Genomic DNA, 60,948 nt, shown 5'->3' with positions numbered 1-60,948 from the left:
CTCATCAGGTTCTCCAGCGATGGGTCGCTTTTCTCATGCCCTTCCCGGGCTCCGGAGAGGTCATCTGCGGTCTGTGGTCTCAGGGGAAGGTGACACTGTGACGCGATCGGGGGCAGGACGGGACCACCCCCTGGTGGTTTATCTCGTGACCCGGCACGAGAGCCCGGGAGAGCACAGGGCTGGCTCCGTGTGACCTCCACGCGGTCAGACGGAGGTCTCCCGGCCTCGCTGTTCGGAAAGGTCCCTGTCTGCAGCGGGGGAAGGGGATGCAGGGCCCCCTTGTGCACGCCTTCACACACACAGCGCCGAAGGGCTGTGCCACCTCACGTAACAGGCCTGGGTGCGCGTCCTCACCTACGCCGCGGGGACACCTCGTGATGCCGCACCCGGGGGATGGGATAAGGCAGCGGAAGTGGCCGGCTTCCAGCGGGGCGAGAATTTCCAGCCTCGCCAGCCTGACGTTGACTCTGGAGAACACGGCGATCACCCTGCCTGCCCGCCTGGTGTCCGGGTGAGGTGACCGTGCTGTGACGGAGCTCAGGTAATAGCCAAGGAGGAGCCTGAGTCGGCGAGAACAGGATTCCGGTCCCGACCCGAAGCCCTGGGGGCCTCCTGGAGCCGTGCAGGTGGGGGGACCCGGCGGTCACTGGGCCGTACCTGGGGCTACGGGCACTGCCCCTCGGCAGACCCCGGGATGGGAGGTACCAGCTGCAGGGCTCCCAGTCAGAGCAGGACCAGCGTCCCCTGAGCTCCCGACTCTCACCCATGCCAGGCCAGAGGCTGTCGGACAGACGGACTCAGGGGGGAGCACCAGGGGGAGGAGCCGGGAGGCTCCGGGCAGGGACCCCAACCTCCACCGGGATCCTGCCATCGGACGATGCTGGGGGACATCTGGACGTCCAGGCACGTGCGGTGGGCAGGCCCTGCTCGGGTGGAATTCCGGAGTCCTACCCGGATGGGGCGAATGTCATCGCTGGTCTGGGGGCCACATGGGCTGGGTTTGGACGTCGGGCTCAGGCCTGTTTAGTAAGGACGCATTGAATGAATGCCTACCGTGAGCCAGAGGTGGGGAAAGACGCTGGACAAGTAATTACCAAGGAAGCTAAATGCCACAGAACCGGCACTTCGGGAGCAGGGGTCAGAGAGGCTTCCACGTGTGTGTGCACCTGCACGGGTGTGCACGTGTGTGTCTGCACGAGGGTGCGTGTGTGTATGTGCATAAGTGAGTGTGCACGTGTGGGGAGAATTGGGGCATCGCAGGCTCCCTGACGCCCTGGAGACGCGGTGCCCACAGCCCACAGCGCAGGCCGGCCTGGGGGCGTCGGGCCCCACACGGGACACACAGAGCCGCTGTCCCGTTCCGCGCCTCACGTCCCCCGCCTCACGTCCCCCGCCCCCAGCCGGCCTCTAAGTCGCGGCAAGGAGGTGACGGACTTCAGGGCCCCGACGAAGGCAGCCCAAGCATAGGGGCAGTGAGTGGTTGAGAGCTGGGGAGGGACGAGCTCGGGGCGTCTTCCCGGCCTTGCCCAGCGCCACGGCCCCAGGTTTGACGACCCCCTGGCGGGCAGGGGGCTCCGGGCTGGCGGCAGGCCCTCTGCCGGGCCGGGTGCCCTGGCCCTGCTCCCAGGTGAGCCCCCAGGCCGCCTGCGTCCAAGCTGTGGCACCTCGTCACACACGGGGAGCCCCGGTCCCCTTCTGTCCCTCCCCCACTCCCTGCCCCGGTCACCCCCACCGGCTCCAGGAACACGGAGAAGTCTTTGAACGTCCGGATTCTCTGTGGGCTCGTGGCAGGAGGGACGGACATATGGAAATGAGCCCGTGCGACATGGCAGGGATTAACAAGACAGACTCGGGACTTAAGGGGTGACCTTCAGAAAGGTCAGAAAAAGGCTTTAGAGATGAGGTTAGGGTTAGGCTGGGTTTGGAAGGAAGAGTAGGAGTTTCCCAAGAGAAAGGGGGGGGGGTTTCAGATGTTCCGGAAGGATCTGGGCACAGCCTGTGTAAGGATGGAGGGAGCCCGTGTGACGGTCCCGGCCGGAGACGCAGGTGTCTGGGAGGAGGGCGGAGAGGGGCAGGTGGGAGACAGAAGTGGCCGTGGCCCGGGGAGGTGAGGCCTCCTGGAGTCCGGCAGAGGGGGGGTCAAAGGCCACGCTGGAGTGGGTGCAGGAACCGGGGCTTCAAGCGGAGCCGGGAGCGGCGGGCGGGGGCGCGGAGGCATCTGGAAGAATCCTGGCTGGCGGGAGGGCACTTTGCAAGTGATCTTACGAGACCAAGTGCGTCCTTTATTAAGACGGACGGTGACGTTCTGCCCGCTCGCTGTGATTTTGTTTATCTGAGGCCCCTTCCTTCCCCACATGGGACATAACACAGAACTGCAATTATTTCTAAAATCCTAAATTGGCTTCTTTTCTCTAGAAAATGGCCCTCGGTTCAGTTAATTCCTATCCTGGAGGAGCAGTGAGGTATCTGATCGGAAGAGGAGTCGAGGGCACGCCGGCGGGTCCCCTCGATTCTGTGACCGTAATCCAATTACACCAGCGGCGACGGGAAGCCGTGTGGGTGGGGCTCGGGGCCCGGGGCTGCAGACCCCGCGTGGGGGCCCCGCTCCGCACCCCGGGGCTCACAGTCTAACGGGGACGCAAGTCAACCAGTGACTCGTGGTAGCTGTGGGACTAACAGACGGACTGAGGCCCGCAGGTCAGGGACAGGCCGTCAGGTCGGGGAACACGGTCAGGGGCGTGGGGCCCGGACGGGGAAGAACTCTCCGGAGACGGCGGCAGGTTAAGCTGGATGACAGTGATCACCTACCTCTTGCCCTTTAATCCTTACGAGAAGCCCCGCACGTCGGTGGCCCCAGCCCGGGCGCCAGGACGAAGAAGCTAGAGCTCAGAGAGGTGGGTTTGCTGAGCACCAAGCACGTGGCCTGTATTCTGTGTGCACACGGTACCCCGTTTAATTTATTTCCTACGGGTACCTTGCAAGACAGACATTTTTATGCCCACTTTGCGGATGAGGAAACTGAGGCTCAGAGGGGTGAGTCAGCAGCAGAGCCAGGGCCCTGACCCAGATCAGAGCCGTGGCGGCTCCCTGGGACAGCACCCGGTGTGGCCAGAGGGGAGAACCCGGGGAGGAGGGGAGGGGCACAGAGGCCGGCCTGACTGTCGTCCTCTCTGATCCACGCTGGTATGGCCACTGGACAGTTTGAAGGCGACAGTAACATGACGTTGAAAAAGGGTCACCCTGGGGGCACCTGGGTGGCTCGGTCCGTTGGGCGTCTGACTTCGGCCCAGTTCGTGATCTCGCGGTTCGTGAGTTCGAGCCCCGCGTCGGGCTCTGTGCTGATGGCTCGGAGCCTGGATCTGCTTCAGATTCTGTGTCTCCCCCTCTCTCTGCCCCTCCCCTGCTCACGCCCTGTCTCTCTCTCCATCTCAAAAATACATAAGCATTTTTTAAAAGAAAGGTCCCTCTGGCCACTGTGGCAAACCGACACCGTGGACAAGGACATGTCCCCACTGACAGCGACAATCCGAGGGCAAGATGAGGGTGGCCTGGCTGGGGGCCGGCAGGCGGTCAGGACGTCACGTGAGGGTCAGCAGAGTTTGCTGGGACAGACACAACAGGAACAGACCTCCAGGAGTCCAGGAGCCCACAGGGTTTGGTCTGAGCGCCAGGGAAGGTGGAGGAGCCGCGAACGGAGATCCGCCGGCAAAGCAGGAGCTGGGCTTGGGGCGCAGCGAACGTCCGCGGCCCGTCTGTCCCTCTGGCTGCCACACGGTCTGCTACCCGGGCCAGAGCGGTTTTATGCTGCGCACCATGGCCCTGCACGCTGTGCCCTGTGCGTAAAATGCCCTTCCAGCCCATCGTCCACCCCGCACCCCACCGAGTCCTCAGCACCCGCCCGACTGCCGGTTAGGCGCACTTTGTCCACCCGGAAGGGCACGTGACCAGCTTTGAAAGTAAGTGCCTGCGTCTCCCCTGGGGCCCTGCGCCCCCGAGGGAGCCTCGTTTGTGTCCAGATGCGCGGCCTGGTGTAGAGGCTCCAAATAAGGCCTGGGGCATCTAAGCTACTTGCTCAAGCACTCCGAGCCTGGATTTCCCCGTGTGGAATGGGGTGACGGCGGTGCCTCTGTCCGGGTGTCGTCGGAGGGGTGAGGGAACCGGTTCCTGTAAGTGCCTGGCACTGGGCCTCGCGTACCGCCATCCCTCGGCAAGTGCTAACTTCACAGCAGGACGCGGGTTCTTCCAGTGGGGGGTCCAGGGGCCGCTTGGGGGTGACAGGGTCGGGGCCGCGGCCAGGGGGGAGCTGACTGACCCTGCAGGTGGCATTTTGAGGTCAGAGCAGGACGCGGCGACATGGGTCCCGCGTGGCCCAGAAGGGGGTCCCACACGGTGCAGCCCGAGCCGGCTCCCCCGTGTCCAACGTCTGCACCCGCTCGGTGCGAGATATCCCCCGGGCTCGGGAGGCCTCACCTTTCCGCACAATTTACAGTATCGACCCGCTAATCTTAGACACAGCGTCAGCGGGTGATGCAGGGAAGGCGGCCTTCCGGGGGCGTCCCAGAGAGCATGCCCGGTGGCCTCACTCACACACGGAGCCAGGACCCACGGACGCCGGCCTGGGCACCCACGGTGACCTGGTCGAGGGAAGGTGTCCCCGCCCAGGCGCTGGCCGGCGGGACCAGGCTCTCCCCTGGCCGGACACGGCCGCCCAGGCGCCTGACCCCTCCCCTGCCCTCACCTTTGTAAGCCGCCCTCCGAGCCTCTGCTGACTTCCTCCAGGCGGAGCCCCTGGGAGGGAGCCACCCGCCAGGCCCCTTCAGGCCTCATCTGTCACAGGGTCCCAGCGACCCGCCGGGCAGGACGTGTGTTAGGACGACCGCACCCGGGGCAGAGCAGGGAGCCTCTCAGGGCCCCACACAGATGCCTGAGATGGACACACCCTTGCTCCGGGACCGTGCCTGTCGGTCCCCAGACTGGGTCCCCGTCCTGGCTGACCCTGGGGCCAAGCAGCCCCCACAGCCGTGCGTCCAGCTCTGAGACCACATACCCCCGCCCGCACCCCCAGGGCGGCCGCGAGGAACCCGGCACTAACCGCACTGAGGGCCTCCGTCTGGGCACTTTGCTGGGTGCCACAGCCCCGCCTCGCACCCCGCTGCTCTCGGCATCCCTCCCCCTGCCCCCCGCCCCCCCACCCAGTGCTGCTGGAACCAGGGAGAAACACCTCCTTCCTCTCCCCACCCAGCCAAGCGCTTTGGGAAGCGGATGTCCTTGGTGCAGGCTCTAAACGGAGGGGTGAAGGCACCCGTCTTCCGGGCCGTTTTCTGGGGCGGGGTCATCTCACGGACTGACCCCCAGGGCTCTATTCCTCCCTTGACCCTGACAAGGTGGAGTCAGCTCAGACCGCGTGGCTCCAGCGTGTGCTTCCGTCCTCACCGGCCACGGGAGGAGGAGGCTTTTCCTCGGAGCCCTGCCTGGAGGAGGAGGCTGTCCCGCGGAGCCCTGGGGGTCAGGACAGGCTACGGGGCAGGGCCAGAGCTCAGGTCCTCCCTGTCGAGGCCGGGGTGGGCCTCTCCATGGGGAGGGGAGGTTTCCGAGGCGGGGAGCTGAGCCGCTGGAGTTGCCTTTGGGTTAAACCCAAAAGCAGCCCCGTCACGATCTCCCTCGTTCTCTTTTATTCGAGCTTTGCAAGAGACACAGCGAGAAATCGGTTCATTCATTCATTCATTCGTTCGTTCCCCGGAGAGCATGTGTGCGTGATTTAATACCCTTGGCCCCCTGTGCAGGGTGGGGGGACGACCCCGGCGCCTGGGATGCAGCAGCTGACCCAGACCGCCCTGCCCCCACCGTGCTCACCAGGGGCAGACAGGGGCGGCTCAGGGACAGAGCCCCGGGCCCTGCTGTGCCCGCTAGGTTACTGGACCCGGGAAGCGTTTCCAGGGGAAAAGAGTCAGCTCCAAGATAGAATAAGGCCACAGTCCGAAACTCAGTGAACTTTGGGGCACCCGAAAGCGGAGGGAAAAGGGAACTTTCCGATTAAGTCGCAACCACCCTGCTCGGAAGGCAGTTGCCATGGTTACCCCAGAGTCTCCGGGGCTTTGTCGCTTGGGCAGCGGCTGGTAGGTGCTGACCCGGGGCGAGCCCGCTGACAGGGACGGCGCGGGGTGCGCTGAGCCCCGGGGCCGCGAGCAGCAAAACCGAGGCTCCCCGTGTGGCGGTCACAGCCCCGGGCATGTGGGCCTTCCACCGAGCCTCACGGTGTCCTCGGGAAGGAGGTGTTATTCCCATATTACAGATGCGGCAGCTGAGGCCCCAGAGGCTCAGGCACTTGCCAGACGTCACAGCAGACGGCCGGGCCGATTCCAGGCCCCGGGACGGGCACGGCCTGCGCTCTTCAACGACAGGGACCTGGTAAGATGCCCTGGTGGCCTCTTACCGGAGCCTTCTCCTAGAGGGATGTTGGGTGTTATTCCCCAGCCGCTTGGGAGAGATGTGCCCCTGGACGACAGCAGAGAGGGTGTGAGGCCAGGCGGCTGCTGGTTCTCCCGTCTGGCCGACTGGCTCTGGGCGGGCCAGGACGGACGGACAGACGTTCTGTCTGGCTGTGTTCACCTGCTCCATCCATCCCAGCGTGCCGGGCCGGGGCCCCGTCATCTCTGGTCTGTCCCCCGCACCCGGGGCTCCCGGCATATTTGTAGTCACTCATCTATTGAAGCATCACGCACCACGTCCCTGCTGGGCACCGGGCCCCGAGCTGGCCCCAGAAACACGAGACAAAATGCCGGTCCCTGCCCTCCGGGCGCCCACAGTCTGCAGGGGGCGCACAGGGAGCCCCAGAGTTTTGCAAAACCAGGAGTTTTGCAAAGCCACAGCGAGCGAGGGCCAGCTTTACCTGGGGGGCGAGAGGGTTTACAAGAGGGTGGCTCTGGTCTGGGAAAGGAGGTGTGCACCCATCAGCTGGAGCTGTTCCGGACTGAGAAACCCACAAACCCCCTTGCGGTTGGACTGTGACCGCTACATGGTTCGTGTGGAACGCTCGCGGTCCTTTGGGGGGGGGGCTCGGGTGTGGGTGGTCTTGGGGACCCCTGGCCAGGACGGGTAATAGGACAGCAGGGAGAGACGGCATTCCAGGTACGGGAACCGCAGAGGCAAAGTCACGGAAGCAGGTGTGCGGTGGGGGGGAGGGGGGCGGTGGGCAGCGGGCAGGCAACGGGGGGGTGGGGGGGAGGCCGCGGCAGCGGCCAAGGAGGAAGGGACCCAGGTGACCCTTACAGACTCCCTGCCACCAGGCCACCGCCCCAGGGCCCCCGAAGGCTGGTCCAGCCGTCTTGTCTCTTCCTCCCCCACCCCGGGCAACGCCGGTGATGGTCTGAGGGGTCTGGCCCAGTGGTTCCCTACCCGGGCGGCTTTGTCCCCACCAAGGACACCCAGCAATCTGGGGGGGGGCACTACTGGCATCGAGTGTGTAGAGGCCAGAGATACTGCCGGACCCCCACCCCCCACAGTATGTGGACAGCGGCCACGGCCAAAGGTTCCCAGGCCCCACGTGTGGGTGGTGCCCACGCGGAGAAACCCTTCCCGGTTCCGCGCAGTCCCCGAGAACTTCTCGCAGGGACGGAAGCGGTCAGTGACTCCGCACCGTCTAACGTGGCCGCTGACCACACGTGGCACCTGAACCCTTGAAACGTGGCTCGTGGGGCTCAGGACCAGTTTCGATGTGATCTTAATTTGTGCCAGTAAACAGTGTGTGCGGCTCACGGCTGCCGTACGGAACCGAGCAGATGCACATGCCAAGCGAGATGCGTGGTTCTTGTTCTGTTCCCCGGGAACAGGGGGCGGCAGGGTCTTCCTGAGAACATCCTCTGGGAAGTGCAGCTTGGAAAGAGGGGCTTGGGGTCACCCGCTCACTCTGAGCCAGAAAATCCCGCCGCCCACGCTCTGAGGTTGAGCCTGGACCGGGGGCTGCACCTGCTGGAGGGGGTCGGGCTGGGGGCGGGGTCTGATTGGGGGCGGGGTCAGGACTGGGGCGGGGTCAGCTCTAGCAAACCACTCACCTAATAGCCCCAAAGCCGCCTTTTCCCCCTGGAGTCTGGCAGCAATAAACCCGATATGCTTGTCTTTATCTTTGCTTTTTATTTTAGTTTACAACTTGTTCAAAATCTGGGAGGGGTGCCATTTATTAAGAGTTTCCCGGGGCGCCTGGGTGGCGCAGTCGGTTAAGCGTCCGGCTTCAGCCAGGTCACGATCTCGCTGTCCGTGAGTTCGAGCCCCGCGTCGGGCTCTGGGCTGATGGCTCGGAGCCTGGAGCCTGTTTCCGATTCTGTGTCTCCCTCTCTCTCTGCCCCTCCCCCGTTCATGCTCTGTCTCTCTCTGTCCCAAAAATAAATAAACGTTGAAAAAAAAAAATTAAAAAAAAAAAAAAAAAAAGAGTTTCCCCCGGGGGGGGGGGGGGCACCTGCGTGGCTCAGTCCTCTGGGTGTCTGACTTCAGCTCAGGTCATGATCTCGCGGTTTGTGGGTTCGAGCCCCATGTCAGGCTCTGTGCTGACAGCTCAGAGCCCAGAACCTTTTTCGGATTCTGTGTCTCCCTCTCTCTCTGCCCCTCCCCTACTCACGCTGTCTGTGTATTTCTCAAAATAAAGAAATAAACTTTAAAAAAAAAGCTTCCACAAAGATCCTCATTATTTGTTCCATTAGGAGGTGATAATAATAATAATAATAATAATAATAAAGACTGGAATTCAAGAAGCCAAACACATACACGGAAGGTTTGGGACAGCCAGAGCCTGTGGCTGTGACCTTGGGCAGGGCACTTTGACCTAGCTGGTTTCTGGAAGCTCTCCTTAGGCTGGACGGTTGCCTTTCTTCTGTGCCGGCAGAAAGATTGCGCCTCAGGCCAGGAGCTGTGCCCGCTGTGTGCGCGGCTTCTGATGCACAGCAAAACTCGGGATCTGGGAGCGCCCTCGGGAAAGCTAGGAGCTGCTCCCCACCTGGCTTTGGCCCAAGCTGAGCAAACAGGGAGTAAAGGTGGGGCCCACAGATCTGCACTTGAGCAGGCAGCCGGCCCGAGGACCCGCCCTGGGGATGCTGGTGCCCCGGCCGGGGCGGCTCGCGGCTGGCTGCCAAGGGGGTGGAGGGACGCGGGCTCACGAGGAGGAGGGGGGTTTCAGAAGCCGGGCCGGGGGAGGAGGCGTTCTTCGGGGTGGGGGCCCGGGAGCCGGTCGCACGGGAGCCTGCATCCCAGGCCGCGCGCCGGGTCCGCTTAGTGGACGCCCTTTCCCGGCCCTCACACCCTCACCTCGGGGGACCGCTAGGGTCGAGGTCCGGAGACACCGTTGGTACCAAGAGCCCCCGGCCACCGTGGCGCCCTCGGCTCAGGGGGTCACGGCCGCCCGTCAGGTTCTGTTACTCTCTCCGGTCTTTGGACCCAAGGAAATAACCGAGCAGCGTCTCTGCGCCTCCGGCATCTCCAACCGCGGCCACGAGCTGAGGCCCTGCCGGGAACGCCGTGTTTCCCGCGCCCCTTGCGCGCCCTGCCCTCCGGCCCCAGCGAATTTAATTCTGCTCCTTTAATCATTTCTGGGAGTGTAGATTCTGTTGGGCGAGCGGGTTGCCTCCTGCAGAAATCAACCCGAATCCCGGAGCCGCACGCCACACGTTCCAGAAGACGGAGCCCTGGTCGCTTGCGAACGAGCGGGGGACGGAGGCCGCGGTCGCTCTGGAGGTGTGTGGGGGGGGGGGGGCGGACGGACCCGCCCGAGCGTGCAGGGCTGGGGCTGGGCGGGCTCCCCGGGACCCTTCACACGAACTTCCTGCCTGACATTGCACGGTGGTCCCGGCACGAGCCCCTCCCCCATCACCCACGCCTTCCTTCGTTCAACAAAACGCGTGTTCCGGGCACTGGACTGGGTGGCGGAGAAGGCGCAGGCGAGGAGCGCGTGGTCCTTTGCGGCCCTCCAGGGAAATACAGGCGTGTGTGGAAGACAGGCGTGGCGGGCGCGAGGCATCCTGGAGCGTAAGGTGGTCCTTCGGTCTGGGCTCCGCTGAGAGCACCTGACCCTGGGGCGGCGCTCAGGCCTCCCTCCCTCTGCAGGACCTTGAGACCGGATGGGGGACCTCCTCCCGGTCGGTAGAACCCGCAGGAGAAGTCAGAGGGCTGTGAGCTAACGCGTTTTCCCTTGTGGCCGCGTTGAGGAAGACGCCGGTGTGGGGGGACCCTCGTTCACACACGACCGAGAGCTGCGAGGCGACAGCGTTAAAGCAGGTGCAGGCCTGCAGCCCGGACGCCCGCATCTCCACTCCCTGCCTGGGGCTCGACAGGGAGCGCGGTGGGTGTCGCGGTCCCACTGAGGGCAGGCTGGGCCTTTTGTGCAAGCCCGGAGGGTTTGGATTTCACCCTGGAGGAGCCGGGGGGCCGGTGAAGGATTTTGAGGTACTGGCGATTCCTCCTGAGTGTGTGCTCACACAGAGCCGACGGCCGTGGGCGCCACGAGGGCGAGGGTACCGTTGCTGGTCGTGATTCTGACGGCGTGGTCCTCGAACACGGGCCGCTTGGGAAACTCTTGACTTGGTTGAGGGCCCGGCCAAGGAAGTTCAGAGGCTGAGGTGGGGGAGAGCACCCACTTAGGGGATGCTGAATCCATTAACACGGTATTTTTGAACAATTGTCAGCTGGAGGAAAATATTTAAATAGAAGTCATTAGTGAGCATATTTCTGAAGCCGACAGTGTCTAATAAGCCAAAATTGCCTTCCCTAAAAACGAAACCTATTGAAGATTTTCAGCCCCCTTTCTGAACTGCTCAGTAAGGGAGGGGAAAAAAAAATCCATCGCTCTCCCTGGATTGAAATTGCTGAAAGGTAGGAGTTGATTTCTGGTTAGGCATTGTCCGACCACGGTGATACAAATCAGCCCTTAGGATAATTTATATCTCGGAGAGGAGTTCGGAAATGGGTCTGCTCGGAGCTAAAAGCATCGTAAATAAGCTGGGTTGGGCGGCTGTGCGGCCGCACCAGCTGCGGTGGGGATTGATAGACCCGCCTCCCAGCCTCCCCGCCCCCCTGCCCCCCCCCCCCAAGCTCAGGGCTCAGCCCGCCCCGCCTGGGCCACGTGCTGCCACCCCAGCCGGGCCACGCCCTCCTGGCCTGGTCTCCTCCTGGGAGACGGGACCCATCCACCCTGGGGCAGGGACAGAGTCAGGACCTCTGGACGGCCGGGCAGGCGCTCCCACTGGTGTCTCACTGGGACGCGGAGGGACAGACCAGCAGAAGAGGACCCCACGTCACCGGTAAGAATGAACTACCAGTGTTACGATCACAACACACACACACACACACACACACACACACGCCATACATCTGTGTGACTGCGCGTGCAGCCATACACGTGTGCACCTCTGTGTATCGACTCACGTGGCCGCGTGGGCTCACGAATGCACGCTCGCGGGAGCACGCCTGCGTGTGTGTATGTGTGTGCCTGCGTTGGGATTGGGGGCACCCAACCCAGCCTGGGGGAGTCAAAGAATTTAACCCAGGGGCTGACGGTCGCGTCTTGGGTGGGGCTGACATAAGGTGGGTAGCAGGTCTGGCTGGATCAGGCCTGGTCTGGTTCATGGGTCCCCAACTTGCAGGACCTTGAAGGACCCCTAGTGGGAGTGACTTGGTCAGATCTGCAGTTTAGAAAATATAAACACCCGCGCCTGAGGGGAGATTAGTTTTCTCCCAACTTTTCCCTCAGAGAAGATTCCTTCCGAAGTCTGTAACAGACAGGACGCTGCCTCGGTTGTTGGGAAAAGCAGGGCCGTCTAGGGAAAGATGTGGTTGCCCGAAACCCCTCAGTCTGGCCACAAAAAATGGAAGGAGATGAGGAAATTGAACACAGATGGAGTAACCGATGATTCCTGGGAGTCTGGCCCCGGAACTGTCGGTGTCACCGTAGGCGAAACTCTGGGAGGTTATCTCTGCAGAGCGCGTTGGAGAGGTGGGTTCTGAGGAGATGGTCCCCGTGACGGGATGAGGGGCCAGGCCTGCCGTCAGGGAGGGCAGTCCCGGGGCGTCGGGGCGGCCGCGGCTGGACGCGGGCTCCAGGGTAGGGTCTGGGAGACGACGGGGCCCGACCTCGGGGCGGGAGGCAGGGCCAGCGGGCCCAGCGCCTGCAGGGGCGCGGGTGGCTCCGAGGTGCCGTGTTCACTTGGAGACGGCCCCGTCTGCCTGCAAATCCAGGTGACAGAGACTTAGTGGCTCCTGGCACTTGCTGTCACTTTCCATTTCCCGGCTCCCTGGAGCTGGGTGGGAGCTGGGTGGAGGTGCGTCGAGAGCCTGACGGCCACCTGAGCCCTGTCATCGCTCCCTCGGCGCGGCAGGCGGGAGGCGGGGGGGGGGGGCGGAGAGGGGACGGGGGGGGGGGGGACCAGCCGGGTCGGCCTCACCTGGGGACTCCAAGGAGGCTTGGTGGCTACAGAAATGTCTGGAACTCAGCCTGAGACTCTGTGGGTCCAACTCATACACACAGAACCAAGAAGAGAGGGTCCCACACGCCCGCCGCGGTTGTCATGACAACAGGCAGCCTGGGTCAGGACCCCCGCCCCCCCTTCCCCACAGGTCCACCCTGCCCCCGCCCACCTGCCAACGGGTACCTCTCAGCTCCCTCCACCCCCCCCCCCCAGTCTCCAGGTTTACTCCCGCCCTGGCCTGGCCGCCCACCCACCTGCGCGGCCCTCATCCGGGAACCGCCCTCGGGCTCTCCTCTGTCCTCGCTGCTCTGTCACCTGGTGCAGGACGGGCAGCAGGCCTGTCCGAGCTACACACACACCCCCTCCCCGCGTCGGGCGCACCCCTGCCCGCATCCCATCCACGGAGGATGGCGGACGCCTCCAGGTTCCGGGGAAGCCGCGTTCTCGAACCTCGGCCCTGCCTGTGGGTCTGAGTCTGGCGTCCAGGGCGGACGCGAACGTAAAAGGGCCCGAAGGAAGATATAACTGCAAAGTGTCGGAGCGTGCGGGGAGGACAAGAAATGACAAAGTCACGGGTGAGGCGGGCGGCTCCGGGCTGAGGACCCCAGGGGCCTCGTCTCCTCCTTCTCTCCACTTCTCAGATGGGAAAACTGAGGCTCCGCGAGGCGAGGGGCTCTGCCTCGGACGCACAGCACTCGGGGAGCGGGGCAGGCGGGGCACGGTCTCGCTCCCCTTCACAGCAGGTCCCTCCCTCGGGTCCCCTGGGGGTCACGCGCGGAAGGAAACAGAAGGAACTAGGACATGGCGGATGCTCTGTCCAGGTAACTTGGCCTTGTGCTCCTGCACGTGTCCCGCCTGGAACAGCTTTCTCCCGATGGCGGGCTGGCTCTCTCCTCGGCCTGTCCTCCGAGGTCCCTCCATGCGGCCCAGGGCCTCTCAGACACAAGCAGCCATCCCCCCCCCGCCCCGTCCCTCCCGGGTCCCTGGGGCTCTGGCGGTGACATCGGCCGCGTCCTCTGTGAGTTAGCATTGTCCTCCCACAACGTTCCTTCATCTCCGACACGGAGGGCGAGCGCGTGCGTGTGGCCACGAGGCGGCCGCACGGGGAAGGGGCCAGAAGCCCCTCTGGGCGGAGAAGTGACGGTGGCCGCGTGCCCGCAGGCGGGCAGGTGAGTGGACACAGGGACGGGGCCCCGTGGGGGTGGGGGATGCGCCCCTCGCAGCCACGGAAGCCAGCCGTCCACGGGTGGCCCTGCAATCCGGGCTCAGCCACTGCAACAGCCCGTGTCGTGGGGGTTCGAGGAGGAGGGTGTAGAGCAACGTCCCCGGCAAACCCGGGCTCCTCCCACCGCCAGCCGGGCCCAGCGGGAGGCGGAGAGCGGGACGGGTGGTTGCGGGTTCACACACACACCCCTGTGCCTCCTACCTGGCCCCCGGGTCCCGCATCCCAGCCGCTGCCGGAGCACGGGCCGCGGGGACGCCGGCGGGCGCTGGCGGGCCGGGAGCGTGCCCTTGACACCCCCACGCACGTGGCGGCCGGCGCTCGTGAGGACCTCGCTGACCCCGCGCGGACCCTCGGGGTAAAGAAACCACGTGAAGGCCCATACGCCAACAGCAGTTTCTTCTGCACGAATAGACCTTATTTTCCGACACGTGTCAGCGGGAAGGGGGCCCCCGGGGGTACAGCCGGGGCCGCCCCAGAGGCCGGCTTCCCCTGCGCTCTGCCCCCTTAGAGGGCCGGCCGGCCCCCGCGGCCTCGCCATGGCCCCTTCCCTGTGCCGCGGAGACTCCCGAGGGCCGGGCGGAACCCAACAACCCCTTTCGTGGACAGACTTCCCCTCTTTGGAGGCTCGCTGAGGCCACTGTGGCCCCTCGTCTTGGGAGAGGCGGGCAAACAGGCGATCCCGCGGGGGTCTGCGTGCGCGGAGCGGGCCCAAGCAGTCCAGGGCGCTGCAAAACCCGCGCATCCACCCCTTCCGAGTGCTTCCAGAGGGTCCCTCCCGGTCTCCTCCCTCCATCCCCGAGGCAGGCTGCCTCCCGCGACGACGCCGGGAGCGGGACGCGGCCTCGAGGACCACTCCGGGCGGTGGGGCCGGGCGCCGTGCCTCGTCATCCGACCGCCACCCCGTGGCAGGGGGCTGCGGCACGGGGGGGGGGGGGCGTGCGTACCCCACCCCCCGGGGTCTCCCAGGCGGCGGGCAGGACCCCACGGACGACGGCCAGGCTGGACCTAAACGGGGATCAGTCTGTGACCTGAGCAGGAGGGAGCACTACCTGAATTCCTGAGAAGAACCACGGCGACCACCGGGGACCCGGTCAGATTCATTAAAAAGATGTCACGCTAGACTTACCGCATTTTTAAAAATCAATCAATTATTTATTTAATAAATATTTAGCGAGGGTGCCTATGTGCCCAGAATTCAGCTAGACCCTGAGAGCAGAGTTCTGAACGAGACAGAGAGCTCCCTGGCTCCGTGGTGGCGGGAATTCGGGAAGGAGGCGACAGACAAGAACACAGGCGCCCCAGGTCACAGGGGCCACCCAGGAACTGGACGGCCAGGCGGGGGCTCCCTGGGGAGGTGCTCGCAGCAGCCTCGTAGGTCGAGAAAGCACCCACACGTGGCGTTTCCGGATCGCAGAAGCTCGGGAGGAAGCCCTCCATACGCTATTTGCTAAAATGCGCTGCGGGCTCATCCTGCGGCAGACCGCGTGCGGCTCGGGCCGCGAGCATTCCGCCGGTCCTCCCAAGAGCCCGGCAACAGGTGCGTTTTGGAGATGGAGACAGAGAGGCTCAGAGAGCTGGCGACTTTCTCAAGGTGGTGGTGGGGGGGGAGCCAGGACCCGCCCCCACCTGGGCTTGTCACCCTGAGGCCGGCGACGACCAGGGCGCCTCCGTCAACGGGGGGGGGGCAGAGACGCGGGGCTGACGGCTCCCAGGTGACCGAATGCGTGTTTCCCGAGGTTGAGGACCAGGCGCCGTGGCGGTGGCTCCGGCTGGGCCTGCAGCCCCGCCCTGCCCACTGGGGTCAGCGATCTGAGTGAGGGCTCCGCCGGCCAGTCCGGGTCCAGCCTCCTCTGCTGCCACTGGCGGCCTCGCAGCAGGCACGGCAGGTTCCCTGAGCCTCCCCCAACACGCGGCGTGTTTTGTGCCTCCTACCTTCACACGGGGGGCCCCCTGCCTGGACCGGCCCCTGCTCCCTGTACCCCAGAGAGTGTTCTCTTCTCCCTTAGGAGGCAGCTGAGATGCCACCTCCTCCATGGAGCCTTCCCTGAATTCCTCCTGACTTGGTGACATGTAGCCATCACCCCGCTTGCTCTTTGCTACTGCCGGAGGACAGCGCCGACCAAGTGGCGATGTGGTGAGGCTGCGAGCACCCAAACGATACAGCAGACCTCCTCCTCGGTGGCACATTCTTGCTTCGGGTGTGTTTCCTGGTCCAGGTCTTCACTGGACACTCGGTGAAGGTTCTTCTCAGAGTCTCCGGCATTCAACACAAAATCTAACACAGTGGGTGCCCTGCTCAGTGAGTAAGTGAGAAGATGTGTGGATGCATGGATGGATGGGTGGATGGAAGGAAGGAAGGCTGGCTGGTTGGATGGCTGGATGAGTGGATGGAACGATGGATGGATGGTGGAGGGATGGATGGATGGATGATGGAAGGAAGGAAGGAAGGAAGGAAGGAAGGAAGGAAGGTTGGATGGCTGGATGAGTGGGTGGAATGATGGATGGATGGATGATGGATGGAAGGAAGGAAGGAAGGAAGGAAGGAAGGAAGGAAGGAAGGAAGAAGGAAGGCTGGTTGGATGGCTGCACGAGTAGATGGAACAATGGATGGGTAGATAACCCAGCAGATGATAGGAAGCTAGGAGGCAATGTGGATACTTGGGGTCCAATCACTGGGATCCACAAAGAGAGAAGCAGATAGAATCAAGAGCCAAACACGGTGGGACTGAGATGCGAGCCGACGGTCTGGTCCCCGGTCCCAGACCTGCAGGGGACTGGGAGGTGGTGCTTCACTGAACGGTACCTGGACACGTCAGCACCGCTGTGGGTCCATCAGAGAAGCCCCCCGTGGTATTAGGGTAACTTCCGAGACACGGGCTGAGATGACGTGCAGATAGGTGTCGAACAGTCCCGGCGATGCATACGTGACAGTTGCGAGGCAGAGCTGGACGGGGGGTTGGGAGCGGCTCCCCCATCAAGCCTAGTCCAAGTGGCCCCCTCATGTGCTCTGATCTGTCACCACTGCCACAGAGAAGGACCTCATCCCGGCCCTGAAACGCTCCCGGCCATCCGCACCCCTTACAGGTGACCCAAGCTGCGTAGCCCACGCCTTCTCAACCACTTCCTGGATCCCACCACCCTCCTCCCTTCTCCGCATCCCTCCAGAGTCAGCAGGTGCTCCTGTCTCCCACACACAGGCGGTGCGCGTCCCTGGAGGGCTTTGCACAGCAGGAGCGGTGTGGCATCGGGCACGGAAATGGCACAGACGCCCAGCAGGCTTTTTCCTTCTCTTTCCTGAGGCAGCTCTCCTCCCGGCCGCAGCCACGTCACTTCTCCGCTAAGCTCCCCTGGGCTCCGCTCGCTGTGGGCCTCGGACACTCGTCCCCCTTTGGGCCCCGGGCGCTTCCTCTGTAAAGTGGCCGCAGGAAGGCAGCCCCTGACTCACTGTGCGATTCCAGGGACGTAACGGGCAGGAGGGAGCCTGGGGCGGCGTCACCAGCAGGACACGGGCGCAGTCACGCGCACGCGGTAAGGGAGACGCACGGGGCTGTTCTGCAAAGCCAGGAATGCCAGGGCGGCACAGGATGCGTCTGTCACCCCTGCCACCCTCGCCCGATGTCCCCAGGGCTCCAGAGGGGGCCGACTCTCTTCTGACTCCGGGGTTTGGCCTGCTAGCTGTGTGACCTTGAGCAAGCCCCTTTCCCTTCTGGTTGCCACCTGGCTGACCGCCATGAAGCGGGGCTCCCACTGGTCCCCGGCCGGGCCAATCCTTATCCCCCTGCACCTGTTGAAAACAGGCTCCTGGGAGCCTCGCCAAGCAGCTCTGCCCCTAGCGGTCATCAGAGGCACGACGCTCCCTCTCAGGAAGCCGGGTTAGAGCCACACCACCAGAGCCCTACCAGCCGCACCGCCTGTGCGGGTCCTCAGCCTCCTGGAGCATCTGGGCGGCCGGCCCCGGGTGAGGACGGGACCCGCCGATGCGCCCACAGGGGTGGCCCCGTGGCTGGGGGACTGTGGGGAGCAGGGGCAGGGGGACGCTTGGAGGGGAAACGCTCAGGGTTGGACCCAGCCCCGTTTCACGAGGGGGATTGTGGATAGCAGTGTAGAGGCACACCTGTCCGCCTCCGAGCGTGCGTGCGTGCGCGTGTGCCTGTGGGGTGGCCCAGTGTGACCACACAGGAGTGCGCCGGTCAGCTGACCCCGGGTGTGTGGCCCTGCTTCCGTGGGGCACCCTGTCAGGGCGTGGGTCAGTCCCGGGGGTCGTGCCCTGAGTGTGCGGGGGGCGGTGGGGGGGGAGGGATGGTGTCCGTGTGTTCGCCCGCTCCTGGGCTGGCGGTTGTGTGCGCGGCTGTCCCCGCCTGTCTTGTGCACGAGGGCGTCCGCGGCCAGATGTGCGTGGGACGGTGGCCCCGCGTGTGTCTGTGCGACCCTGTGTGTGTGCCTGCCACGGCGTCCCGGGCTGTCTGCGAGCGAGCGGGACAGAGCCCGGTGTGTGTGCGCACACGCGCGCGTGAGAAAGCGTGGCTGTCGGCGTGGCCCGGGGGCCGGGATTCAGTGTCTGCACCAGACGGTGCGTCTGTCCCTGTGTGTCTGCGACCGAGTGAGCGTGGCAGCCCGGCGAAGCGTGTGCGCGCGTGCCCCGCCCGCCTGCCCGCTCCCTCCCGCGGGCCCCCGCCCCCAGCACGACCCCTCCCACGCGGCGGGCCGAGCGGGCGCCTCTAGGACCCGGCGGCGGCCGGCCGCTGTCCCCGGGCCGCGCGAGTGAGCATGTGCAGAGCCCGCCCGCCGCCCGCCCGCGCCGCCCGGTCGCCCGCAGCCCCGGAGCCTGGTGGCGGCGCCCTGTGCCCGGAGGGGGGGGGGGGCGCGTCGGGCCGCTCGCGGCGGGGGGGGGGGGAGGGTGGGGGCGCCGGGGCTCCGGGCGCTGCGGGGCCGCGGGGCTCGGTGCCCGGGAGCGGGCGCGTGGCCGCGGGAGCGGGCGCCCCAGCCGGCCGCGATCGCGGGGTGAGTGAGTCCTGTCTCCGGGGCGCCCCGCCGGGACCCCCAGCGGGACCCCCAACGGGACCCCCCGCGCGGGCGGGGGCGGGCGCGCTCCTTCCCAGCCGCCCGCGAACAAGTTTGTGTAGACGCGGCCGGAGCGCGGCGGGGGTGCACCTGCTCCGGGCGGCGGGCCGGGGAGGGGGGTGTGGGTGCGCGCGCGGGGGCAGCGCTCAGGAGGGGCCCCCGGGGGCGGGCGGGGGCGCGCAGGGCAGCTTTGGACGCGGCGTCCCCTCCTGGAATCCTCGGCGACCGTCAGTGTCCGCGGAGGGAGGGAGAGGCGGATCCGGCCGGGCAGGGGGCGAGCGCGGGGTTCGGGGTGCGCGCTGCCTCTGGCTGGAGCCGCTCACTCACCCAGAGAGCGAGGCTTCCGGTCAGCGGAGGGCTCTGCCCGCTGTCTCTGGGTGAACTTGAACAGAGGCAGAGGCAAAGGCGAAACGTAGGTATTCGCGGATCTTGTCCGGAAAATTACCCCAAGTAGTGGAGGGAGCCGTGCACCTCCCCAGGTGTGGATGCAGCCGGACTGGGGGCTGCTCACTGCGTTCTTCTTTTAAGTCTGGAGCCTCAGGGTGGCCCCGCCGGTGGTCTGGTGCCCTGGGTGGCGCGTGCTGGCTAGCCCCCCACCCCCCACCCCCCGCCCCCGCCCCCGCCCCCGGGGGTAGGGGGTGGCGCAGAGGGACTCCCGTCCTTGTCTGGGCAGGGGCACGCTGGACACCGGGGTTCGGGCTTCCACGGCCCCGCGCCCTTCCGGGGCTGCTGCGAAGATGGACAGACTGGGAACTCTGCTGTACTTTTCTGACAGATGCAGACGCTGTCACCCTCCTGTCGCTGGAACCGGGAGGGTCCCAGGTCGGGCTCAGGAGATGAGCCTTTTGTTTTCTCCTCTGAATTGCCTGGGAGGCCCCGGGCAAGGGAAGGGAGTGAGGCTGTGGGGAGGGAGGCAGGAGGGAAGAGCCGGCCCCTTCCTGATGGTTGCAAACTGCAGGAGAGGAGGCAAAGGGGAGGTTCCCCAAGTGTGCCCCTCACCCCCCCCACCCTCGGCTGGGGCCTCAGAAGCCCCTTGGGGAAGGTGCCCAGTGGCCACCAGAGCCCCTGTAAGCTGCAGCAGAGTGGCTGTCTCCCAGGCGCTCCCCGAAGGAAGCTTGGCGAGTGGCTGGGGGTGGGGGGCTGACCCGGCAGCCCCCCCTTCCCCAGGAGAAGCCCCCGCCCACGGGCGCGTGCCCCCATCCCCAGCATGAGTATTTCCCAGCTCCCTGGAAGCTTGGTCTGGGGGTGAGGGGCTCCCCCTTTTCGGCGGCTGCTGGAGCCCTGTGGGGTGTGTCCTGTGGCCTGCAGCCCATCCTCCGGAAGGGAAAAGAAGCCTGGTTAGGCAGAAGGCCAGACCCCATCCCTGCCCTCCTGTGTGCCCAGGCAGGCGGGGGTGCTTGTCCCGGCCGCCAGTCTCCGGCCAGGTCAGTTCAGGCCCAGCCCCGGGGAGCGAGTCACAGGGGCGGCTCCCCCTGCCTGGAGCCCAGGACCGGGTCCTGCCTGAGCAGGCACTCTTGGGAAGGGCCGGTTCCCCCGTAGACACTCACGGCTCGTGCTCCCGTCTGGCTCAGACCCCGGTCGGCCGCGGGGAGGCCGCCGCACAATGATCGGAAGTGTGCTGCTTGCCGAGACTGCGGTTGGCGAGAACCGCCTGCCGTGTGGACGTGTGATGTGGATGGAAGAGTAGGCTGGATTCATTTTGTGAGCTACTGACCCGGGCACACCTGTTGGCTGCTAGGGCCCCTTCCTTCTCCTGGGCTTCTCTTGCTGCTGGAGACAGACCCTCGGGGACCTGAGCCCCTCCCAGAGGGCGGCTGTCTTGGCCTGAGGGGGCCCGGAGGGTGCTGAGGACAGGGGCGCCCAGGCACCCGCCCCGGAAGCCCCCATCCCAGCGCCCGCAGGAGCCAGAGGGGCGAGGCTGAGCCTGCCCAGATTTATCCGAATCGCCCAAGGGGCTTGAATAACCCTCAAGGGTTCGCCGTCGGGTGGGAGAAACAGAGGAACAAAACAGGGATCTATGAAAGAGGGGGCCCAGCGACAGACCAGAGAGGTGGTGATGGGCTGTTTCCGGAGGGTTCCACTCCTGAGTAGGGAACGGACGCGCCCCTCTCCCCTGAGCCCTGGAGGGTGGCGGGGGGCACCGATTCCTGGGGGTCTGCCCTGTGTTCCACTCGGAGGCGCCCGCGGGGGGCTCACGGGCCGGGAGGGAGAGTGGGCAGAGCGGCTCGGAGCGCTGACTCCAGGCGGGACACGTCAGCCGGGGTCAGCTCACAGGGCGTCCCGTCCCGCCGTCGAGCTCCGCCTCAGGGAGCATCGGACGTGAACCTTGATGGCCACAAAGCATGCGCGAGCCGTACGGGGAAGGGCACGGGGGCCGGGGGCACGGTGCTTGGGACACGGCCTTCTGGAAGGACCCTTGAGAGGAAGGGGCTGGCAGACTGGGGGGTCAGACCGAGAGGCCTGGGCTTGGCCGTCCGAGTCCTGGGGACACGTTGGAGGCTGCAGCATTACGGTTTCCTTCTTTAGAAAGATCACTTTCTCAGGCTTGGCCTTTGCGAGAAGGGGAGTATCCAGACAATGTGCACGGAGCTGAGCAGGGCGGAGGCCTGCAGGGGTGACAAAAGACAGAGGAGGGCTAATCCAGAGCCCCGAGCCCAGCTGGAGGCTCACGTGGACCTGAGGACCCCTCCCCACCGTGCCGGCCGCCGGTCCTGGAGGCTGGGACTCAGCTGCTGGGACCCCACCGCCCGTGTCTCATCGGGAGGGCGACGTGCTGGGCCTGCTCCTTTGTCTTTAAGGCTCTCACCCGACTGGGAGCACGTGGCTCTGAGCCCAGAGGGTCCCCGTCCCCACTGCCCTGGCCACAGGTGCGGAGATGCTTCTGGGGGCCTCTGGAGTCTCCCTCCTCACCTGCCACCGCCCGTCCTCTCTGGCCGGGGAGGGGACGGAGGCAGTCACGTGACTGAACCCCGGCGGCCGGGAGTCAGGCCCCGGCCTCTCCGAGGGCTTTGTGCAGCCCCCAGGTCCCACGGGCTGCCCTTCTCCTCTCCCCACCGCCACCGTCACCTGCCCAGTCCCCGGACCCCTCAGCCTAGCTGAGAGGCGGGAGCCTGTGTCCTACTCCCGGTCCCACCTGCAGGCCGGGCACCTGCTGCGCCCTGGGGCCCAGCCAGCAGCAAATTAACAGGAGAGGGCTCGGGTGTTCCCGTCCCCACCTGCGCTAGGCCCCAGCTCCCTCCCGAGACCCCCCAGAAGCCCCTTTGCCCCGACTCCCTCCTTCCTGAGTGGGGCGACCCTCCCCCAGGCCCTGCCTGCCCTTCTCCGGGCTGATGTCCACCCCTGTCCCCCCGAAGCACTTTGCTGGATTCCGAGATGGGAGGGGCCCCATGGGAAGAGCAGAGTGGACGGAGGAGGGGCCCGGGGGGCGGAACGCTGACCCCCACGGCGACATCAGGGGTGCGTGCCGGGGGCGGGGGGCACGCCATGCACGGCACCGTCTCGCCGAGCCTGGACCTGGCTTGTTTTTAAAGAGGTGCTGGTGGGGGCGCCCTGAGCTCCTTTCCAGAATAGTCCTGCCCGGTGTGGGGCTGGAGCCGGCGTGGGCAGGCTAGCCCTGGTGTCTGACCGCGGGGCCTTGGCGGCTGTGGCTCTCAAATGGGGACAAGCGTGGCGCCCGCGGGGAGGGAGGGGGCGTGCGGAGTAGCCGGGATGGGGCAGGTGAGGAGCACGGCCCAGGGGGTGGGGAGCACTGGAAACGAGCAGGCGCTGGCAGCGTGGGGTGGGCTCCTGGCCGTGCAGACAGGCTGTGGTGGATGTGCCCCCAGGGGCTGGCAGGCCCCGCCGACCTCGAGGCTTGGCGGGAGCCCCTTGTGCAGCGGCTGTAGGTCACCCAACCACCCCCAGGCTGCGCTCACCTGCGGTCACTCCAGAGACGTTTTCCATCCCCAAGCTGCTGGCTGTGTGCTGGGATCTGGGGGTGTGGCCGGGGCCCTGCCTGGAGGGGCCACCAGCCTGGAGGACAGGCGACGGGGTAGGGGTCAACGGCAAGTGTGACACTGGCGGTCCAGGGCAGGGGACGAGTTTCTCACGCTCAGGGCATGCCAGCCCCCGCCCCGCCCGAGGCAGGCGTTCTGGGCCCGGAACCAGCTGCGCGATTTTCAAGGTCCGGGGTGGCCACTGCTTTATAGGACCCTGAGAGGGGCTGTCCCCACCTTCACGTCCAGGCCCCCTCCGCAGACCGGGAGGCCCCTCTGGGACGGAATGGCCCTGGGGCGGGGACTTTGGGGGTCCTTGGGGAAGCCGGGTGTGGTCATTCGAATCCTGACTGATGGGCCCTGACGGCACCCCGGCCACCCCTCGCTTCCTGTAGCCAGTTTCCAAGTCCTGCGCCCGGCACGACACGGGACCCACCACACACCGTGGTTCCCGACCCCGAACTGCTGACCCGCCCGCCCTCCGCCCCGGCTCTCCGAGCCTCTCCTTTCCACGGCAAGGCCTCCCTTCTCCCCGTTTATTTTCGCCGACAGAACCCCAGTCTTGTGACCGGGAGCCCTTTGTGAGCAGACCTGGGAACCCCCTTCCTAGAATTACAACGTGGACGGGCCAGCAGGCCGCCCTCGCGTCCCTGTGCCTGAAGGAGCCGGGCTGCTCTGTGTCCCTGTGCTTTTCTGACTTCAGGCCCCACAGGATCAGGTTCCTGGTGTCGGGATGTGCCTGTCACCGTATCCGCTCAGTCACCTTACAAAGTGTACTCAGAACAAGGGTCTCGGGGCACCTGCGCTGCCCAGGCCTCGTGCGGGCACCAGAATTATAGGAATGGGCAGGCTTAGGGGGCGGCCCCGGGCCCAGAGTTGTTCACGGCCCAGCTGTCCCAGGTGCTGACTGCTGGGCTCAGGGGTCGGCACCAGTGTGTGTGTGGTGGTGGGGTGGGGGTGGGGGTAGTCAGGGAGAGCTTCCTGGAGGAAGAGACACCGGGCTGAGCCTTGGCGGACACGCAGGGATTCGCTGGGCCGAGAGGGTGGAAGAGACACAGGAGGCAGTGGAGGCACAGGAGGTGCCGAGGAGGACTGCTCAGGTGCCTCCCGGATCTCGGTGCGGGCGTGTGTGCGTGCTCGCACGCACGTGTGACGGGAAGCCGAAGGAAGGGGCTTGGCAAGAGACGAGGCCAGATGGGGGCTTGTGTGCCACGCTGAGGAGCTTGGAGTTTATCCCAGAAGCCACGGGCAGCTACGGAAAGGGGTTTTGAGCAGGGGAGCACTGTGATCAGATTTGTGCATTAGGAGGATCACCCTGGCGGCCTCGCGGAGGGCGGATTGGAGGGCCGAGGCTGGAGGCAGGGAGATCAGGCAGGATTTCTTGGGATTTTCTCTGTGGTTTTACAAGTCTGACGAGGCTGGCCGGGGCGGGCCTGGCGTGCACCAGCTTAACGAGAAAATAAAAGGTCTGGAGGCCCAGCCGAAATGGCTTCCCGGCTCAGAGTTTAAATCTACTCTCTGCTGCTGATTATCGAGCCCACCCCACCCCCCGCCCGAGCCTCGGGGGTCCCTGCACCCTCGGGGGCCCAGGTCGTGGAGGCTGGGGGTTGAGTTGGAAAGGGTGGTGCCGGTCTGGCCGCCCCGGGAACGCCAGCCCACAAGAGCCCAAACATTGTCTTTCCACGCACACCAGGCTGGCTGTTCCCTGCGCACAGAGTGGTCATTGAGGGGCTGCGGGGCCTGGCGGGGGTCCCGGGCCACGTTAGTCACGCTGCTGGGAGCTTTTCTTCCCAGGACAAGACTGTCCTTGTGCTCAGGGGCAGCCGGGAGCAGCCGCCCGGCTCCCGGCAGCTGCAGAGGCCCCCGCCGGCCCCTCGCAGCGCACTTCAGAGGCACCGCCGACGGGGGCCCGAGCCCAGTGTGAGTGCGGAGGCCCGGGGCAGCGAGGGGTGGCCCTGAAGTCCGCTCCGGGCGCCCTGCTGCCTTCCCGCCAGGTGCTCCAGGCTCTGTAGCAGGTGCACGGCCCCACCCCCTCTCTTGTGCTGAAGCCTCTGCAGACGCAGTTCCCAGAACACAGCTTGCCGTCCCCGTGCCCACCCGGGAGGGACTCGGCAGGTCGTACACATGTATCGAGCGCCTGCTGGGTACTCCCGCCCTGGGCCGGGCGCCCTTGTGCGTGCTGGCGTCGATCGCTGGCCGGGCCATCCGCGGTACAGGCTCTGAAACGCGCCGTTCCAAAGCTGGGCTCCTCGGTTCGCCGGCTGTGTGCGTTTGCCTCCTTTTGCGTCACCTGTAAAGTGGGGCTGCGACCGTGTCCACCCGGCTGGTCGGTTGCCCCGAGGGTTAAATGAGATGATACGCCAGGAGGGTTCGGTGCGGAGCCGCCTCTGAGCCCTTCCTTCACCGCTGCCCCAGTGGAGGGCCTCACGCCTGCTTTGTGCGCGGGGAGGCCGGGGCCTAACGGACCGGGCCGGTGTCGCTCCGCGGCTGGCGGCCGGCGGCCGGGCGGGGACCGAGCCCCCCGTCCGTCGGGTGCTCCTGCAGCACCGCCGGGCCCTGGGGCGGGGGGCCGCGGTGGGCCCTTCCGTCGGTGTCAGCACGCGCTCTCTGCTCTTCCAGATCCCAGAGCTCCGCGATGGTGAGGCCGGCGACCCTGGGGCAGAGGCCGCAGCCGCGGGGCCCCGTGGCCGGAGCCGCGTGACCGAGTCGTCGGAGCACCTGCCGGAAGCGGGGCGGGAGCGCGGCGGGCGTCAGGATGCGGGCATGAGGCGTCTGGAGACCCCGGACTCCCCCCCGGCCGGGCGCTAGGAGCCGTGCCCGGGGCCCCGGCCGGGAGCCCTGCCGCCCAGGGGCATGGCCAAACCCTCCTTCCGGCTCCAGAAGCTGCTTCGCCGCACGCGGTTCCTGCTCTTCTTTCTGTCGGCCGCCTACCTGATGACGGGCAGCCTGCTGCTGCTGCAGCGAGCACGCGTGGCCCTCCCGCCCGGGCCCCGGGCCCCCGGCCCCCTGCAGGCCCTCCCCGTGGCCGCCGTGGCGCTGGGCGTCGGCCTGCTGGACAGCCGGGCGCTGCGGGCCCCGCGGGTCAGCCCGGACCTGCCGCTCGGCGTGGACGTCCCGCGGGGGCCCCCGGCCCGGGCCCGGCCCGGCCCCCGCTGGCTCCGGACCCGGAACCCGGAGCTGCGCCAGCCGCGGCGAGGCTGGTTCCACCACTTTGTGGGCGACCCCCAGGGGCCGCCCGCCCTGCGCCCCGAGGCCCCCGGGCCAGCCGTCGGGGGACGAGGTAGGTGCCCGGGCCCGGTTGCCCTTTGCGTGGGCGGGGCGGCAGGGGAGGGGTGCTTGGGGGGGGGGGGGCGCTCGATGGTCCGGCCCTGTGGCTGCCTGGGCGGGGGAGACATGATACGGACGACTGCGGCACAGTTGCCGGGGTCATTGCCCGTGTTTGTGTTCCCCATGGCCGTGGCCTGCCTGGGATGTGGCCCCAGGACACTGGCAGGAAGTGGGGACGAGGCAGGGAAGAGAAGGCGGCCAGGGAAGGGACTCGGAGGGGGCGCGCATCTCAATGCAGCCTGGGTGCGGCTGGCGGGGAACGAGGGCCTGGGAGTCTGGCTTTGTTCTCAGGAGGTGAGACGGTCCAGGGAAGAGAGGGAGGAGCCTGGTGGCCCTCGAGTCAGTGGTGGGGTAGGAACGACCCCGATAGTGAGTGAAGCCCGGAGGATGCTATGCTCCTGTCTCCACGGAAGGCAGTTTCTCCTGAGGTCACAGAGGTCGGAGCCCTTGCTGTGGGATTCCTCAGCGAGGCTTCTGCCCAAGAATGAGGGGGACACAAGGAACTGATTCTGCAGCTCACATTACACAGGCCTGCCTTCTGTAGACCCGCCCCGGCACACCAGGAAGCTGGGTCTCTAGGCAGACTACACCACCACTCATTTAGACTAAAATGTGAATGGCTGACAAAGTCAACACGGAGTCCTCGAGAGGCAGCCACGGAAAGAGCACAGGTTTTGAAAACGGACCTGGGTTTCTGTCTTGGTGTTGCCGGGTTTTGACTCTGTGACCTTGAACAGATTTGCTGCAATTCCCCGCTGTTTCTCAGTCCATCCTGTTGAGGATCCATGTACCGGTCCAGTATCCTCTGTGTACTCGAGGAGCCCAGGGTGGGGGCAGAGCCAGATCTGCACCGCAGGACTGGGGCATGGGCCGAGGGTCTTTATAACGTAGCCAGCAGAGGGCAGGGCTCGGGCGACCCAGTTACGGCCCTGGGGGCACCTTTGGGTTCAAGCTGTGTCCAGGGACCTAGAGAAGCCGTGGGCGGGGTCTAGCGACGGCCGAGGAGACGGGAGAGATTGCACGGGCCCGGAGGGTCGCACGGAGCAGCAGGGTCTTGGCCGTTGTGGGCCGGTTGGGCCGGTGACCTCCCCGAGCCCCTGGGATGCCCCGTGGGAGCTCTCTGGCTTCCTCCCCAGCGGCCCCCAGCCTCCCCATGACCCAGCACGTGAAGGGTTAGTGGCTGGTGCAGCAGGAGTCTGAGGCTCCCCCTGCAGGATGCTGGGGGCCCTGAGCGGTCAGCGGGTCAGCGCCCCCTCTGCTGTAGGCTGTTAAAACAGGTTTGAGCTCCCCCCCTAGAGCGTGAGGATACATTTGTGTTCCGGGGAGGCTGTGGTGTCAGGGGGCTGGAGGGAGAGCTTCACGGGAGGGGGCGCTGGCCTGGAAGCATCCCCCCCCCGCTTCCCCCCACCAGCTCCTCACGGCGGATGGCGGCCTGCGGGCCAGCTGCTGGGGCCGCAGACAAAGAGGGCGTCTCTTTGCGGCCGGGCAGCCCGCCATGCTCCTGAAAGGGGTTCCTGCAAGGCCCGGGAAGCCGCAGGAGGCCCCATCAATCACCGAGCATTTCATTATACCTTGGACAACATCCATAATGGAATAAAATGTCAGTAAGTTTACTAGGGGAGAAATAGTAACTTCTCCGTAGCCAGTTTGTTTTTTATTGATAGTGATTTCCAAAGACATTCCAATATCTCCAAAGCCATCGTTAATAGCCTCACGGCATGTCCATTCTGATGTGCAAATGAACAGATGCGGAGTCACAGACAATAATGCATTGCCTCCGTTTCAGCCGAAAGTAATAAATCCGCCTCAGAATGTGTCCCAGTGTGTCCCTCGGACGTCCTTCCTCCGCCGCACACCCTCGCCTCTGTCAGAGCCGGAGGAGTCATCCGGTGTTTTTCCAGGAGGGAGGCTCCCCTCCCCCTCGCCGCTGGAGCGCGCGCGTGGGTCCCGGGCCTCCTGCACCCCCGCCCCCGGCCGCCCCGTCAGACGCCGGCTGTACCTCGTTGTCCGGAGGACCCAGGCCCGGCTGCTCCCCTTCCCGCTCCTTCGTGTGTTAACTGTGCAGCTACTATTCTCCAGTCCACCGGCTAGAGCGCAGGACTGCAGGGATGGCCGTCCCCGCCCAAGATCTCATTCACCTCCGCCTCCAGACGGCCACCCGATGAGGAGGTGGTGTCCCCCCTCGACCCTCTGTGAGCCCGTGGGGCCACGAGCCCGCTTTACAGATGGGGAAATTGAGGCACAGGCAGGGAGGGGGCTGCACGGGCCAGGCCTCGCAGCCTGGGGGTGAGGGGCCTAGATTCGTGCCCCTCACCCCGCCCCCAAACACACGTTTCACACCCACCAGCCTCGGCCTTCGGGGTCGTGAGCCCGGCCCCCTTTACACGCTCTCGGTTAATTTCCCATCAACGGTGATAAATGTTTAACAACCCCTGAGCTTATGTTTTGGATGTTTAATTGAAAACCGTAATAGACGTTCTTCTTTGCCGAGCAGCACGCCAGAAATTTCTCAAATATTAGTTTTCTTTCGCTGAGTAAGCCAGCCAAGGATAGGCATTTATTCCTGCTGCGGCCACTCGGGTCTCAGTGGTGCTGACACGTATGTGACCCGGGGGGTCCCGGGTCCTGAGCGGGAGCAGGTGCTGCCCGACGTGTGATGGGCGTCCTGGGGCTGAGGGGACACACAGGCTCATCCCGGCGGGCAGACCTTGACAAGGGTGACCTTTGCTTACCCCGCTGCGCCCACGTCCTGCAGGTGAGGTGTCTGCGTGCCTCGACCGACCCTGCCACCTGCTCCCCCTCCCCCGCTCTGCCTCTCCTAAGTCGGGGCCCGGGAGCTGCGTCCGGCCTCTGGGAGCATGTCGGCCTGGTTTCGGGAGCCCTGGGCCACCCCTGATGTTGGGGTGGGGGGGGCCGGTGCTTACGGTGTGCCAGACCCAGCAGGGCCCTGGTGGACACGGGACGCATGGGGATAAAGCAGCTTTAACAACAGCAGTCAGTGATAAGCATTATCGTCGTCATTGGGTGTTGACCCGTGTCAGAAAATCTAAGAATCCGGAGCAAGGGGTGGCCGCGGTGGCTGGAGTGGTCGGGAACGCCCGTCAAGGACAGGCAGGAAACAGAGGGTGGGCAGGAAGAAAGGGGCTGGTGCCGGGTGAGGCAGGTGGGTGGGCCTTTATCTGTTGGATGGTTGGGGAAACTGAGGCACAGAACGTGGCCGTAACTTAGCTGAGGTCAGAGGTGGCGTCAGGTGTGTTCACAGACAGGACGGTTGTTCTGGATTCGGTCCCAGGAGTCGGGCTTGGTGGGTCCGCTTCTGCAAACCCCTCAGCAGGGGGACCAGGGACGCTGCTCGGGGCCACGATCCTGGCAGGGGCAGCCGGGAGTCTCGCCTGCCCTCGGGGTTCCCGGCCTGGTGGGTGATCCCACCGTGGAGCCATCTGGGAGCCGCCGCTGGAGGGAGGCCTTGGGCGCGTCCCCCCCCCCCCCCCCCCCGCGCGCCAGGGGCAGCCCAGTTTCGGAGGCTGCGTGTGCCGTGCGGTGTCCTGTGGGACGTCCTGGGGGAGACGGGCAGCGTCTGTATCGTGGGCGCCCCGTCCACATCTCGGCACTGCCCGTGGCGTGTGCGTGCGGCGTGGGACCGTGTGGGCTCCTGCACAACGTGGCTGTGTGTCCACACACCGCACGTGCCCGCCCCGGGCGTCTCTGGGAGACCCCTCCACGTCGGGGTGACAGGCAGGGCTGTTCCAGGCTCCCTCTGCCATGTTACCGTGGGGGCAGCAGCACCACCGCTTGGCGGGATCACGTGCCCCCCGCGTCCCCTTCCAGGGGTGATGCCCGGAGGGGTGAGGGCTCAGCCGTCCCTTGGTGCTGTCGGTTCCGCACACGCTGCTGACACGTCCCCCCGGCACCGCAGGTGTTTTCTTGAAATAGCTCTTCCCCTTTGCCAGTCCTTTATTTTAGCGAAGGTCAGACTTTCCGCAACAGATTTCTTCCCTCTGGGTCATAAGGAGGTGACAGAAACCGCCCATCAGGACATTTGTAGAGGGAGGCCTTTCCAAACCTAGGGCGGGTAGGGATGGCGGGGAGGGGTCCAGGGGAGGTGATAAGCCAGCAGACGTGGTGAGCTGGGGCCGGAAGAAGAACAAGGCATTCAGGCTGACGCCAGCCCCTGGCAGGCGTCTGTGGGGACGGTGGGCCGTTAACCGAGGAAGGAGGCAGGAAACGAAGGAGGCGGAGGGGTCCAGAGACACGGGGAAAGGTGAGGCCGCAGCCTGGTCTCCGGGGCCTCTGAGAAGAGCCTGGGCCGGCTGGTCGGTCCTGGGGGGTGTCCCACGGCTAGGACCCCTCCCGTCCCCGGGGCCTGAGTCTCTGCTGCGCTTCCCGCAGGTACGTACGTCGGATGCTTCAGTGACAGTGGCCGGGACAGAACCCTGAAGGGGGCCGTGTTTTTTGACTTGCGAAAGATGACCGTCTCCCACTGCCAGGATGCGTGCGCTGAGCGGTGAGTGTGAGTCCGCCGGGAAGGAGGTTCAGACGGTCCCCGAGCGAGGCGGTCCGTGGCGGCCGGGGAGCTGGACGGATCAGACCGCGGGCGACCGACGAGGGCACGGGCTCGCAGGGAGAGCAGGGGCTCCCCGCCACATTAGTGAGTTGTCCTCCTTCCCTGGGCCTCGGTTTCCTCCGGTGTTTCAACTACAGTAAAGGGCCTCTGTCCGCATGTCTCCGGGGACACTTCTAGCTCCACAGGAGAAGCGTATTTCTCTCTTGGACTCCGCAGCCAGATCCGCTGATTCTGCTGCTGCCTGTTCCCCCTGCTGTTAGCAGACAGCAGCAGTGTGGCTGGAGCGGCCCCTCCCGCCGAGGCACCCAGCTCACTCTGGGCGCGCACGCGTGCGTGCTCACACCCGGGAGCCGGGGGCACCAGAGGCGGCAGGGGCTCCTCGTGTGTTGTTTCTCTGACATTAGATTTGTCCACATTTGCTGTGACTTAAGTCCTCACCACCTTCTGGTTGGTTGCAATTAATTGCACCCATTTTATAGACAGGGAAATGGAGGCCCGGAAAGGAAAGGGTGGGTCCCTGCTCGGAGGGGCTTCTACAGTTCGGACCGCATTAAAACTGACAGCGACAGTGTTCTCTCCTTCTCCAGCAGTTGGGGAGACAGACTGGGCGGTAGTAAGTGGGGTTGGGGCCACACGGCTAGCATGCGGCCGGATGGGGATCAGTCTGGGTTTGTGGGCCCCTTTCCAGAGCTAACATCCCGTGTGGCACGCAGCAGGTCCCATTTGTAATCTTGGCTTACTTGGGTCCCCGTCACAGTGGGAGCAGGTAGAGGACCGCCTTTGGCGGCAGGTGCTTCAGACTCGTGCCATCTCAGCCCGGGCACTTATGTCTGGTAAATGTCGTGAGCCCGGGGCTGCGCCCTCCGTGGCTGAAGTCGTCTGCGCTGGGATATTTGCACCAGGGGCACTGACACGTGCCACAGAATCGGGCTCTGGCCCTGAGGAGCCGAAAGCGGGTACACAGTGCACCGCGGCGCTGGACCCGCAGCTCCTGCAGGCGGTGCCTTGGGGACAAAGCTCAGGGTGACCAGAGCAAGGGTGGGAGGGCTGCTGATGGGACTCGTTTATCACAAGGAAGGGCTGCTCCCCTACATTCAGCCGATAACCCTCACATCCGGCTGAAAACGCCCCTAAGGCCAGCCATGTGCTGACCGCCGCGGTCCCCGCCTCCTCCCCAGACCTGACCCGAGACCACCCTGACCCAGACCTCGGTGGGTGCTGCGGTACCTGGGCAGGGGCTCAGCAGGGCGCTCTCCCGGCAGGTCCTATGTCTACGCGGGCTTGGAGGCGGGGGCGGAGTGCTACTGTGGGAATCGGCTCCCTGTGACGAGCGTCGGGCCGGAGGCCTGTAACCACGAGTGCAAAGGGGAGAAAGGCTCCGCGTGCGGGGGCGTCGGCCGGCTGTCAGTGTACCGCGTCCAGGAGCTGCAGCCCGGCTCCAGGAAGCGTGAGTGTGCGGCTCCGCCCTGTGTCCCTCCCTCAACCACGCCCCATCGCGCCGCGCCCCGCCCTCAGCCCCGCCTCCCCGCGCTGCGCCCCGCCTCCGCGCCCGCAGCCCCGCCTCCTCACGCTGCGCCCCGCCTCCCCGCCCGCAGCCCCGCCTCCCCGCGCTGTGCTCCGCCTCCTCGCCCTCAGCCCCGCCTCCCCGCCCGCAGCTCCACCTCCTCGCCCTCAGCCCCTCCTCCAGACACCGGCTGGGACTCTGGGAAGAACCTGTGCCCTCTCTATCCCAACGCCTTTGCGGGGGGCGAGCTCGCGTGCGGACTGGGGGGGCAGGCTCACGTGGCGGCGAGGGGCCGGTTAGGCTCTGCGAAGGGCTGCTTGGGCTCAGGGCCAGGCATAGCTTCCTTGTGGGCTGGCGGGAGAGAGACTCTGATCTGGCGACCCAGGTAGGTCTGGGACATGCCGTGTGGCCTCAGGCAGCTTGGTCTGCCTCTCTGGTTCCAGTCTCTTCCGTGAAGTGCCCAGGCAGACCTAGATCTGCAGCAGTGAGGCCTACCGGAGGGTCTGGAAGTTTCCTAGCTGTTGTTTCTTGTGTGCAGCTGAGCTCCCACCAAAAGAAGGAAAGTAAAGCTTAGGGTTTAGCGTCCAAGTCGGGCAGGAAAGGAGGCTGTGGGCCTGTGGGGCGGGGTTGGACTGAGAGCTCCGCGCACAGAATTCCAGTCAAGTATAAATCTGTGCAATCTTAGATTCAAAAGAAAATACCACCTACCAGTTCAGAAAGGGTACAAAAACCCATGTGTTTTGACCTCAGCTGGAGGTGAAATAGAAAACAAAACAACAACAAAGCAAAACACTTGCTAAGAATTTGTAATTGCAGGGTTGCATTTGGGTGAGTTTTGCTTGACGTTCAGATTTTTTACCGCCTGCCTGGTCCCGATGCCCCGGCTTGACAGTTGGCTCTGGGCAGCGTGGAGGTACCGACACAGCAAATGCAGTCTCTTTAGAGCTGCACCACCGGCCCAGGCGAATGGAGCTCCCGTAGATAATTCCTCACTGAAGATGAGCTTACGATCCCAAATCACAGGACACAGGAGGCCGTCACCAACCGCGAGGGGCAGTGAGCTGAAGCTCCGGGCAGCCACAGCGAACCCCCCAAATTTCCACTGCAAGTGCCCAGCGAGGTGCGATTGAAACTCCAATGCATCCTCACCGCAAGATGATTCAGCCCGGATCCACGTAACGTGATCGTCGAAAGCCTCTTTCCAAAATACCTGCCCACGTCGGAGCGTCCTTGTCGCGATGGGGACGGCCAGGCTGGGAGTGGGAAGAAGTCAGAACCTGGGAGACCTCCCCCGCCCCTGGCTGAGGTGGGACCGCCCAGCGTCCGCTACAGTGCCTCCCGGCCGTGGCATGCTCCCGGAGGGCCGGGACCCAGCTTGGAGGAGGGCCGGGACTGCAGGGGGGTCCCCGGCTCTCCGTGCCACGAGCAAGCCTGCCCAGCGGGACGGAAGCCCCGCTGCTCCGACTCCGGGTGAGCGTGAAAGCCAGTGCTGGCGCCGTGCGTGGTGTGTCTGTGTTCAGACAGGATGCGATCAAGGACTCGGGACGGGCATCCGCGACGGCGTGGAGGTCCTGACCACGCACTGTGGATTCGCTGATGAGCCGTCATCTCAGTGGACACTCGTCGACGCCTGTCCGTGGAGAACCGGAGCCCTGCACCGTCACCTGCACGTTTGCGTGGGCCTCCTGGCTGGCCTCTTGGACCTTCGGCCTTCCTGGGTTCGGACACCGTCCACACAGGGGCTCCGGGCTGCCCGGCCGGCCCCTCCTGTGTGCCCCACCGCCGACTCAAACGTCGCCGTTTGACTCCAGACTGCCCACTCACTGGGGCCACGTGGCCCGGTCACTCAAGCCGGCCCCAGGTCTTGGGTCGGCTGCACCTGCCGTCACGGTTAATGTTGAAATGGTGTGAGGCTGCCCCTCCCGCAGGCTGTGGGCCGGCTGGCTGCCCTTTGCCCGTCCTCCTCAAGGGACCGAGCAGACAGGGTCTGAGTCATGAGCTTCCCAGGTGACCACCCGCCTTAAATTTCAGCTTCTCGCTGGCAGGGAGCACTCACAGGAGGGAGGCCCACGGACGCGCCCCTGGGCAGTGAGTGCCCAGAAGTGCAGCTCAGCAGCGCCTCACCTTGGAGGTGTCCTCGTGCCCCGGGAGGCCCCGGACTGTCCCCTGGGCGCGAGGGGATGGCGGGCTCTCCCCCGCCAGTGACACGGTGCCGTGCACAGACAGCCGGCGCCACTCAACCACCAGCCTGAGGCGGGTTACCCCACGCCTCCCGTGCCCCGTCCCCTGCCGTCCACTCGCTGGGCACTTGTAGGGCCCGCCGCAGTCGGGGAAGGGGCCGCGCCCTGGTGCCCAGGCCACAGAGCCGTGGCCCATCGGGCGGGCTCCCAGGCCCCAGGCCTGGTCCTGTTCCACAGTTGTGCACAGAGACGCCTCCGGGGGTGCCGGCTGCTGCTGGGGCGTGGGGGCACAAGAGTGAGGCAGGCATCTGAGAAACCCTGATGAATGCGGAAGGGGCACGAGCCCTCGGAGCCGAAACATTCCAGAAGGTTCATCAAGGAAGCTAGCTAGGGGCTGGACGTTTCCACCAGAAGGTCTGGATGACAACATGGCAGGAGGCTTCCTCTCACACGGGCTTGAGCATTCGTGGGGCCTGGTGGGAATTCAGGATCAGAGACAACAAGCGGGTCTGACCTGGCAGCACAGCGGTTGGTGGGGGGCGGGGGGGGGGGGGAGAATGGTGGCGGGATTTCACATTAACAGATGTAGTTCTCACACCTGTGCTGTGTGGGAACATAGAATTTTCCAGAATACTGGCCTCTTGGGTCACGTAGTATAGAATCTGGCATGTAAGGGATGCTTGATCCAGATTTGTGGAAGGAAGGAGAGAGGGAAAGAAGGAAGGAGGGAAGGAGGGAAGGAAGAAAGGATGGACCCCATCCCCAGAGCTGGCAGGAGAAGCAGGCCTGAGGTCAACAGCTGCAGCCACGTGGCCCCTGTGACGAGGGTGACCGCTGGTGACAAGGTTTGGGCACCGTGGTCTCAGGAGTCCGGCTCGCCCACACCCTCTCCGGGGCGGTCTGCTTTCTGGTTTGAAACTTGCCCCTCTGAGCACGTTAGCACCCATTTCAGACCACGAAGCCACCGTTTGCCGGCGACGGGCACCATTTCTCACCAGAAACCGTTTTGTCCCCGCAGGGAGGACCGTCACGTACCGCGGATGCTTCAGGTTGCCAGAGAACGGCACGCACACCTTCCCCGACTCCCTGTTGCAGCCCAACGCGACAGCGGAGGCGTGCTCGGGATTTTGTTCCCAGAAAGTAAGATCTTGTAACGAGTGTGTGCGGGGGTGCAGGGGGCGGGAGGCCGAGGGGCAGGTGCCGTGCCGGATGCGGATTCTCGGGACGGAGGAGACGGGAGAGGGAGGGCCACGTGGCCGTGGCTGGCGTGGGTCCCCCAGGCTGGCAGGGGCGCGGTCGGCGGATTTGAGGCTGGCGGGACCGTGCCTTCCCGTACGGGAGCTCTGACACAGGTGTCAGTTGTTAAATTGATGGGGTTTGTTAGTGAGACGCGCTGGCTCAGGGATCGGGGACAGGGCCGGGCCCTGAACCTGGCTTCAGGGACTGTGGGCACAGGTGCACCTTTGGCCCAGCCCGGGCTCACGGGAGGTGCGCGACTCTGCAGAGGCTGGGCCGGGCTCTAAGGCCACTGTCCCTGCCTCGCACCATAGCTCTGGGTGGGACATGCCCGTCAAGGCCAGATGGGGCTCGGAAGTGACGAGACCCGCAGAGCATGGAGGTCAGGGGCTGGGTCCAGTGGCCAGCCCCAGAGTGGCCCCCCGGGGGGTGGCAGGAAGCCGTGGGCGCTGGGACTCTGCCTTTGTAGCAGTGGGAACGGAGGTCGAGAAGCTGGAGCGTGCTGCCCGAGGTCACGGCACCCCTACCAGGGGCAGCCCGCATTTGGGCCCATTTGGGCCCGTGGTTCTGACCCTGCAGATTGGGAGGTGCAGGAGGCAGGCTGGGGAGCCCAGAGGGAGGCACCCTCCCTGGTTCTTCTTGAGATGCATCCCATGGACCCCAGACAGAGCCTTTCGTGTGTACTGTCCTCCCAGACCACAGCCTTTGACGCGGGTCTCTGCGTCTCCAGTGGTTGCGGGTGCTGGGGTGCCCTCGGGCTCACAACTGGCCCGGGCCCCTGCTCCCCTGCACAGGAGCAGAGCCGTGGGTAGGGGGACACTACACCTGCCGTCACAGACCCCTCCCTCCCCTCCCCCACCTGGAATCGTGGGGACTCAGCAGGCAGGTCCAGACCATGCTGCCTCAGTCTGCAAACCTGGAGGTGCCCCGCGTGACCTGCTTTAACCTCCCGGGGTTCCGAGGGGACACACTCCCCCGAGGGGGACCCCCACATGCCCCCAGAACCAGCCCGCTCCGGGAAGTGGGGCAGGCAGGGCTCAGTCTCCACACCACGCTGGGCTTCCTGTGCTGCCCTCCCCCCTCCTAGTGGCATGGGGGGGAGGGGACGGGGCAGCTCCCGTTCCTGGGCCGAGGGTCGGTCTCGGGGGCCTTCCGGTCCCCTGTCCCCCGCGCGGACATCCATCCTGCAGAGTTAACCAGTTGCCCTCTGTTAAGCGTTCGGGCTGTTTTCGCCCCCGGGGGTGCGGGCAGAGCCCGGGGCGGGGGGACGCGGGGTCACAGCCGGGGAGGGGCCGAGATCGGCGCCAGGAGCCGGCGAAGGGGCCTGGGGGTCGTCCGCAGCTTCGGGAAGGGGCGGAGCTGGAGGACGCGGGCGTGTCCCCAGGAAGGCGAGGGGGCGGGGGCTGCGTGTGTGCGGAGGGCGCCGGGCCACGCCCAGGCCGGAAAGAGGGCGCCGTGACCGTGTGCGGCGGGGCAGGCGTGGAAGGAGCTCCACGGCCGCAGGTGAGACGCCCTGCGGGTGCTCGGTGTGGACCCTCGGGGACGGCCGGTCGGGGGGCGCGGGCGCAGCCAGGGGGCGGATCCAGGTGGGCGGGGCTGCCGCGTCCAGGTAGAGCCACCTTCTACCCAGCGGAGTGGCCTTTGCTCCCGGACCGCGGCCCCCTGCCCCTCGGCACGCCCCGGGGCGTCGTGTAACGGGGTTCGCCCTCGGGGCGGCCCCCCTCCGGCAGCCCTCGTGCGGTTTCCGCCGGAGTCTGGGGGCTCCCGCCTCAGTCCGGAGCGGGGTTCCTGGCGCAGAGAAGGCGCTTCGGGTAGATCCTCGTTTTAGGATGAGTCGGTACCTCCCACCCCTACCCACCACCTGCCGGCAGCTCCCCCACCGTGTGACAGCCGGACTGTCCCCTGCGGGCGGAGCCGCCCCTGGCGAGCGCCACGCCCCAGAAAGGCCGGCGGCGCCAAGGCCACAAACCCCAAAGATTTGGCGGAAAGGTGCAGACACCTAGGACGCGAGTACCGCGCGCAGCGGGCCACACGGCCACCGGAGGTGTCTTCACGGGCTGTGGTGCAGGACACTCACCGTGGAGCCACGGCTGGGATCCGTGGGGCTTCAGGAAGGCCAGTGAGGGAGGGGGCCGCCTCCCAGCTCCCCCTCCCCGGCGCGGAGGATCGCCTCTACTGTGGCTTGCTGGTCGGTAGTGAGGTTTCAGGGAGCTCCGGGGGTGTGGCTGGGCAGAAAAAGAACAATTCGGGGTGCTCTCCGCAGCCGGCCGGCCTGACTCTGCCGGCAGGGGTCCGTGTCGTGGGAGTGTGAACATAGTGGAGCGGTCTCTGGGATTTTCGGGGGTCGTGGGGAGACACCCGCCCGTCTCCGTTCTCGCGGACGCTCTCACCTGCTCCATTGGGCGAGAAGAAGGTGAACGGGGGAGCTCAGGTGTTCACCCACCACCAGCCTGGACCTGGGGTGGTCGATCTCGGGCCCCGGTGTTTGTGCACAGGCCCCGCGGCCGGGCCGCCCAGGGAATCCAGCTCCGTGGGCAGGCCGGCTTGTTCTCTGCGCCGCCGTGGCCCTGCCTGACCCGCCTGGGTCCCGGCAGGTGCAGCTGGTCCCATGTGGGCCCACCGCCTCCCCGCTCTGCCAGGGGTTGGGTCTGTCCAGGTCTGGGTTCTGTGGATTAACCGCCTCGATGTCGGGACGTTTTCCCTTCGCGAGAAGGCTGCGCTGTGCTTTCAGGAGGCCGCTGTCCGGCACGGCTTTGTGTTTCGTACCCTTTCTGTGCTAAACCTGTCCACGTTATACTACGTGTGTCTTTTTTTTTTTTTTATTTTTTTTTTTAAATTTTTTTTTTCAACGTTTATTTATTTTTGGGACAGAGAGAGACAGAGCATGAATGGGGGCGGGGCAGAGAGAGAGGGAGACACAGAATCGGAAACAGGCTCCAGGCTCTGAGCCATCAGCCCAGAGCCCGACGCGGGGCTCGAACTCCCGGACCGCGAGATCGTGACCTGGCTGAAGTCGGACGCTTAACCGACTGCGCCACCCAGGCGCCCCTATACTACGTGTGTCTTTAAAGAACGTTTACCGGTTTTTGGTGGGGGCTTGGTGGCTACAGAAGTAATGCATATCTATCTTTGAAAATTAAAAAAATTTGGAGACGCACAGTTAAACCTCACCTGTAACTGTAGCACGTCAGAGAAAACCACCAATGAGGTTTCACGTCCTCTGGTCTTGTATTCCAAGTGTATGGGGATTCGTTTCTTGAAGATTAAACCTTTCCCTCCGTGTCTTCCCTGGGCTGGGTGTGTCCCGCGTGGCTGCCAGGACCCTCGCCCCCCACTGCTGGGCCTCTGGGCTCTGCCTTTGCTGCCCGGCTGTTGTATAGAACTCGTTCCCAAAGGCCCACCCGTGAGCAGGGTCCCAGCTGTTTCCTCGGGCTGTGTCATCAGACGTTTCTGGAATCGCTGGAGTGAAGGATTTGTGCATTTCTTGCGTGTGCTTGTGAGCCTTCCGGCACATTCTGAGAAGCGACTCTTCTGGCCCCATTCTGAGGATGGACCGTGGACGGTGGCTTCAGAGTCAGTGACCCGGGCACGTGTCCCTGCATGGCCACGTCCCGCCTCGAGGTCCTGGCCAGTCTCATGGCCCCAAGCCGTGGCATTCTCACGGATTCTCATGGATGCGATTCGAAGCCACAGGTCCTGCCTCCACGGCTGCCCCTCCACCCACACGGTCCCCACTTTGCAGCCACGCAGGAGGACACACGCTCAGTGACAGGCTCAGTAGACAGGCTCCCGTTCGCCCTGACTCGCCCTCCTCCCGCAGCATCTCTCCCGTTTGGACCTGGATGTCCAGACCGGCCTCCGGAGAGAAGGCTCACGGCGAGCTCCGTGCTGGCTCAAAGATTTCACCAAAAACCCACCGTTCGTGTGTCCGTGTCCACGGAGTTGAATGTGGTGTGTGGCAGAACCCGGGGCTGGGAGTCCAGAAGCTTCTGTCCCTGCTCGCCCTCTCACGGCCTGAGGTCTTGGGCAGCTCGCCCCCTGCTTCCACGCCTCAGTTTCCCCTTCTGAAATCTCACGTCTTTGTAATTCCCTGTAATCCTGGAGACCCTGAGAAAGGCGCTCCAGGAGGAAGGAGACAGAGGTGATGAGACCCAGACGGCCCGGTGGGACGTCCCCTCCCTGACCCCCGGCCACGACCACCCCTCGCGTACGGAGAGCCCAGCTCTTGCTGTGACCCAGTGCCCGTTGCCCACAGGCAGCCCCCCGCCCCGCGCGGCAGGCCCCGCATGCAGTTCCGGGGGGCGTGCACCCCCTGACCCCACGTCGCCCGAGCAGGCTCCGCTTTGTCCCTGTGAGGGAAACAGCCCCACGTCTCCGTCCTCCACCTCCTGCCTCCGTCTCCCATCGCCGCGCTCTCTCCTCTGACTCTGAAGCCCGGGTGGGGGAGGGGGCAGCGGGGAGGCTGGCGGAGAGGAGATTCATCAATATTTAATTTTTATGGAAATCGTGTCCTAGAAATCCCCAAGGGGCTGAAAATTGTTCTGTGTTTTCGGAATCCGGTGATGTCCTGAAGCGGTTATGTTGTAAATAAACCGCATTACTGTCTCCAGTCCCCCCTTGCTCCGCACACTTCAGGGAACTTGACCGTTTAATCCACTTGAGGGAGCGGAGGGGCCAGGGTCGCTGCCGGGTGGGGCGCAGGGTCGCGGGGCAGCCACTGCAGCTGGCGAGGGGTCCCGCGTGCTGGCCTTTTCGTCCCTGAGCAGGACGTCCAGGACACCGGCGCCCGGGAACCTGGTGGCAGGAGGGCTTAGGTGGAGCTGGGGCTCAGACGACCCCAGAGGGCTCACCCCCAAGTGTGTTACCAGCACCTGTCGGTGGGGGGGTGGGCTTCACCCATTAGTTCCTTCCCTCCTTCGCCGTTCGTCCCTCAGGCATCCGTTAGGCATTCTCCGGGGCGTGGTCTCTGCTGAGGATTTGCACACGTGATTCTGAGCGAAGGGAACCAGATGCCAAGTTCGCACCGAAGGATCCTGTCCATAGGACGCTGTGGGACAGACTGGATCGGCCCAGTGGCCGTTGGCGGGAGGGAGGGCGTGGGGAGGGCCGACGAACCGCGCATGTGAGGGAACCGCCAGGGGCCTTGCTGCGTGTGCGTCAGAGCAGACTGGACAGTTCTTGCGGGGCAGAGTGTTTCACTGTGGTCCCGAAGTCCCACCTCGCAGTGAAGCAGAACCAGAGAGCTCAGCAAGGGCACAGGGGTCCTGTGAGGGTGGGAAGGGCGTTGAGGCACAAAACGGGGTGGCCAGCGAAGGCCTCTCTGAAAAGTGGGCTTGAAAAAGGGTGCCCGGGGGCAGGACGTTCCAGGCCGAAGGCACAGCAGGTGCAAAGGCCCTGAGGTGGGCACGGGCCTGCTGTGTGTGGACCAGTAAGGACCCCGGTGTCGCAGCTCACCAGGCTGCCTGAACAACGTCCCACAGACGAGGGCTTGCGTGACACAGGCTTGTTTCTCCCGGTTCTGGAAGCCAGAAGCCCCAGACGGGGGGTTTCTTCTCAGGCCTGTGGGCTGAGATGGTCTTTTCCCTGTGTCTTTACACGGTGTTCTGTCCATCTGTGTCTTAATCTCTTCTTACGATGACGCCAGTTAGATTAGATTGGAGCCCCCCCTTCCCCCGCCGTATTTTACCTGAACTACGTCCTCAAAGACGCTGTCCCCGAATACAGTCCCGTTCTGAGGCTGGGTTAGAACGTCGGGTGGGGACACATTCCACGTCGTGCTGAGGGATGGTGTTGGGGGGGGGGAGGGCGCCCTGCTGCAGCTGCTGGAGGGCTTGCCAGGCTCTGCTCTGCACCCCCATCCAGGCCCCGGCCCTGCACCCCAACACTGGCTGGCCCCAGCCCCGTGGCCGAGCGAGTGACCGGTGAGGGCTGGGGCCGCTGCGGCGGGGGATCTTCACAGGGGTCCGTTCTCGGTGGGTCTGACCTAGAAAGAGCGTCACACGCCCAACAGGGGGGGTGGTCTCCATCCTGGGCTTTGGGGGCCTGGGAGGGGGGCCCGCGGGCAGAATTTCAGGACTCAAACTGTCAGGTGCCCCTAGCATCCGAGGATGGCAAAGTCCTGAGATGGGAGCAGGGGCCCCTGGGACGTGCTGGGCCCACGCGGGGCTGTCCCGCTCTCAAGCTTCCAACACTGGGAGGGGGCGGGGAACACGCCCGAGCGAGCTGGAGCCCCCACCCCAGGCTCCGCATCGCCCTCCGGCAACCGGGGCCCGGCCCGGTGACTTTTCTGAGCATGGACAGAGATCCTCGGCTTTGCCAAACCACACGCAGAAAACACTATTGATTTTCTTTTATTTATTTATTTATGAGATTTTGCTGTGGGCAAAAAATAAAAAGGTCTGTGCGGCGTTGCTGAAGCTGCGAGACACTTCCCGTGCCTCCCGGTCTCCCTCCCTGGACGCTCCCGGGCTGCAGGGGCGAGTGGGGCTGAGCGCCCTGAGTGTCCTGCAGGTGTCGGACCTTCCTCGTCCCGTCCCCAAAACAAACGTGCAAGGCGGTCTCCTTGCCCTTGTTCGGTGGTGAAATCCAGAAAGGTGCGGCACCTTGTCCGAGGTCGCCCAGCGCCCCTGCTGCGTCCTCTGCGGAGGCGGCCTTCCCAGAGGGGACAGGGGACTGCAGGAGAGGCCAGGAGCCGGTCGCGGGGTGGGACGGGGAGGATGGGCCTCGTCATCCCCGCCGATCCCGCGTGTGCCTCCCGGCATGAGCCGCCAAGGCCCCGCACCCACCCCGGATGCGTCTCTTCCCCGCCAGGAGTTCCCGCTGGCCGTCCTCCGGGGCCGGGAGTGCTACTGCGCTTACCCCACGCCGCAGTTCAGCCTTCGGGACGCCGTGGACAGCTCGCTGTGTGGCCGGGGGCCCGAGGCCCCGAGGCAGGCTGAGTACTGCGAGGTCTACCAGACGCCCGTGCAGGGTGAGTTCCTACCGCGAGGACCCTCCCCTCCTCCCCCCACCAGGCTCAACCCCCGTTTGCGCCCTGCGGGTCTGGAGATGCCCCGGGGCCGCGTGCGGAGCCACGGTGGGTGGGGAGGCATCTGGGCACAATCCCTGGCCTGGCGGCGGGTGGTCCCATCTTGGGGCCGTGGTGCGCAGAGGTCTCGTCATCACTGGGGCTGTCTCTGCGGCCGAGGCACAGGTGGCAACCCCCTCCCCGGGCCTCAGTTTCCCCGTCTGTGAAGTGGGAGTCTGGGGTCAGCAGTTCCTGGCGGGGCGGTCCGTGGTCAAGCTCTGGCCTTTCAGACACTCGCTGCACGGACCGGAGGTTCCTGCCCACCAAGTCCAAGGTGTTCGTGGCTCTGTCCAGCTTCCCGGGAGCCGGGAACACGTGGGTACGGCACCTCATCGAGCATGCCACAGGCTTCTACACCGGCAGCTACTACTTTGACGGGACGCTGTACAACAAGGGTGAGTGGGGGCCGCAGGCAGGGGCCCCAAGCAGCGAGTGTAGACGGGAGCCAGGGAGGGGCTCCCCGGGCCGTGGTGCCGCGTTCGTGTGGCCGGAGTCTGAGTTGCACGAGATGCATTTCTGGGTCATCAGGCGCTAACGCCAGTTTCTCTGGGATTCTCACCTGGACTCTGGTTCCCTAACGCTCTGGGCTCGGCAGTGGGTCTGGTCTGGTGGGAGAAGCCAGGGGAGTTGGTCCCTGAACCAGGCCTCTGGTCCTCGGGTCCCAAGTGTCACCTGTACCTTCGGCGGGGGTGGGGGTAGTGGCTGGATGATCCCGCCCCGGGGTCCTGCCCGCTCTGGCCGACCCCCCGCGAGGCTGTAGTACCACCTGTGGTCCAGGGGGCCTAACCTGTCCACACAGCTGGCGGTCTCCATCTGTGCACGGCCACGGGGCCCGGGGGCTGGAATCGCTGCGTGCGATGGCCCCGGAGGCTTCCCTGTGAGGCTTACGGGGCCGGCTCAGGGTGGCCGCTGTGGGAAGGCACCACAGTCCCCAGGGTGTCAGGGACCAGATCTCGTGTTTACAGCCGTGGTCTGGCTTCGGGTTCCCTGGAGCTCCCCAGCCGTTCGCCAGAAGGAGCCAAAGTGAAGGCCCGTGGCATCTGGCCCGTGGCAGGGGTGCATTTGAAATGTGTTGAGTTCCAGTGGGCAAACCCACGTTCACAGGGGGCCGTGCTTCCCGGCATCAGAGAGCCCCTGCCTGTTTGCTCCACGTACAAGGGCTCCTGCCTGCTGACCTGGGTCCCCAGGAGCCCAAGATAATCATGTGTTCGTTTCAGGAGCACGTGTCCCGGGCTGGCCAACCGGGGCTCTGTTCGGGGCACGGCCGGGAGTGCGGGTTCAGGGACACCTTCCTGGGAGTCCTTCAGTGACGTCCCTCCGCACCCCCGACCGGCCCCTTCCTCCATGTTCCCATGAGCCCCCGTGCTCGGCATGGCCCCAGGGCTGCTGTTTAGCCAGACCCAAGCTGAGCCCCTTTACCCCCAACGTAAAGTCCAGCTCAGACGAGCACACGGTTGTCTTTGTCGGCACGTGTGTGACTGGCTCTGCGGCTGTGTGATCGCGGGCAGGTCCACACCCTCTCTGAGCCTCTGTCTCTTCCCTGGCCAACCTGCAGCCGTGACTGACTCGGGTCAGCCTCCCGGCCTCTGGTGTCTTGCAGAAGTGGGTTCAGCTCTTCTTCTGCTGGGGGGGCGGGGAATCCCTACGCCTCGCTCAGGGGCCTCCCCCGCCCCCCGCAGGGTTCAAGGGCGAGAAGGACCACTGGCGGAGCCGGCGCACCATCTGCGTGAAGACCCACGAGAGCGGCCGCAGGGAAATCGAGATGTTTGACTCGGCCATCCTGCTGATCCGGAACCCGTACAGGTCCCTGGTGGCCGAGTTCAACCGCAAATGTGCCGGCCACCTGGGCTATGCGGCCGACCGCAACTGGAAGAGCAAAGGTAGATGGGAGGGGTCGGTGGCTGGCCCACACGGCCTCGCTCCCCAGATTTGCCCCGGGGGCCCCATCTGGCCCGTGGGCGATGGATCGAGGAGACACGGGTCAGGGCGGTGAGGACGGGGAACTGAGTGCTCGGAGGGGCCGCTGCATCCAGCAGGTCTGTGCTCCTGTCCCCGTGGTCTGCGCCGTGGCTGCCAGCCGTCCCCGCCCCTTGCTGACCCCACCCCTCCCCACCGCTCCCACCCCTCCCTCCCCCCCCCCCCCCCCCCCCGCCAGAGGCGGGAGGCCGAGCTCTGGTCCCTCCTTGGCTCAGTCCCCTCGTCCCAGACACCGGGGCGGCCCTGTTCCGGCAACTGATCCTGTAGGGGTGATTCTCAACCTCTGCACGTGTCCCCCTCCGAAACAAGTCAGAACACGACGAAAAGCCCACCTGGTTTCTTAGCTCGCGGGCGGAGAAATCTCGCGGGGCGCGTCGCGCGGCATCGCCGCGGGTCCTGCCACCGGAGGCTGGCGGCTTGTGCTGGCGCCCCTCCCCCGCAGGACACGGCGGGCAGATGGCAGGGACCGGCTCCGTTGGGGCCCGCCCCGTGCCCGACGCCCGTCTTGTCCCCCGCGCAGAGTGGCCGGACTTCGTCAACAGCTACGCGGCCTGGTGGTCGTCGCACGTGCTGGACTGGCTGCGCTACGGCAAGCGGCTGCTGGTGGTGCACTACGAGGACCTGCGCCGCAGCCTGGTGCCCACGCTGCGGGACATGGTGGCCTTCCTCAACGTGTCCGTGAGCGAGGAGCGGCTGCTGTGCGTGGAGAACAACAAGGAGGGCAGCTTCTGGCGGCGCGGCCGGCGCCCCCATGACCCCGAGCCCTTCACCCCCGAGATGAGGGCCCTCATCGACGGCTACATCCGGACGGTGGACCGGGCGCTGCGCGAGCACGGCGGGGCCGGGCTGCCGGGCGAGTACGTGCCCAGATGACGGCCCGGCGGCCTCGCTGCGGCCCCGAGCCCCGAGGTCGCCGGGCAGGCACCCGCCGCGGGACCCCCCCGGCGCTCACACGCGCGTCTGCACACGCCGCCGCTCGCCCGCCCGCCCGCAGGTGCCCGGCCCTGCTGTGGGCTTGTGCCCGGACACCAGGCCACGCGGGCATCGGCGCTGCGGGCAGCGGGCACCCGTCGTGGGCGGGGCTGGGGGGGCTCGTGGACGCCACTGACTGCACGTGACTGCCGGTGACCACGTGTGGGGAGACCGCCAGGCACCGTGGTCCGCAGCCTCGCCTCTCCCCTCCCCGCAGACTGGCCGGCAGCGTGGGACAGAGTGGAGGCCCCTCCCCTCCCCCCCGCTGTGCACACAGCCACCTCAGGACCTGCCGCCAGCTCGGTGCCCCCCCCCCCCCCCCCCCCCCGCCCACCACCCCGTCCAGCTTCAGCGCTTGGAGGGGCCCCTTCCCTGGCTTCTTCCTCCCACATCCTGGGAAAGCTGGGATTCACGCCGTCCCAGGTTGGGGTGAGGGGGGGTGAGTGGAGCCCAGACCCAAGGGGTCCATGGGCCGGCAGGAGGGGGCTTGGGGTGGACGTGGGGAGACCAGGAGGGACTGCCTTGGGGGGCCACCTGGACTGGTTGCCCAACCCATCTCGAGGGCCCTGCTCCCAGTGGGGTCCTGCGCCGGGGGCACAAGGAAGGGGGCGGCCAGGTCCATCTGCACGGCCCTCGGGGGGGTGGGAAGGCCGTGGCTGCAGCTCCCGCCTGTCCCCGAGGCCGAGCCCCTGTCCCTCTTGCCGCACCGTCTGTGTGTGTGTGGGAGGCTGACGCCGCTGCCTGGTGGGGGCCCCCACTCCCGGCTCACAGCCCTGGGGGGGCAGGGGAGGGGTGGTCACAAATGGGAATGAGAAGGCCAGCAGCAGAGGAGCGTGTGACGTGCCGGCTCCGGGGTCACCGTGGGCCTGGGTCTCGGGAGCGCACAGCCTGAACTGGTCCTGAGCAATCTGTGGGAGTTAACCGGCAGGCCAGAGGGAGAGGGTATCGAGGCGGAGAGAACAGCATGTACAGAGGCTCAGAGGCTCGGAAAACCCTGATGGGTCTGCAAAATAGGTGAATGGGGCGGGGGGGGTGTCTCCGAGTCTATGCAGCAGGAGGACGGGAGCGGGCAGGTGAGGACAGAGGTGGGGACCCAGGACCGGACCGTCCTCATGGCCACTCGGTGCTCAGCCTGGGGGGCAGCGCCACTGATGCCAACTTGGGTCTCCCTTCAATGGCACCTCGGGCTCAGGCACACGGCCCTGGAGACGAGAGCTCGGGTCTGGACGCAGGGGTGGGCCCCGGGCTGGCTGCAGGGGCTCAGCTGCACGCCACCCCCTGTGAGGCGAATGATGGTGGACAGGCCCGTGCCCAGCGGCCCCTGCACCCCGCAGCAGCTTCTCCAGGCCTGGGGTGACCCCAGCCGGGCCCCTGGGTCTGACCCCCCCCCCCCACCCCAGCCAGAGGCAGGCTGCACTGCGGGAAGAAGGGGATGTGAGATTTTAAGGACCAGGCGTCAGAATGCCCTGACCCTGCGTTCTCTGCCGGCCACGGGAAGCTGAGCACCACCATGGCCAGGGGTGGGGGGACCCCGGCGGACTGCCCTTCGCCTCCCTGCCCTTGGCTCGCCAAACCCGCCCCCACCCCTGCCTGTTCTGGACCCTCCCCACAGCCTCCCTCTGCTCTAAGCTGGGAACGCCTGGGTCTTCTTAAAGGCTTATTGGCTCAGCTGTGGCTCTGCAGTCCGGTCCGGGAAGGCCGCTGATGAGGCCATTTCCCTGGGGTCGTAGGAGGGGGTGAGGCCCACTGAGAGTTCACAAGCCTGCCCTGGAAGGCGGCCCAGGGGCAAAACCAGAGACTCCAAGGGGACAGCGGCGCCCACTGATGGAGGGAAGCCGACCGCCTCCTGCGATGGGCTCCCCAGCTCTGGCCCTCACCCTTCCCGGCCACCCAGGTGACCTTGGGGAGAAGACCCAGGAGCTGGGGAGGCTGGGAAGGGCAGAGGTGTGGCTGGAGGGCCAACCTGAGCCTGGCCCTTGGGCTTCCCTCCCCCCTCCCCAGAGTCAGAATAGCCACAGTGCGGGCTGTGCCTCCTGGTAGACGGTTCATTCCCTGCCCCAGGTGCCCGAGACCTCCTCCCCTTCCAGGTGGACAGCCACCCACTCTGATGGCCTTGTAGCTCACGGGGCACCTTAGCTAGCCATGCACGTGAATATGACGGGGTCAGGGTCCACACAGGCGCCCGACTGCCTGTTCTCAGCGGCCAGCACCACGGCCTGCTCCGGGGGAAGAGCCTGGAAGCAGGGGAAGGGACCGGCTGTCCTCAGGACACGTCTGTCGGGTCTCTGCGAGTGCAGCCTCCCAGAGCCCTCCGCTTCTACCCCAAGCGGCCAAGGAGTAAGAGCTGGTGTGAATCTGGGGGGAGACCTGAGGCAGGACCCCGACTGCCTCCAGGCCCCACCCTCAATGGCGAGGCTGCAAAGTCACACGAACCTGTGTGAAAACATAATTTCCACGGGTTCCTGCTCCTGTCGCGGACCAATTTGGGAAAGCCAAAACATAGCAAGAAAAAAGAAAAAGCTAAGACACATTTATTTCTGATAATCGCAGTGATGTGTCAATGAGAGAACAGTCAGGCTCCCAGACCCTGGGGAAGGAAACTGCTTAATTACATGCGCGTCTTGTAGTGAAGTGTCTCACAGCTAAAATCAGATCCTGAGTGCACGAACGTTTGCGCACACGATGCATTTTCCCCTGAAAAGTAGCAGGAGCCACTCGGCTCCTGGGGCCCCCTGCGGGGAGAGGGCAGAGCTGAGGGTGGCCTTCGTGGCTGTCAGAGCTCTTGGGGCACAGGCTCGTTTTCTTCCGGCCGGAGGCGTCGGAACGGTGGCCTCCAGCACAGTTCGCTGGTGTCCAGGGATCAACCGTCCTGGACGCTGGACACACACAGGTCTCCGCTCAGCACAGGGCAAGCTGGCGTGTAAGATGCAGGGGTGTGGTGGGGGGTGTCAGCTGTGCCATCTGCTTTGCCAGCAGCCCCCATCTCTGCTGGGGGGTTTCAGGGTCCCCACCTCCGGGGTGGAACCCCCAGCCTGGACGAGGCCAGCGGCTCCTTCCGACTCTCTGGCTACGGGTTGGTTCACGGACACAGCTCAGCCAGAGCCACGTGGGGAATGTCCAGCAGAGACGTGCTGCTGGCATGAGGGGTCGTGGGTGGCGCCCCATCCTTAGCCTGAAGTGGATCCCGCTGTGGGGACAGTTGAGGGCACAGAAAAACCAGGTCCTTGGTGACATCGCTAAGTACGTACGATCAAGCTTAGCCGGCATTTGCGCTCCGTGTGGACGGTTTTGTTATGTGAGCCAATAAATCCCTTATTGTTTACGTCGGCTTGAGTTGGGCCTTTGTTACTTATGGAGGGTTCGCACCCCCATATGGAGATGGTTCGCACCATCTCCGCCTCTGTGGCCGTAGGTGAAGACCCAGCCCCACGCCCGCAAGAGCTGGGGGCCGGGAGCCGCCGCTTCCCCGGGTGGGGCCGGGGTGAGCTGCTCAGGAGGACCAGCCGCGGCTCCAGTCTTTAACCAGGACTGGCTGTTGTGACACACGGGGACAGCGATCTGAGCGCCGTGGACGGGTGGCCCCGTTGCCTCCTTCCGCGGGGGAATAATGTGCGGTGGCATCGAGAACACTCACCGTCTGGACTGGACGTGGGGGTGGCCTGGCCGGGCGCTGAGGCCGCCGAGGAGCCCCCTCCTCTGACTCTGCCCTTCCCCCTCTACTGGACACGGCGGGCGGTACCCGCGGCCCGTCCGGCCACTGGGCCCCAGGGGCGGTCGCGTCTCCTACGGGGTCACTGCGGGAGTGCGGGTCGGTTCCCAGAAACCGCTCCACGCCCCTCTCCCCCCCACTCGCGGCCTGCCCGCGACCCGGCGACGCTGCTGGAGCCGCGACTGTGCACCTGCACCCGGCACCTGGCAGCGAGCCGCGAGTCCCCCCCCCCCCCCCCCCCCCCGCTCGCGGAAACGCGCTCGGGCGGCGCCGGAGCTCAGCGCTGAGGGCCGTTCGATCGAAGCACGGCGGGCGCTTGACCTGCCCACGAGGAGCAGGGCAGGGGCCGTGACGTGCCCGGGGTCTTAACCCTCAGTCACCACACCCGGGCAGCAGACGGGTCCCGCTGGCGCAGCCGCTGGCAGATGGGCCTCGAGCGTGTTCGCAGACGCGTGTGCGCGCAGGGGGCGCCGCGGCTGCCCTCGTGGCTGCCCTCCTGACCACAGGACAGGCCCCTGCTCACCCGGGCTCCGGCGTCAAGTCGCTCGATGACCTGCCCCCCACAGCCGGAGCCCCCGGCCCAGCTGACGCGCATCGGGAGGAAGCCGGGGGGCCGCACATCAGAGGCCGCTTCCCTCCCTGCCCACCCCCTGCCATCCAGACTGCGCCCCGGGATCGGCCCCACGTCGACACCACACCTCCCCAGAATCACCTGAGTCGGTTTTCCATGGCCGCGTGACAAATCACCACGAACCCCGCAGCTTCAGCCGGCCGGACAGGCACCATCCTGCAGCGCCCCCGGGGTCGGGCAGCTAGGTGAGGCTCCGCCGGGCCTCCGCTTCCGGGTCTTTGCTTCCGGGTCTCAGGGCGTCTCCACTTCCGGGGCTCAGCCGGGCCTCCACTTCCGGTCTCCACTTCCGGGCCTCAGTGGGCCGCACCCCACGCAGACGCTCGACTGGGGCCACGTCTGTGCCCAGCCTCACCCAAACTCTTGGCAGGTCATAGGGCCGAGGCCCCGGGTCCCTCTGGCCCACACCCAGTCCTGACACGTGGGCCTCTCCTACGAGGGTCGGGACGTGGCTGTTGGCTTCTCTGGGGCTGCCGGGAGGGGGACACGGGGTCCCACCTGTGTCACAGCATCACGGGAACGCCACCCGTGACCTATGCCGCATCCCGTGGCACAGGAGCCTCACAGCCCTACCCTCACCCCGGGGGGCAGGGGTCCCACAAAGGCACGAATGCCTGGAGGCCGGGCCCCCAGGGACCCCCCTCTGGGTCTATCTGCCCGGCACCAATGTGGGAAGAGTCCAGAACCCGGTGCCTTCATCACTCCCCATCGGCGGCAGAGTGTGGTGGGCGTTTGGGGGCGTCAGCGCCGGTCAGGGCTGTGTCCCCAGTCGACACTGGCCACCTGCGAGCTCCCGTTTGTAATCAGTCGTGCACAGCGCATAGTGGATCTTCCACTATCTGGGCTTCAGTGTTGCCCCCACCTCCCACGGCCCCCTCGTCCCTTCTCCAACGCTCACTCCCCGAGGCCGGGACTCCAGACCCAGCCCTTGGGGGCCGTCTCTCAACCCCACCGCGCCGGGTCTCACGGCCGTTCTGCACTTTGATCGTCAGAAATTGTCATTTGCTTTTCACTGCAAACACTTCCCTCCAACCTACCTGTTGATTTCCGTAATTACGTGAGGTTTTTTTAATTCCTGGGGCTTCTAAGTGATTCTGATCACGATCTGAATGGCTCTGTGGATGGTGCCCCCTCACGTCTACTCGAGGATGTTAAATACACTCAGAGCTCTGTTAACTCTGTTTCCTCAGGTGTGAGCTTCTCCGTGTCCACCTTGCCATCTCTCTCATGAAAGCTCCTGGTTTTCATGGATCGAATGTTGACGGCTGTGCGTTCGTTACAGGCGAGAAGGAGGTTCGCCATCAAGTCAACCACCCTGGCGATCCCGGGTTTGGGAGCGCAGCCGATGACCCCGTGGATCACCCCAGGTCGCCTCCAGCTCCCCCATCCCGCTGACTCCCAGTGGGACCCGCCTGCTTTCTGAGGCACGAACCCGGCTGTGTCCCGGGCTCTTACCGCCTCCTGTTTCTCTGTTTGCTGCCTCTCAGGGTGGGCTCCGTTCCTGCCCGCTGCTCGCCCTCCTTGTGCTCCAGCACAAACACGTCACGGCATCCATTTGATTTGGGGACGGGAGGGCTCAGCACGTGCTTGCTTCCCCAGCCACCTTGGGATCCAGATCCCTGGTGGTGAAAATCAGATCAGGTGACCTAGGAGCATCACACGCAAGCACTGTGTGACCCCGGACGACTGTCTTCTCTCTGAATCTCAAGTTCCTCGTAAAAAAAAAACAAAAACAAAAACTTGGGGCGCCCGGGGTGCTCCGTCAATTGAGCATCCGACTTCAGCTCAGGTCATGATCTCGCGGTTCATGAGTTCGAGCCCCACGTCGGGCTCTGTGCTGACGGCTGGGAGCCTGGAGCCTGCTTCGGGTTCTGTGTCTCCCCCTCTCCCTCTCCCCCTTCCCTGCTCACGCTCTGTCTCTGTCTCAAAAATAAATAAAGATTATAAATATTTTTTAAAAAACCCAAACCCTGAAAAGTTTGGAAGAAGAACTATCTAAGACCTCATCCAGCTTGGGCGCTCTAAAATCCTGATGTCATCTGCACAGCCTGGCCAACAAGGACCACCCGTGCCCGTGCTCAGGACGCTCTCAACAGTGACACCATCACGGCCAGACCCTCGCTGGAGAGGCTGGTCTCTGCCAGGTCTTCCCAAAAATGGATAGTGCCCACGAAAAGCATCAAATACCCTCAGGATGATTTTTGTGTATTCCTCCCATTCTTCATGTTTTAAATTCGATAAACAATCACCATTTTCAGTTCACTAGAAAAGCTAGATTTACATGTTCGCATCACTGGCTTTTAAGCCAGCGAGGATGGGGACAGTCCTGTATTCCGTATTTACTTTTCTGGCCTCAGCTCCTGGCACGGGCCTCGTATGCAGGGGGCGGGGCAAACATCAGGGGAAGGAAGCAGGGTGGCGGGATGGTCCCGGACCATCTGGCTTTAAAAAGTTTTCCAGGAAAACAACCACTTCCCGGAAAATGCTGCCTCACACTCCCGTCTGTGAGCTGGGGGCCGTGGCTGAAGCGGAAGGTTTTTGTCCAGGGCCCTGCCGGTGGGTGTTCGGGAAGACGGCCTAACGGCCTCCCTCCACCTTCGCCCCCGGTTCAGCCGCTCGGCACCTCAAGCTGAGCGTCAAACCCACAGCGACACCTGCCCGAAATGGAAACCTCCTTTCTGTCATGGGCCCCGAGGTGTGAGACGGAGACACCCCTCCTCCCGAGGGCAGCAGAGGAGGGCAAGCGCGTTTGGCTGCGCGTAGCAAGGAGAGGGCGCACAGCCCCCCGGGCTCTCTCTCACACACACACACACGCCGGCCCAGGCCGGGGGCATCGGGCACCTCCTCCCAGCCCCACTGCCCAGGGGAGGGGGGGAGGGGGGACGTGCAGGGGGTCTGCCCCCCTGGAGGCCGGAGCCCCCACCCCAGCGGCACCGCAGAGTCTGAACCCGCGAGTGACCCGTCACCGTGCCACAGGTCGCTCCAGAACAGCCACGTTAAACCACGGCTCGGAGCAAACGCTCACAGACTCGGAGTCTCTGTGGGTCGGGAGTCCAGGCACAGCTGACCAGGGCCCTGCAGCCTGCGGACCCACAGAGCCCTGAGGGGGCTGACTGCCAAGCCCCTCGCCCGCCGTGGACAGGATGAGGCTCCTCTCGGCTGGTAGGACAGAGGACTCCCCCCCGCAAGGCCCTCACCCACGTGGCTCACTCGCCCCGTCGGAGAGAGGAGGGGGGAGGGCACAGGGTGTGAGCAACGTGGACGCCAGCCTTGTGACCCAGCCCCGCGGGTCCCATCATTTTGCTGCATTTGCTAGAAGCGCCCAGAGGAGGGGCCACAAGGGGCAAGCGGGCCGGAAGGCAGTCCCTTCGGGAAACAAGCTCCATCGGAAGCCCCCTCCCCATGGGCCCCGCACACCCCGACCAAGCGTCGTGGCCCCGCCTCTGCACGCCCCGCCTTCTGCAGCCTCCGCTCTCCAACTGCAGACGCAGACGAGCAGACGACCGTCCAGGTCCCCACATTCAGCCTGGAAGGGGACCCGCGAGGGCGGAAAACGACGGCCAGTCTTCAGGCTCACCCGCAGAACAGCTCAACGTAACCCACTGTCCCCGCCGCCCACACTCCCCTCTTCCGAGGCCACGTGAACCTCCATCACATAATGAAGGGTTTGGCTCTCCGTGAGAGACCTTAAACGTCACCTTTCCGCCAGCCAGTGCGCCCCTGAATGACACAGAGTCTAATGAGGTGTTCAAACGGAAAACACTGAGCGACTCCTCGCTTTTGTCCTGACGCTCACTCAGCCGCACTGGCCCGACTACCACCCCCCAGCCCCCACTGAGGACGGTGTCGACCTGACCTGGGCAGTGCAGCTTGATCCCTGGGAAACCACCCACGTTGTGTCCCTCGCCTTATTAGCATTTATTTACCATGACAGATTTCCAGAAGGATGGAAGGATGATAGGGTTACAGGTCAAGTCTTGTCTCAAATGGCCCAGCAGCCGAGGGCAGGGGGACCATCCACGACCCACAGAGTCTGATGGAGGAGGCGTCCGGGTCAGGCTCTGTCCCCTGCCCCTCAGGGCACCGACGAGGCTCGTCCCAGCCACGGAGGCCGGGCCCTCAGGACTCTGCCAGGACCACGCTCTGTCTCTCTGTCTCCGTCCTTGTCCGCAGGCTGAGCTGTTACACCGTTCAGGGCCCGGATGCTGCGCAGGGAGCAGACAAACCCTCAGACCTGCTGGTCGTGCTGGACAGCGGAGTCCGTGAGCAGACTGCCTGGTGCAGAGCACAGAGGGGCCACAGGTGGAAATGCTGTGTTCTGTAAACAGCCACCTTCTGCTGGGAGTCCCTCTGTTCCCACAGGAACGCCTGTCTGAACCCACAGATCACTGAGCCGTCCTGCCTCGAGTCACCAGACCAAGGACACGGGAACGAGGAAGCTTGGACGAGTGGACAGGCCACCAGGCCCGGGATCTGGGGGCTCGGGCTCTGGTGTCTGTGCTCTGACACCCACTCAGACCCCATGACCTTGTCCCCTGACCTGACCCGGGGCAGTCGGGCTCTCTCTTTCCAGCACCGGGACTTCGGCCCCAAAGACCCCAGCCCGTCTGCTCGTGCGTGAGGGGAAGGCACACGGTCGTGGGTCTCCCCCTGCGGGGAAGCAGGAACAGCACCCTGTGCAGAGACGAGAGCCCAGAAGGAAATGCCCCGGGGAGGACCGGCCGACGTTACGATGACAACAGAAACCCGAGACAAAAATTGCACCCCTCGTCCCATCAAAACCTGCACTCGTCCCTGGGGCGCCCAGGCGCCTTTTCGCACGCCGACCTTCTCCCCGTGTGGGCGGACGCAGCGCACGGCCGTTTACTTTCCTTCCTAGGTAGCGTGCTATCGCGAATATCTTCTCGGTTTGCGTTATCTTCTTAATCCCTTATTGTCCCCCACTCTTCTCCTTTTCCCATGTTCCCCTCCAGCCCCCACTGTGCTTCCGGGGGGGACAGTGGAGGACCACCCCACCCACCCTGTTCCGTGCGCCCATATAAACGCACAAAGGCATCCAGACCTACGTTTCTGTGCCCGTAAAACATTACCCGCGGTCCGCAGACCGAGGCAGGAGAATTCTGAAGGCCGTCGTGGGTTTTTGCAATGACGTGACCGCACGAGGCCCAGGCTTTTCTGTCTTTGTAGTCTCCACCAGGCGATGTGCTCGAGGAACACGGCATGACATCGTCCCGCAAGGACGTCCGACTCGAGGAGCATACGCCCCATTGGCAGGAGGAACAGACATCCGGCGTGTTGGCCCATCCCTTTAAAATGTCTATCTTCCGTTTGTCTATAAGACATTCGGTCGCACAAATGCACACGCACACCGTGGACGTGCGAGCTGGCATTGACGGAGAGGCCAGAAGCCCTCGGAGACCAGCAGTCTACAGGAGGGGGGGTTCTTCCTTCCCGGCCGCCTTGGGCGGGTGTGCACGCGGCTTCTAGCGGGGCCGCCACCCTCTACGTGACAGCCCGCGTTGCTGTGCACGGACATCTCCTACTTTCAGGACGGAGGGACAGACCCCCCAAAGGTGCATGCTGGCTCAGAGGCCGGGTGGCGTTCTCATCGTGATGGATGTTGGGTGGCCTCACCCTCGAAAAGTCCGTAGCGGTTCATATCCCCACCAGAACGTGCCAAAGGCCTGTTTCCCCGAGTCCTCGTGGTTTGCTGATCCGGCAGGTGGGGGTGCCAGGTAGCTCTGATCCAACGGGCACCTTTGAGGGTGAGTGAGGGCGTCCGGCAAGGTGACGGCCGAGCTCTTTCTTGCTCAAGTGTCCATGACTCTCTAGTGTCTCTTCTCAGAGCTCACCTGCTACAGGTGTGTCTTTCCCGGCCCCAGCCAGCCGCTCGGGAAGCCCAGGGATGCGCGCAGAGGTGGCAAAACCAGCGAACCAAGGGCCAGGAGGAAGGAAGGAAGGAGGAAGGAGGAGGAAGGAAGCTGAACGCCGTCCAGAAGATGGTCTTGCCGACCCAGCTCAACCGTACGAGACCACGTAGGCCAAATCCCAGAACAAACAACAAAGAGCGATGTGCGGTATTTGCAAGATGAGCACATTCGTAGTAAATATTTTAAGATCAACGGCTGCACAAAATGCATTTCCTGGGAGTTTCACTACAATGGCTTTGTCTTAAAGGTGCCATTTCAATAAATATTCATGGGGAAACTCGTTGATGTGTTTTACCACTTGGAGCGAAAATTTCAAAGGTCCTAGAAGAAAAGATGTAGGAAGTGTGTTTTACCCTCTTGGGAGAGAGCGTGGAGAAAGCCGCATGATGCGCTTCGGTTTTCCGTGATGACAACCCCTCCAGGGCCAGGCGCCCTGTCCCGCCCACCAGCCCCGGGCAGAGCCTACTGGCAGGAAGGGGTGCGGGAGGCAGGGGTGCAGCAGGAAGGGGTGCGGGAGGCAGGGGTGCGGGCGGCAGGGATGTGGGCAGCAGGGGTGAGGGAGGCAGGGGTGTGGGAGACAGGGGTGCGGCACAAAGGGGTCCGGGCTGCAGCGGTGAGGGTGGCAGGGTTGCAAGTGGCACGAGTGGTAGGCAGGGGTGCGGGAGGCAGAGGTGCTGGGGCAGGGGTTCGGCTGGGCGGACTAGCCTGTGCTCAGTGTCTCAGAGGCCCCGCCCACACCTGCCCGCTAAGAGCACCTGCTGTAACCCCGCAGGGCGCCCTGAAGGTCATATTGTCCCAGATCCTCCCCACTCGCTGTGACCGGCTTTCTGTGCCCACTTCACCCATGAGGACACCCTGCCCCGGCCCTGCATCACAGGGTGATGTGGGGCCCCACGGTCCCCTTGGCTCCACCCCCCACCCCCCTCCCCCCGCCTGGGTTTCTCACCAGGAGCTACTCCGGTCACCTAGGAGCCACTGAGGCTGTGAGGATCGGGGGAAGCCAGTCTCCAGATGCCACCTGGGTCACCTCCCGGCCTCGGGGCCCCTGGCGAGCACAAGCTGGCTGCCTGTTCTGGACAGGAGGCCGCCGAGCTCCCGTGACGTCACCCTTCCTGGCCCCTTTTCCTGAGGCAGGAAGCGGGCTCACAGGCAGAGCACTGAAAATCTGGCAGCTTATTCCTGCCAACTTCCTTAGTCTTGGGTAGACGTATTTACCGTTATAATGGCAAGTCGTACCGCTGGCAATGATCCGATCTGCTGCTCCTTTGTTTAAGACGCCGGAACCACTCCCGCGGCCCAGACAATTAAATCCAGATGCCCCATTTGGCTTGGCATTCAAGGCTCTCTGTAATCCGGCCACACAACCGTCCTCTTCGTGGCCGCCATCCCCAATCTGCTCGGCCGCCTCAGACGGCTGGACTTCCACGCTCTTCCGTCTTCCTGGGATGACTTTCCTCCCCGTCCCTGACTCCGAACGTTTAAACATCCTTCACGGCCCAGCTACCTGCCTCCTCCGTCGGCCTTCTCTGCCCCCCAGGCAGAAATGGTGGGCGTCTCCACCATCTGACACGTCGCAAGCTGCTCCCCATCACGGGCGCCCTTCCTACCTGCCGTTGCCGGACTGTGAGCCTCCACGGGGTGGGCGCCTGACACCTGGTTTGACCGTGACAACATCAACGCCAGTAACGGCAGCTAAGAGCCAGGGGGGCTTTAAAATGTGATCCCACTGGCTTCCCCAGATCGGTCTCCCGAGGCCCATACTGTGTTTACGCCCATTTAAGAGATAAGCAAATGGGGTTCCGAGAGAGAGGGTGGGATGGTAGGGCTGGGATTCCAGCTCGGTTCCTGATTAACGGCCCTGACCCACTGGCTTCACTAGGTGCTCATTAAACGTTTGCTGACTGAATATTCGGACGCCGGGCCGCAGCCGTGACTTTGCCTGCGGGAACCACAGGGGCCGGCAGAGCGGAGGCTGCTGGGGGGACGGGGGAGGAGCGACCTGGGTCTCCGTCCCAGACGAGCCTCCGGTGCTGGCAAGCACGTGGCAGACACGCTCGGCTCAGGGAGCGGCCACGTGCACCCGGGGCACAGCCAGGGACAAACGCAGAACGTGGCCCACCTGCCCGCTGGCCACCGCCCAGCCTGACCTGACGCTCAGAGGGGGGCCCCGTCCTCCCATATGGGGACTTCTGGAGACACGGGAACACAGGTATTCGGTCATACACACTCACGTGCACACCCGTGTTCACACACACACGCACACACACATGTTCGTGCATACTCACGGCACACACACTCATGCACACGTGCACACACACGTGTAATCACACGCACATGCGCACACACATGCAGATGCACACGTGCACACACACACGTAATCACACACACACTCCGAGGGTTCGTCAGGCTTCACGACACAAGCAGAGGGTGGGTCTTGTCTCCGGAGAGAAGCTCGTGCTGAAGGCCGGTGAGTGGGCGCCTCCCCCCAAGCCGTCTCCGTTCCCGTCCGTGCTGGCTTCTGGCTTTGCACGCAGAGGTCAGAGACGGGCCGGAGCCCTGCGGGGGATGGGCAAAGGGAGGAAGAAGAGAAGGAAACACGTTCCACGTGGGGGATTTAACTTCCACTCGGCAAGAGTGAGATCCCTTCCTAAGGTGGTTCTGGAAACACGGACCGGGAGGGTCTGGAGGCCGTGACCACCTCCCCTTGGCCCCTGGTCTTCTTGTCACGAGAGCCGGAGTTAGGGGTGGGGGGTGCGCGGTCTCTGCGGGGACCACACAGAGCGGGACGTGGCAAGTGCCCCCGTCCCAGCCACCCAGCCACGCAGCCAGCACTCAGCCCGCCCGGGGCACTCAGTCCTACGGTGACCATTTATTCTCACTTGGTGTGTGTTTCCCTTTGGCCTGGGCTGGGGGTCCCCGCCCCCCAAAAGGACCTCGAGTCCCCTCTTGGTTACCGATGGAAAGGACGGGAAACCAGACGGGTCACAAGGGCTCATCCTGCTTTAATTCAGATGCCCGACGGAGGCTCCACCCCCTCGGGTGTGAAAGGGCAACGCTCAGTCCACCCTCGGGAAGGGTCCTGTTGACCCGCTGACTCGTGTGAACGCCCTCCACGAACCCCACACCTTCTGCCTCTGGAAGCCTTTCTTCTGGCTTTCACGAGGGGAGGAAGCTGAACAATTATGTAAGACTGTTTTTTTGCAACAAGTTTATGGATATATTTTGAAGGAGGCAAGCATATGCCTATTAAGCACGGGGGAAATTATCAGTGAATGTTTTAAAATGACCAATAAAAATGAAATTATCATTGCTCATTGTTTTTTATGGATCGTAATGTGTTTTGGTTTTTTTATTTTTTTCTGATGGAAATATCCAACAAACTCCCCTCCTAGACGCTGGCCGCTAATTACACAGTTAGCACACAGTAATCCATGCAAGTGGTTCTCGCCTGTCATAATTCATCTTCATAAATGTAATTGGCCCAATGAAAGAGACCACGAAATAACTCTGCAAAGAGCAGACACATTCAATAAAAACTGATTTTACTCTCCTCTCTTCCAAAGCCACAAGCTTGAGACGGGAGCTTTTAAGCCCGGATCGGATTTCTTCTCAGATCGCCACTCCCCCCACAATGCGATCATTACCCGACTATTTATCGAGGACCCCCTCCACTCGAATCACTGGCTAAGTACCAGGGAAAAGCAAAACTTGGAACAAACTCCCGGCGGCCGGTGAGGAACCGACAGCCAGGCCGGGAAGCACGTGAACGCGGACGGAAGAAACAGCGGAGCGAGCTGGACGGTAACGAATGTTCCAGAAGAGGCGCAGAGGTGGGGCTGCGGTGCAGAGGCCGCGGGGTGGTTTCCTGCAGGAGAATCTGCAAGGGCTTCATGGAGGAAGTGGCGTTTGTGCTGAACTGTGCAGGGTGAGGGGGTGGGGAGGAGCTGGGGCGGGCAGGCGTGCAGACAGAGGGGCTCAGGGCCCCTTCCCCCCCTGCGTGCAGACCCCGCCTGCCACACCCTAGGTGGAGGTGACTTAGCCACCAGCCTGTTCCCAGGGGCTCAGAAGGGTGGAAATGCCGTGGCCAGTGCCACCAAGCTTACGTCTGCACTTATGCGTGGACGCTGGAGTGGGGTCACTGCTCAGGTGCGGCCGCAGGTCACAGAGAAGCCCGCCATTCACCCGACCCCATGGAACAGCAGACGCTGTTAGCGGGAGGCTGCAGGCGCTTCCAAGGCAAGACGTTGGGCCATTTACTGCCAAGCACTTCTCTCCGTCTCCGCCGCCAACATTCTCCCCCTCGAACGAACGAACGTTCCGAGGAGCCAGGAAAAGACACGGGGAAGGAATGTTCCGGGAGACAGGAGGGGAATGTAAATGAGTCACAAAGCAGGATCCTGGGGCAGCGGGGGCTCTCGGGAGAGGCCGCGGGGGCGCCACAGGAGGACAAGGGAGTCTGGCGAGTGCCTGCCAGACTCGGAGGCATCGGGGCCGCGGGACAGACGTGTCAGAAGAGCGGGGCCACGGGAGCAGAGCCCAGGTGGCCACAGCGCAAGGAGAGAGCTGGCGTAGGAGGCGCACAGCGCGCGCGGGCGTCCTGGCCGGCCGCCATGGGGCCGTGGGGTCTTTGCTCACCTAAGACCAACGAATGGTGGGGAAACGACAGATTTTTGCTTTTCCACCGGGGGAGGGGTGTGCTGCTCTGCCCTTTCCACCTGGAGGGTCTTTGGGACGTGTGCGCCCTGTCCCTCGGGAACTAAAACCTCACTTGGCGGCCTGCGTGCGTCACACACGCGCCCGTCTGCTCCCCAGCTTGGCTTATCCCCTCTGCTTCTCCTCTGTTGATCTGCTCCCCACTCTCTACCCTGTGGCTTCCTGGGGGACAGACTGAATCTTGGGTTCCAACACTTCACTGCTTTGTGACAGATTTTACTCACATCACAGCCCCACGGCCCTCCCCACTCCCTGACTTCTGGGTAAACCATGTGACTTGTTTGGGCCAACGAGATGTTAGTAGACGTGATGCAACCAGAGGCTTGCAAGGACCTTGTGCAACTGAGGTCGCTGTTTTTGTAACTCCTGTGATTCAAGGAGAAGATTACGCACCAGGTCGAGGACACCACTTCAGACGGGGCCCGGGAGAAACGTG

At 64.6% G+C, this 60,948-nt stretch overlaps 1 protein-coding gene and 1 long non-coding RNA gene across 5 annotated transcripts; both read left to right on the top strand.

The window, feature by feature from the left end:
* Nucleotides 1-18,556: 18,556 nt before the first annotated feature.
* On the top strand, nt 18,557-45,795 carry WSCD1 (WSC domain sialate O sulfotransferase 1). Of its 4 annotated transcripts, none has more exons than XM_086685665.1 (9): nt 18,557-18,672; nt 25,326-25,986; nt 30,423-30,537; nt 31,860-32,050; nt 35,300-35,421; nt 42,328-42,487; nt 42,814-42,978; nt 44,263-44,463; nt 45,081-45,795. In XM_086685665.1, the coding sequence occupies exons 2-9, from the start codon at nt 25,560-25,562 to the stop codon at nt 45,431-45,433; spliced, it is 1,734 nt and encodes a 577-aa protein (XP_086541791.1). In that variant the 5' UTR covers nt 18,557-18,672; nt 25,326-25,559; the 3' UTR covers nt 45,434-45,795. The 4 variants fall into 4 exon arrangements, with proteins under 4 accessions (XP_086541791.1, XP_086541794.1, XP_086541792.1 ...); XM_086685668.1 differs by having other exon boundaries at nt 31,860-32,044; nt 45,081-45,794; XM_086685666.1 differs by lacking the exon at nt 18,557-18,672 and adding an exon at nt 18,925-19,144.
* A 71-nt stretch (nt 45,796-45,866) lies between these two features.
* LOC147573956 (uncharacterized) lies at nt 45,867-51,608 on the top strand. Its single transcript, XR_015243785.1, has 2 exons — nt 45,867-50,057; nt 51,060-51,608. It is a non-coding gene; the product is annotated as an uncharacterized LOC147573956 (long non-coding RNA).
* Nucleotides 51,609-60,948: the final 9,340 nt, after the last annotated feature.

This window comes from Puma concolor, chromosome E1, assembly GCF_028749965.1.
Source record: "Puma concolor isolate L17-30 chromosome E1, mPumCon1.1.hap2, whole genome shotgun sequence".
Lineage (NCBI taxonomy): Eukaryota > Metazoa > Chordata > Mammalia > Carnivora > Felidae > Puma > Puma concolor.
The sequence above is the reverse complement of the archived record's forward strand: the minus strand, read 5'-3'. Positions and strand labels throughout refer to the sequence as shown.

Coding starts and splice junctions, on each gene's coding strand:
- WSCD1 (XM_086685665.1), top strand. CDS start 25,560: ATGGCCAAACCCTCCTTCCGGCTCCAGAAGCTGCTTCGCCGCACGCGG. Junction 25,987..30,422: donor GCCAGCCGTCGGGGGACGAG/GTAGGTGCCCGG, acceptor CGCTTCCCGCAG/GTACGTACGTCGGATGCTTC. Junction 35,422..42,327: donor CGGGATTTTGTTCCCAGAAA/GTAAGATCTTGT, acceptor CTTCCCCGCCAG/GAGTTCCCGCTGGCCGTCCT.